Genomic DNA, 72,089 nt, shown 5'->3' on the forward strand with positions numbered 1-72,089 from the left:
GAAAGATGGAGGGAAACTCTGACTTCACTTATCTTGAAATGACAGCAATTGCAGCCCTGGCCAGGCAGCTCAGTTGGTTGGCGTATAGTCCCAACTACCAGAAGACTGTGGGTTAAACTTCTTCATGATCTCTGGGATCAAGGGTAGAAACCCCCTGGAAGGACTATTTTGTTTAAGAAAGTATCTTCATGGATTTCTTGGTGGAAACCTGAGTTCCGAAGGAGGTCTGAACTGCACTGCACTATTTATTCAAATATTGGGAATGTTGTTTTCTCAGGACTGCCTAAAAGACAAGAGGTCTGGGAGTCCTGGGACTTGAAGAAGATAAGAGAAAAAGGTCCCAGAGTACTGGGATGTAGCAGCATACGGCTCTATATTCAGCAGGAATGTCCCAGGATAAGAATGGCTGAAGAGTCTGGCAGTAACTAAAATGCAGGTGCTTCACAGCGGGCCTGCGTGAGTGCTGCTCAGTGCCTGACTGGGAGGCGTGGGCAGCACTGAGAAGACGGCAGCTGCGGACAGGAGCAGGAGAGGGAGCCTGGAGGGTTGGGCTAATCTGACAACACTGTATTCACACGGATCCTTTTATGTATTTCTGCTTCTGTTTTAGAACAAATGGCCCACATTTTTAAATGGTCGCCACTAAACTTGTATCTAGAACATAGCTATAATCATGTCTCTAAAATGAAAATATACAAGAGGGGAGGTAATTGAGGGCACGAATGTTGAATGGAAACAGATTTGGATTCAAATTCCGGCTCTTGACCTCAGTTTCCTCCCTCACAATATGGGCGCCCTTGTAAAAGTGGATGGGAGACGCTAGCCCAGTGTTGAGCACGTCTGGGGGATGGTGGGGGCTGCCCGTGGAGTCATTGCTACTACCTTAAGTTAGGGAGGAGTACTCTTTTGATTTAATTCTGAGACATCAGAAGAGTTATTTTGTCAGATGTTCATACCATCACAAAAAGAATCACTTTTTCTTAAAAATACTGTTTTATCTTAAAGATAAATGACCATCGTTAAACACTTTATTATTCAGGATTCTTCAGATTGCAAGTGACATGAACCTCAACTTGAACAAGCTTACATTTTTAAAAAAAGGAATTTATTGGTCCTAATAAGTGAAAAGACCAGGGCCTTCAATTTGGTTGGATCTGGATCCACGACCTCAAAAATGTCAAGAATCTCTCTCTCATCCTCCTTGAGCTGTACTATTCTTTATTGAATCTGGCATCAGGCTGACTCCCTCCATGAAGTTCACTGTCACTGCCAGGCTTAGGCTGCCTAAACTCGACGCTGAGGAGACAGGACCTTCTCTCAGTGGTCCTCACCAGAATCTCAGATCTGAGTTTTGTTGGCTCTGAATGAGTCATGCATCCATCACTGAACCTTCCCAAACTCGGGAATGGTGGGATGCTCTGATTGGCACTGCCTGGGCCACATGCCCACGCCTGGAGCTTACGTGAGGTGACTTGTCTATACCACACGAGTATGGGAGTGACTCCCTAAAAAAACTAGAATGTTACCACACATGCACACACACACACACAGGGAAATCAATACTGTAATGGCCACAACACAGATGTCCACAAAAACCCTGAATGACACTGCTGTTAGAAGGACGACAATAATGCAAAAGGCTTCATGTACCACAAATACACAAAGAAGAGGATCTGACCCACGATATAGTAGCAAACACTTTATACTGGCATTACCCAGCTATCAATTTTGTGATAATTAATCTTCTCTTAAAAAGAAAGGTGCATCAATATATTATTAATACATAGCCAAATATATCTACCATATAATGAATATTTGTTCTATGCTTCTTAGTGTTTACTCTTTGGTGCCTTACCTTCGCATTTATTTTTACTTAGGCTATTCTAGTAGGAAGATTTTTTTTAATGTGTCTCTCCAAATGAAGCATAAATACATATTTTTAGAGTTAGCGAAAAGAATTTTCTCCACTTGAAGCATAGATTTCATTGTTTTTTAAACTCCTTCTTATCTTCATTCCTCATACCCCCATCTATTCTCCCAAGACATATGCAATGTGTAGAAAGAAAGCGATATCAAGAGGAAAAATAACCTGGACCCAGTCATCACGGAGGAAGGTTCCATGGCATGATAGGCTCTCAAGCACCTTTGAGCTCAGAGAAACCACAGGATGTGGATAGAATTCAAGACAGGAGAATACTGGTGTGTTTGGAAAGTCTATTATTTTCTTCTTCCATAGCTCTCTATGCATTTGCCAAGAATCATTTGCATGGTTGTAATATTGAAAATAGTACATGCTATAAGAATGTAATTCCAGTACTGTAGAAAGAATTCCTCTCTCTTCAAAATTCTTCAGAAATCAGAATTAAAGAAAACAGAGAGAGGCATATAAGGAAATACAAGTAACCTGAACTGATATCTTTCCTTGAGCTCGGGACTGGCCAGCACCCCTGGTTTGATGAAGTGCCAGATGAAGACCATACAGATGAACTTGGGAACAAGCCTCAGTGGTGAATGAAGTTTGAAATCCAGTCCATGAGGCTGATCCTGGTAGTCCGGACAGCCAGGGGAAGCACTTCCCTTGCAGATGAGGTTAGGATTCACTAATAATTCCTAAACCATCAAAATCACCTGGGAAGCATTTATTTTAAAAGCAGATTCTTGGGTCCACCCCACCCACACTGAATCAGAATGGGGATGGATGGACAGAGGATGGGGTGTTTAGTCTGTGTGAAGCCCTGTTCTAGTCACTTTTATTATTTTAGACACTAAATTATAATAGGCACTACTATATTATTTAGATTCATTCAGCCATCTCATTACTCGGGTACTGACCTTTCTCTAGGTGAGGAAGCTGAGGCTCGAAAAGGTTGAGTAACTGGCGGCAGGTCACAGAGCTGCAATCCCAACTGAGGTCTTCTAGCACCTCTGAAACCCCTGCACTTGGCCGGACCTGGAATTGAGGAGATGCAGATCTACTCCAACTAGGAACTTTGATTATTTTTCTTCAGCCCCCCAGAAAAATATTTAGAAACAATATTCTTTCTTATGATGTCATTCATTTTATATGTAATTTTTTAAAATGTAAACTTTATTTCTTAGAACACTTTTAGATTTTCAGAAAATTGCAAAGATGGAAAGAGAGCTCCCATATACCCTGCATCCAGCTTCCCCATTATTAACACCTAACATAAGCATGGTAAATTATTTACAATCAATGAACCAAAATTGACACAGTACAAACTAAAGTCCATATGCAACTTTTTTTCAAGTATGTTATTTAGAGTCTGCAGAACTGTGTACAAGATTCAGGGTTTCCTCTTTTTTAAAAAATTAAATTATTGTTCAAGTACAGTTTCTGTCTTTTACTTCCATCCTATCCCACCCCCCCCCAGTCTCCCCACCTCCCTCCCATTTCCACCCCCCTTAGTTTTTGTCCATGTGTCCTTTATACTTGTTGCTGTAAATCCTTCCCCTTTCCCCCTGAAATTCCCTCCCCTCTCCCCTCTGGTCCCTGTCAGTCTGTTCTGTATTTCAGTGTCTTTGCCTATGTTTTGCTTGCTTGTTTGTTTTGTTGTTTAGGTTCCTGTTAAAGGTGAGATGATATGGTATTTGTCTTTCACCACCTGGCTTATTTCACTCAGCATAATGCTTTCCAGTTCCATCCATGCTGTTGCAAAGGGTAGGAGCTCCTCCTTTCTTTCTGTTGCATAGAATTCCATTGTGTAAATGTACCATAGTTTCTGGATCCATTCATGTACTGATGGGCACCTAGGTTGCTTCCAGCTCTTGGCTATTGTAAATTGTGCTGCTATGAACATTGGGGTGCATAGATTCTTTTGGATTGGTGTTTCAGGGTTCTTAGGATATAATCCTAGCAGCGGAATTGCTGGATCAAAAGGCAGACTCATTTTTAGTTTTCTTAGAAAATTCCATACTGTTTTCCATAGTGGTTGTACCAGTCTGCAATCCCACAACAGTGCACTAGGGTCCCCTTTTCCCCACAGCCTCTCCAACATTTGTTGTTTGTTACTTTGTTTATGATGGCCATTCTGACTGGCGTAAAGTGGTATTTCATAGTGGTTTTAATTTGCATCTCTCTGATAGTTAGCAATGTTGAGCACCTCTTATGGCTCAAGTAGTCTTGGGAAAGGGATGTAAGCTGTTGACTCTTAATTTACTCATCTCTAAAACAGAAATAATAAAAATAATGATTTCACAGGAGTATGTTGGTATATTTAAAGAGGGTCCCCCACCTAACACTCTTTTCCCTTGCCTGGGTTTGGTACAGACCAAACTATCTCGGCCAGGACTGCTAACACCTATAAAGAGACAGGCGACTTACACTCCGTCAACCAGGAAACTGTCTTCAAGGGGAAAAGAAACAAGGAAGGGGTGGGGCTTTGTATGCCCAGTTTCCTCACCAAAAATCTTGTCAATCAGTTGAAGTCAACTCCCCTTCCCTGGGAAGGTGAGCTGGGTGGGGACAGGCCAGGAGCAGATTAAAGGTGATTGTGCAGCATTAGATGTACCGTTAAGGATTAACCTACGTGTGGGAGCTCAAATGATTGTACCAGGTACCAGTAGATACAAGAAAGCATTTGCTCCCACTAATTCCCGAAACAGATATTTTTATTTTTTTGCCAACACAGTGGCGTTTTTGCTTCAGAAATAGTCCAGTTGCTAACAGTAAGTAAGCTCTCCCGTAGCGTTGTAAAAAATCTTATTTTGAGATGAATCTCCTCACTATGACTATAGAAAGGTCAGTTGAATGATTGCATCCATTAATTGCATTTTCCCATAGTAATTTCCAAGACTGGCCCATCCACAGAGTGACCTCTTTGAAAATACAGAATTTTAGACTCCTCTGGATCAGAATATCTGTGACTGAGGTCAGAGTCTTTATCTTTTGAAAAGACTGTAGGAACTCTGACCATCAGAGAGTTGGGGACCCACTGGCACACGCTAGAGGGACATTTAACACAAAACTGATACCAGGAGAAAAGCACATTTTTTCCTTATAAAACCATAGTTCTGAATTGCCAACATGTATAAAAAAATACCGGTTCATTTAATAAGCTTTTCCTGCTTTAGAAGCCTTTCAAATGAGTAACATATTTTAATCTCAGCAAAACTATTACATCACATAGTTAGCCTGGTTACTATAAAGTACCAGCAGACAGGCTGTTGGAAAAGTTATATCTTTAGGAAGGTTGTGATTTGGAATGCAAAAGATGTACCAGTATTCAGATGGTCACCATTTCCTCAGAAGGTGCACTCTTTGAACAGACTAAAATGTAGATCCAGCCAGCATTAAAAATAGAAACATGTTTGAAATTTACACACTCATACTGCTCCAGGTACTCCCCACACCCACAGCTTTCTCCAGTTTTTAATCCCTGGCTGGAAAACCAGCACAACCCCTTCCCTAAAGAAGAACTGCTCCAGTAGCTTATTAATACAGGCACCACTGGTGGTGTTTCTGTGTCGGCAGTTAATATTTTGCCCTTCCCACATCATTCAAGGAGCTCTGGATTCTTTCTGAACGAGAGTTGGTGAGTCCTTTCCACACTTGAGTGAGGCCCTGCATGAACTCATCAGATCCACAGAGCAGTTCAAAGTGGAAGGTGAGTCAATAGTTGGGAATACAAATTTATTTCTGCTGCTTTTTTATTTAAAAAAATATGTTTAACTTAGGGAGAAAAATCGGGCTATTTGTTTATCTTTGCCAGTTTCTATTCTATTTAGCAATTTTTACTGTATTCTAAATATACATAATTATCTTTGCAGTCTCATATTCTTATTAGACATCTGAGTTAGCAATTATTTGTTGAATACTATATCAGTTAGCTATTGCTGCATAATAAGTCACTCCAGAATTTATCTGTTAAAGTAAGAAGCACTTATTTAACTCATAATTCTATAGGCTGGATAGGTGGTTCTTCTCTAGACGGGCTTTGCTGTTCTTTACTAGGCTTTCTATTCTCTGCCATGAGCTGGCAGTTTGACTGGAGGCTGGTTGGTCTAGGATGGCCTTGCTCACCTGTCAGGCTGTTGGTAATTTGTTGATGGGGGTCTGGCTGTCTAGGGTACCTCAGATCCCTTTCTTGTGTCCTCTAACCCTTTAGTAGGCCAGCGTAAGCTCCTTCACCTGGGAATATCAGGGTTCTAATCATAGTAAAAGATAATAAGACCTAAGGTGCAAGTGTCTGCTTACTTGTATTTACTAGTTTCATTGTGTAAATCAAGCCCCATGTCCACGCCCAGATTCAGGGCGTAGTAACACAGACTCCACCTTTTAAATAGGAGGAAGTTCAAATTCACATTGAAGGGGTGTGCCTACAGAGCTGGGGGTAAAATGTGGTCATCTGCAATCTACCACAAGTGCTTAGTTTTTGAGCTTAACATTGAAAAGAATATAGATAAGGCACTTGCTGTGGTTTAACAGCTGGAATTTGTATTTTATTTTAGTCTTATATGCTGAATAAGTTGCAAGTCAGGTAACTCCTGAAAAAAAAAATCTCGTTCAGCAACACAAGTCCTTGCTTTGGTTTCACCACTTATGTTTTCAGATTATCCACAGAACGTGTTGCTGCGTAGCCTTGCAGTAGGACGGAAGGTGGCGGATGCAGGTGGGGTGGGCTGCCCGCGCTGCCCAAGCAGGCTTCTCGAGGTGGCCTGGTGTGCTTGTAACTTTCCATGACACCGCCACGGGCTAAAGGGCGACAGAAACAGAAGGGAAAATAGCAATAATGCTTTAGTTTACAATGAGAGAAAATCAACGGGCCTCACTGGGAAAAATATGTGTGCATGATTTAGTACATGGGCATATGCGGTGACTGAAAAGAGGACATTTAGTTGAGACCCAATCCCAGGATGAGAAAGAGAAAATGAGACAAAAACCCTGGGGAACAGTCACAAGGCAAGCTCATGCTTCGTGTGACAATGTCTGAGAGCATTCAGTCTGAGGAAGGTGGCAGTGCTAACGACCCTGGACATCAGTGCCACATGGCCCTATTTTTTAGCTTCCTTGTTTATGCTGAGGGAGAATCAGGTTGTACTAATGATCTTTGTTCCCTATCCCATCCCCTTCTCCTTACCCATGTGGAGGTTCTGTGGACTGTGGTTTTAGATGGTATCCCCCACTTCCCCAAATGGCCGGCTCATGAAGACCTCTCTCCCCTTAAGCCAATAGACATCAGGTGTCAGCTGTCAAACACTCAAGGTAAAGTCCCCCAGTGGGCACTGGAGAAATTGTTCCCTTCCTGAAATGCAACAAGATTCAGCTTTGCTTCCCGTCTTATGTAAAAAACAAGGTTAAGTGCTGGGTAAACAACACTTCAGTATTGCCTGAACTTTGCATGTACCTCAGTTTTCTTCTAGTTTTGGAAAAGCCTAAGAGAGAGGAAGTAAATGTTAAAACATAAGGCTGGAAGTGGATTTCCAGGTCAATGTCATATGCTTAGAAAGAGCCCTTGTGAGGTGTGGATCCCCACGGGAGGAGCACAGCAAGGGCCGGAGGCGCGGTACTGCTCAGCCTCTCCTGCACCAGAGCACTCTGCTCTTGTCCGTTTTGTGCATTGGGATTCTGCAAAATATCTTTTTTTGATGCAAGGTGCCTGATACTAAGACTTCATTTTGTGAGTGAGGAACTAGAGGCCCAGGGGTGTGGGGTGGCTTGTTGAAAGTCAGAGAAGTTAGCAGGTGCAGAGCCAAGGGCGGATATCTAGTCTCAGTTTCTCATCCAGTGTTCTTTGTTCTACCACACGCCGTCTCCCGCTTCTCCATCCCTACGCTGGACAAACTCTTTTCAATAGACTCTCACTGACAAGATGCTATAACTGTCACCAAAATGTTCAACACAGACCAAAATATCAGAAAGTAAAAATAGTTATTTTAATTGGAACAATTGCTAAAATGTGACCTGTGTACTGGCTTTGCGTTCTAACTCTGCTTTTCAAAAGGCGGTGATGGAATCTTTCTCTGTCGCAGTGTTTTCACTGTGAAGTACAGACAATGATGACCAGCAACTGAGCTACTGCTCAGCTTTCTGTAAGCAAGCAGAGAACATATAGAACCTTGCTGTGATTATGGTTCATGTCTTTGTACAAAAAACACTTACTGTTCATGAATTGTAATGGCTTCTACTACAATTAGTTGTCTCTTAACATTTTTGGAAAAACTGAAGGTAATAATCAAAACAGTCACCATTCATATGATGCATAACTTGAGTTCATTAAACCATGGTCAAAGAACCCATGTTCTGCCTGCAAACCTTGCTGCCAGAAGTGCAATTAGAGCTAAAGACTGAGCCTCAGGAAATCACTGAACCACGCTGAATTTCACAAAGCCAGGAGTTCCCTCGGTCCTGAAATTCTCAGCTTCCCATTTAGGAGCTGCGTCTAAATGTTGCAGCTCTCCCACTGCCTAATTAAAGTGTCTTTGCAGAACAGCTTCAAATCTGACAAAGAAGAATAATTGCCAAATGGGCCCCTTTCTTTGCTGGGCCTGTAGATAATGTGTGTCCAGCTAACGAGAATTGGCACTAAGAGGCCTCAGACACTGGGTGAGGACTGTCCTGTGATGCTCACATGCGGAATGGCACTGTGGTGTGAGCTCAGATTATTTGACTCCTAGCAGCAAGTTGACAAACTGTGTGTTAGAGAAAGTCATGATACATGGTAGGCAAATGGAATTCAGATGAACAGTACTCCAGTGTGTACAATGGTTCCTAGTTGTTTTCATGGTTATGTCTCCATTTGCAGATCAAGAATTAAGCATAACCACGAGGTAACGGACCGGTGTTAGGAAGTTTGTGTTCAGGTTCTGGCCCAGTTACTGAGTTTCGTTGCTTTGATGAAACACTGGGCTTCTGTCTCCTCAAGTGTGAAATGGATGGCGGGGCAGAGTTAGATTAGAATTTCTAAAGCACTTTTCCAGGTCTAACAGTTCCTTATTTTAATAAGGCCCAACAATTTTCTTTCCTTGGATTATTTAAGTTGCCCCATATATCAAAACCCAATGGATTTTGAAATTCTATTGAGTCTGTGTTCTATTACCCTTCAATGAAGCTTGTTAAGGAAGCTTACTGCTTTGATTACTGCCTGGATTCAGTAACAACTAACTTGTGCTGAAAGAAATGGAGATCTCACTACCGCCGTGTAAAAGCACAAAGCTTTCTTCTTTGACAAGAAAGAACTCTGGAGGTAGGAAATCCACAGCAGGTATTGAAGCTTTATAAAGAAGTTCCATTGTGTGTGGCTGCTAACCTCAAGGTTACCTCTTAATTCAATATGACTGCTAGAATGCCAACCATCACATCTACATTCCAGGAGCAAGGAAAAATAGACAAAGAGGACTCATCCCTTGACTAGGAAATGTTGTTCTTTATCTGGGCACGTTTCCACCCCAAATAACACTGGGTCCTATTACTAAGAAGGGAGGGGACCAACCAGCGGGCTCTGACCCAGCCAGTTATCTCAGTGGGATTCCTTGGCTAAAAATCACTTCCTCAGTCGACCACAGCTCTCTCCCAAATACAAGGCCTGCAGGGTGAGGGCAGGAAGATCTGAACAAACCCCCTCTAACAGGTGTTTCCAACACCCTGAAGCCAGGAGAGGAGACTAGACGCATGTCTCCTTGACTGAGGGTCCGGAAGACCACTTCCACAGGGGAAAGGCAGCAGATTTATTCTATTGTGGATATCACTTGAGGAAATAGATATTTTTGAGTTATTACAAGTGTTTTCCAATTTTATCTAGAAAATAAGCTAATTTTATCTTCTGAAAAAATCCCAATAACTGTTTTAAATGGCTGTTATTGCTATGAATAAGTTTCACAGCTTAGCAACAGAAAACAGAGAGGCAACATATACAAACTTTTATTTAAAATTAAAAAAAAAAAAACAGCTCACCCTTGATCTTGGATTTGGTAAAACTGTCACGCGGGAAAAAGGACCTCACTTTCTGGAGCTCTTTTCTGTTAAGAGCCCACAGGCTAGATTTTTCATTATAGCTTTGTTTTGTTTTAATAATCTTAGCTCATCTGACTAATCAAAAATATGTAAGAGATATGTGGCTTTTAAGAAATTAGTAACAAAACCTAGTCCAAACCTAAGCATTTTGATTAAGGACAGTGCTTCAGCTCAAACATTCTGGTTCTGGGCTCATAGTTGCCACAGATCCCTGCTCCCCATGTGTGATGGTTAATTTCATGTGTCAATATGACTAGGCCATGGTACCCAAACTTTTGGTAAAACACCAATCTGGATGTCAAAATGAAGGCAGTTTTAAAAGGTAAGATTAATATTTAATATTCAACTCAGTGAACTTTGAGGAAAGTAGATTACCCTCTGTAATGTGGGTGGGCCTCACCCACTCAGTTGAAGGTCTTAAGAGAAAAAAAGACTGAGGTCACCTAAGGAAGAAGGAATTCTGCCTCCAGACTGCCCTGGATTTGTGACCGCAACGGCAACTCTGCCTGGTCTCCCGCCTGCCCGCCTGCAGTCTTCCTCGAAGACTTCAGACTTGCCAGCCTCCAGGATTGCATGAGTCGATTTCTTTCTTTCTCTCTCTCTCTTTCTTTCTAATCCTTACCTAAAGACATGCTTATTGATTTTAGAGAGAGGGGAAGGGAGAGAGAAAGAGATGGAGAGAAACATCAATGCCAGAGACAAACATTGATTGGTTGCCTCTTGTACACACCCCAGCTGGGGACCAAACCTGCAACCTAGGCATGTGCCCTGACTGGGAATCAAACCCATGACATTTCAGTTTAGGGGATGATGCTCCAACCAACTGAACTATACTGGCTGGGACACATGGGTCAGTTTCTTGAAATCTTTCTATCTATATCTATAATACATATACGCCCTATTGTTTTTTTTTCCTCTGGAGAACCATGACTAATATACCACACCAACCTTTGGTTCATGGATATTTGCAAACAAGCCCTTCTTGCCACTTTTTTTAAATATAAAAAAATTTTTATTGTTGACACTCTTATAGATGTGGTCCATTTCTCCCTTTCACTCCCACCCCTGCCTGCACCACATTGTTGTCTGTGGCCATGGGCTTTGCATATATGCGTATATGTTCTTTGGCTAAGCTCTTCCAGTCTCCCCCAGTGGCTGTCAGTCTGTTCATCAGTTTATTTTGTTCATTAGATTTTACAATGAGTGAGATCATCTGGTATTTATCTTCCTTTGACTGCCTTATTTCATTTCTGTAGCTGTTTTTTTCAAAGCCAACCAATCAAGGCAGTGTGGTCTAGAGAGGTAAGGAGGGCAAATTCTGGCACGACACTGAGCTAGAATCACAGCACCAAGCTTATGTCCCCCGGGGTAAGCCTCTCATCTTTCTGATCTGAGACTTAGTGTCCACACCTGTAATATGGGTGATGATGCTGGTGTCAGGAGTAAATGGTAATGACAGTAATGACAGCAACTAAAAATGCCTTTTTCAGAGCACTCAGCATTTGCCATGTGAACAAGGATTCTCTTTTCCTTACCACATAAACTTAGGAGGTAGATTTTAAGGAGCTTGTCCAACTTCACACAGCCAGAAAATGGTAACCTCAGAATCATAACCATCACCATGCTGCCCCCATAACACATGCAGAGACTTCTTGTCTGTGCCTGGCATGGAGATGTTCAATATTAATCCCCTTCTATTTTTCTCCAACTGCCTTTGGTCTGATTACTCAGCTCTTTCTGCTAACGTCAGAGCCAGTGAAAGCAACAAAGTGTTGTACCATTCAATTTATAGCTCTTGTACAGTCAGGAATCTGCCCCAAGGTGATTCATGCTGCAGCTTCCTTGCCAGGAACTGAACCTTAAAGCAGAGATTGCCTATTCTACTACAGCATCTTGGGTTGCCTCGGTATTCACATTGGCCACTGGTCAGTCAGGGGAGTGTGGTAACCAGCTCTACACAGCCACTATCTGTTCTGCTGAATTCATCCCCAGAGTCAATCACAAGCCAGTAGATTTGAGTGTACTCCTCACTGCCTCCACTTCCCTGAGGTACTTAAAATAAGAAAGAGTAGACTGTGGTTTGGATCTTTCCTGCAGGCTTATGCCTGCCCAGAGAGCAAGCTGCCTTCACTCCTCTGGTTACGTTGGTGTGGACGCTGTGGAAAGTGGCAGAAGAACCACCCTCTCTCTGTTCCTTCTCTCCTGACTTTGGAACTTACTAAAGAGTCTGTTCCATTAGCTCAAAGAGTGCACTGATGCATTTTTAAGTGGTTCTTTGGCAAACCCAGAGAGCTGTTGAATGACAGGCTACAGACATTTGTCTGCATCTATTCATCATAATAATAGGCGTCCTTACAAGGCTGATATCCCTGAATGTAACATCATCTCCTTGAAAATTTATTTCATATGAGGAGCTAATGTTGGCATGAAGGTATTCTACAATTCTAGGGAAAGAGATTTTGAGAGTCCTCTGTAGTTTGCTTAATACCAGTTATATCCATGCTTGAATTTTGATCAATTTAAATAATTTAAGGTTTGAGAATATTCTACAAAGACTGGTTTTATTCCATCTGATTACTTCATGGCTTCCAATGTAAATGCTAATATGGGAAACTTTGTGTTTGTTATTAAGCTATTGCTGTAAAACACATCTTTAAAAACAATTTGAAAATTGAAGACTCATGACCTGCATTTGCATGATCTGATACAATGAACAATGTTTGGCACTTGTTACTACTATATCTATAGACACAATGTATGACATGGGTACCGACTCACCATGCCTTCCCAGTGCTCTGGCCTTCCAATCTTCCATGATGATGTTAACTCCTTCCTGGCCCATGACCATCATTATTTTTGTGCTTTGCATGAGTTATCCCCTTGGTCTACAATGACCCTTCTGTCCATCATCCCTCTCCTCCCAGAATGCTTCACAAATTCCTGCGAACCCCTTGACACTCAGATCAAATGCCATCTTCCTCAGAAAGCCTTCCTTGATTTTTCCACATTACTTCCTTGGATCTTAATATTTATTTATTTCCTATGATTCTCCAAAAGGATATAATTTCAAACATAGTTAACTCTAAACTATCAACCTAAGAATCCTGGAAGGCATGTAGATTCCTAAAATGAAATTCATACATCTTGCAACAAGAAAGTTAGAGATGACTATAGATAGTTTGATCCAGTGCTTTGAGGATAAAATAACATCTTCCAGTATTCTGCTTTGTCTTCAGGGGCCCAATGGCAAGACTGATACAGATTCCTTGAAGAGTATTCGGACAGAGCTGAAACAGGGAAAAAATTACCTTAGATCCAATTATTTAGTGATGCCCTCTGTTGATGTTAGTGAGGATCTTTTCTGCTGTTGTTCTTTTGTTTTCAATTTTGGTTTTCTCCACATTGGAGGCCATAGGACAACCTCTCAACTCAACCAAGCTCATTTGCATCTTTCCGCCATTAGGTCTTGCCTTTTTTAAGTAAAGTTTTTATTGCTGTGTAATATGTACACAGAAAAGTTCACACACAAATCAAGTGTACAGTTTGATGAGTTTTTACAAAGTGAATATACCCGCGTCCTAGGAGCCTGTCATGGACCCTCCTCTAGTTATTACTCTTCTAGTTATTACTAGTGTCAATACTCATACCTCTAACACCACATCATATTTTTCTTGTTTTGGAACTTTACATAAATGTAATCACCCAGTATGTGCTTTTGTGTGTGTGTGCTTGCTGGGCTTCTCTCACTAAATAGTAAGTTTGAGATTTACCCATGTTGCTTCAGGTAGTTGTAAAAAGTTCACCCTCGGGTAGTATTTAAATTTTATGTTCATTCATTCCACTATTGATGGGTATTTGGTTTCTTTGCAACTTATGGCTAGTATATGTTGTGCTACAGTGAATATTCTTGAATATTTTTTTAAAGTTTCTGTTGGGGTTATAACAAAGAGTAGAATTGTTGAGTCATAGAGTACGCGTGTGTTCAGCTTTTAGTAGATTCAGCCAAATAGTTTTCCACAGAGGATGTATCAATTTGCATTCCCATTGGAATTCCAGTTGCTCCACAGCCTCTCCAACACTTCATGTTGCTCATGCTTTTAACATGAACAATTCAGGTGAGATGTATTTCATTATAGTGCAACATGCACTCTTCTGGTGTCTTCTTTTATGCCTATTGAACATTGGATTATTTTGTGAAGTGATTGTCTAAACCTTTTGTTCATTTTTCTATTGGATTATCTGCCTTTTGGTAGTTATTTACTAGTCATTTGCAGGATATAAATATAGCAAATATCTTCTCCCACCATGTGACCTGCCTTTTTATTTTCTTAATGGTGTCTTTAAATGAACCAAAGTTTATTATTTTAATAAAACTAAATTTATCCATTTTTCTCTTATGTTTTTGTGTTATTTTTATAAAACCTTAGCTCTAACCAAGGATATGATGATATTCTATATTTTCTTCTAAAATCTCTAGTGATTTGTCTTTCAGTTTTAGATCTACAATTTAACTCAAGTGATTTTTATATATGATGTGAGGTGAGAGTCATTATTTCTGTAGTAATATTTTTTTGAGCAGACCATTTACTGAGAAGCTTATTCGTTCTCCACTGAACTCAGAAACTTGTCATAAATCAATGATCTTACTTGTACGTGGATTAAGACCTTGTCTTTCAGAGTCTACATAAAGTGGATTTTAGGCCCCTTTAAATGAAAGTGCATCTGCCTGCATTTTCCCAAACAGGTGGTCAGAGCAAGGAATTAGTTCCCTAAATCTGATTCCTTCACTGTGCTCATATAGTATTTGGTAATACAGAATCATTTCCCATAGCCTTCTGAACTCAAGATACTAAGACTGTCAGTTTAGTGAACTAGAATACAACTGAACTGGCACTTAGTAGGGTCTCGATAAATTAACTACTATTGCCACTATAACAACTAATTTGTTTCTCCACAATTCTAAAGGCATCTTGTTCTTGAGACATGAGGCCTTTGTCCCAGACCTACTTCACTCAAAATGACTGAAACTTGTTTTGGACTTATAACAAGATGCATGGTGGTGGGCTTCCCTGATTTCCATTCCCTAAAAGTTTGCATCAAATCCATACCCATAAAACACTAAATTTCTACATTCTGTATTAAAATAACACTCTGTCAAATTAAAGCTGTAGATTTTTGGAGTGACAATCTAATTTTAGGTTGAGAAAGAAGCTGGGGATATCTACTGCAGGGAATCAGATGGCAGGTTATTTGGCATACATAAACATGCCCGGGTTCAGGGAATAACTCACTTCTCTCCTGGAAAGTGCTCGGGACTTGGGACTCTCTCACAGCCAGGAGATACCACCATACCAGCCTTGGCTCAAGCAATGGAAATTTAGGACAATTCCCACTTTCTAAAACTAGGATTAAAATGTAATTATTTAAAAAAAATAAAAATAAAATACAAGACTAACCCAACAAATTTTTTAAGTATGAGAAAGGCTTGGCCCCCGGAAAAGATTCTAAATTAGGTGTGTTGGATTTTTTCCTGTGCCAGAAAGTACAGACCTATGAATCTAAAAACTCAGATCTACTTCTAAAAGGAAAGATTATAATTCTAATAAAAATAGCTAGATTTTATTAACTACCTCTCATGTATGTCAGGCACTGGTGTGTGTGTGTGTGTGTGTGTGTGTGTGTGTGTGTGTGTGTGTGTATAAATAGGTCTTATTATCCTCATTTTGTAGTTGAGAGACAAAGGTGAATCTTTAGTTCCATATCACCAGTGCCGGAATAGGGCTAGTCAGCAAGTTGGTCAAAGGAAGATTTTCCAAGGAACATTCTTAAGAATTGCAAGACAGTAAGAACCTGCAGGTCTACTTTATAAGAGTGATTCTTTGCCTGAAACTGGGTGAGAAGGGATTTCGTCTATCCAACAACATGGAACGAAACAGATCTCCTTGAGGAAAAGCATCCGTGTTGGTAGAAGTCCACAGAGGAACCCAGTGTTAGATCTGAGGAGGGAAGGTGGAGAGTGATTATGATCAGGGCATTGCTCAGGGATTCTGATCCCCCAGACTGGCATCCAACTCTTCTCTGGGGCAAAAGCAAAATATCCTACTAACTCAGCCTAAATTTCTGGCATAAAGACTTTCTTAGAATGCTAGAGAGACTCTTGTCCTATGAGCAGATAGCAAGGGAGCTCTCTATTACCTTCTAGAAATCCCCTCCTCTCAGCCAGTCTCAAAGATCAGGTATAAGATGTAAAATTGAAACTAACCTTGCAGCAAGGAGATGAGTGTTCCTCTTTTTAAAACTGTGAGACTGCCCTCGGCCCACACCCTTCAGCTTCCACCAGCCCTCAGGAAGAGGACGAGGGTGGAGGCTAGTCACCGGCCAGAGACTCCTCCTCTCAACGTGCCAAGAAGGGGAGGGAAATGAAACATCCGTGGAAGAATGATGAACGCAAGCTAGTTTAAAGTGATGCCAGGCACTGGCTGCGTAGTCTCTGTTTGGGAACATCCTATAAGGATTCACTGAGAAGTTTGTCAGCACTTCACCAGTATTAGGCTTGAAGAATGTCATCCTAGAGAACCCCTACCTAGAGAAAATAAAATGATTTATCTTTTATCCTGGGCATGGGGTTGGCATAGGTTCCCTCAAATTCTCATCTAAGGAATAGATGGCAAGGGATATTAACAAGCAACACCATTCTAACAAATATAATATTCCAACTATAGAATGGGGCTTGTTCTTCTGAAGAGAATTAGCTGGGTCGGCCAAATCTTCCACAGTGACGTTGTCTGGGAAACTATTTCTAACAAGTCTGAAGAATAATCCAATGAAGTAAACTAAGAGGCCAATGCAGGGAAAACTAGTGGGGAAAAGATAGCTTTTATCCTTCCATGTTCATGAAGCAAACTCTCTCCACTGTTGACATCTCTCTGATTTCCAACTTCCTGGTCACTGCAAATACAAGTGAGGAAGTGGGAGTGAGAGAAGCACTGGGGAGGGAGAGAGAGGAAGAGAGAGGTGAAAACAGGTGGGGTGAAACTCCACATAAAAGATAGGCCACATAGTCAAATAATGCTTAAATCTATCATTAAATTAAAAATAAGCACATTAACAAATTAAAAATAAATTATGAAAAATAATATCTACTTTAAAAATAGGTTTGAAGGGGGATTTAGAAAGAACTGAAAGCAGTAAGACAAAAGAAAAGTTAAAACTAGAGCTAAATATTCTAAAGTAAGATTAGGAGTTGATAAAAATAGAATAAAATAAGTATTTCTAATTTTTTTGAAAGACTAAGGGTTGGTGAAATAAGAGATTAAAGTTTTGAAATGGACACCTTTGAAATTAAAAGGGAGATAAAGCCCAAATGATAAAAAGAAGAAAAAAAATAAAGGTAAATGTTTTAACAGGTAAAAGAAAGCAAAAAATATTTGTAGGGAACTTATTAAAGCAAAAACTCCCAATAACAACAACCCGACCAGCCAGGCCAGTCAAAGGAAAGTTCGAATAAGGAAGTTCCTTGGACAGCCAGGCTTTCCTCCCGAAAGATTTATCTTTAGGTCCATCCCTGGTGGCAGGTTTTTTAGTTTGGTTACATATTCATCTATGCTTATCTCTATTCACGCATTTCACAAAAACTTTTATCCCAAAACCTGGAAATTCAAAGATGTGGGTCAAACAGAGAACTTTGCCCCCATGAAGCTTACAGTCTAGTGGTGGGAGATTGTGGTGGGAGAGAACAGAGGTATTAAACAAATGATTCCACAGAAAAATTAATAGTTATATAGGAATGAAGAAAAAGCCCAGGATGCTATGTGGCTATGTGGACTGGCAATTGATTGTATGTATGTAGAGGATGGGGCATGTGAAGTCTGTGAAGTCTAGATATACAGACATCAAGGGAATCTCTTCTACCAGGTATTTGTCCTGAGGTCTGCAGGATAGAAAGGAGTGGGGGTGGCCGATGTATGTCAAGATGCCGAAACAGGAATGTTTGGTGCATTTGAGGAACTGAAGAAGGTTGTGGCTGGAGCAGACAGACCTAGCAAGAGAGAAGTGTTAGATGTGGTCAGAGAGGATGGTGGGGATCATATCAAGAAGTCCAGTTTTTATCCTAGGAGCTATGGGAAGCCATTTGTGTGTTTCCTTCCTGGTACTTAAAACAACAAAAGTGTTTACCCATTTGTTAACTTTTTATTTTGGTGGCTGGCAAATCTCCTTCCTTTAGGTCAGGGACCATCCATGTCTGTCTTGTATATGATTGTATTCCCAGGGCCTACCTGGTGGCGAATCAGTACATATTTTGAAAGAATTAACAGTGAATTATTTAGGTAAGGCCACAGCAAAAGCCCATGTCTTCTCCCAAATCGGTACTTCTTCCAGGATGCCATATTACCAGTAGTTTGCTTTGAGTTCCATCTGCTCATGAGTACAATAGATGTTAGGTGTCTCCCTCAGTGCTTTTGCTACCCTTAGATGAACAACTCAGCTTCGGAAGCACTGGTTGTTTCTGACAGTTTTGAGAATGGCTGATGAGGTACGCCACCTTCCCTAATGGTAGATGGATGTCATTGCTGGCTACTGTTGACACATTGTGCGGGTGGATCATGGGGTTGGTCATTGTAGACCCTGTGCCCTGGCATCCTTTTCCAGCAGAACTAACGCATGCAGCGTCAGATTGCCTTCCCACTGGCCGTTTTCACAAGTCTCAGAGAAATCTTTGTAACACCTGGCTTCTTAGTAGGTTCTCCCTGCATATGATGGCATACCGAGGTTATCTGACACCTGGTCAGTTTGTAGTACCCTCCCGGTGTGTTAGACAAAGTTATCTTTAGTAATAGTTATGAAATAATCAGAAATATTAATTTTTTCATGATTTTGTAGGTTTAAAACAAACCATGATTTAAAAAGATGAATACATTTCAGTTTTAAAAATACTACAATAAATCCAGTAGACTATTTGTATGCATGAGCTAAAATTTGCAGTTAACAAAAATATCGCATATTGCATTTTGTGCTCTTTATCCCTCTTTAAAATTTTAATACAATTAAGAGTGGGCACAGAGAGTGCTAGAATTGAAGCAAGGCAAATTCAGTTTCTTTGTTTTTAAAGTTACCGTAGTTTATTTCAAAGGTACTCGTTTAAATGAGGAAACATGTAGTACCAAAGGAGCTGGAAACAGAAATTGCACCTGAAGTGAGTTCAAATGTTTCTGAACATCAGAGATGTGTTCTCACAAGACTCCTTGTGGCTGAATCTGTGTGTGTGTGTGTGTGTCGGGGAGCAGGGAGGTGCGGGTCAGTGCTCACAGGCTCATGTAGTGGGAGAAAGAAAGGATGGAGAGAGGCAGCCACTGCATAACTATTAGTTCTCCAAATGAACCTCCATATAACATACAATGTTTGTTAAGGGATAAGAACAAAATATACTAATGTGAAGCTTAAATATGTTTATTCAAACTCCAAACTAACCACAGCAATTATTTAAATGAACAAAAAAATTTTTCAGAGAACATTTTCGCATTGGTATTGCTTAAAATTGCCAGCATGTGATAACAAAAAGCTGACCAATCTTTTGAATTTATTATTTAAATTACTCTTCTTATTAAATGCTCTCCAGAAAGTGCACCCTTTATCACCTGCACCTAGGGAGGGCTGCCTCTGCCCATACCCTTGGCCCTGCCCTTGGCAAGCCAGGACTCCCAAGGACTGTAAACAGACAGCAAAGCCCCATCACAACTGTTTCATGTTATTTAAGAAATGTTCCTCAACTTCCCCTCCAGCCTTTAAAGACAATTTTTAAAAATTTATTTTATAAATAACACACTTTGGGAAAATCTCCAGTGATCCTCTATTTTGGAAAATCAGGTTGTTGCCTTTTCCCCCATAGTTTAAAAAACACTTGGGCAAACGTTTTTTGTTTTTGCTTTTCCTGTCCATAATACTTTATTGGTCACCTCCAGGCCTGTGCCTGGTTGGGCGGTTCCAGCGATGGGCCACTATTCACCACTCAGCTGGGAATGTGGAAAGGCCTAGGACTAGCCCTTCAGAATCACAGGCTGTGGAATACGAAGGGACAGATCTGGCTTTTCCTGGGCCAGCACGGGGCCCCCAGGTAGGGGCCAAGGGCCCAAGCTTGGAGCCTATTTGTCAGCCTAGTTGTGTTTGGAGAAGTATTCCTTGCTGTCATCCACGTTGGGCTTGATCGTGTCACTGCGTGGCTTCCAGCCAGTGGGACAGACATCCCCCATGCTCATCTGTTTACTGAAAGGCCTGGACCAGCCGGAGAGCCTCATCCACCAAGCACCCCACAGGCAAATCATTGACGGTGATCCGGCGAAGGACACCCTTGCTATTGATGATAAAGAGGCCCCTGTAGGCAATCCCCTCATCTTTCTTCAGCACACTATAATCATGGGACAAGCTTCTAGCTGTGTCAGCCAGCAGAGGGATATTCAGAGGGCCCAAGCCTCCTCCTTCCGGGGGAGGGGGGTTGTTAATCCAAGCCAGGTGGGTGAACTGCGAGTCTACAGAGACCCCCAGCACCTCTCAGCCCAGCTTGCCAAAGTCCTCGGCATGCTCGCTGAAAGCGAGGATGGTCTCCGTGGGGCACACAAAAGTGAAATCCAAAGGGTAGAAGAGGATCTCTACTTCCCTCTGTAGTCTGAAAGCTCCACCTCCTGGAAAGCGTCATCTGCCACCGCAGTGGCCTGGAAGTCGGGCTTTCCTATAGGGGCGTTTCCAGAGGCCTAAAAGCTGCGTGGGGAAGGGTGGGACGCACAGAGCAGCACACTAGCTGACTCGTGTTCTCAGACACAAGTGCTCGCAGGACAGCGGAGCCTTTTTGGACAAGTGTTCTTACGTACTCAATCACTTACTGTTTAAAGACAAACTTGGGTGGAAGTTTGAAATAATTGCTGAAATAATAATTATAAGTGAAATAATTGCTGGGTGGAAGTCGACCAATGTTTAAAGCTTTCCATGTTTTTACTGCATATCAGATGAACTGACATAAATATGAGAACAATCACGACTTCCTACCTCCAAAGCTTCCACTGATACTACCATAGAGACTGTAGCTAAATAAAGGGTGGCACCTTTAGGGTATCTTGCATTCAGAAGCTGTGGTTAGAGGAGAGGCTGAGGGAGGGGCCGAAGAAGCGGCTCTGGGATGGACAGCTGCCTAGCTCAGAGTACCGTGCCCCTCCCTTGCAACTGCTGGGACCATTCTCTTTCTCTCCACAAATTCCTGAGTAGAGATTACTATATTTCTCCAAATAGCTACCAGAAATTTTCTACAGTGAGCAAAGTAGCCTTTGTTTGATGTCGAGGTTTGAATCCTATGGCACGGGGAAGGAGTTTGATAAATCCTGTGAAGTTACTTACTGCCCTGGAGGGCCTGAGCCGGCCAAATGAAGACAACAGGTGGGGGTGGGGATTAGAGAACAGGGGACACAGAGAAAGACAGCCAGACTGTCACCTAGTTCAGAATTGCCCAGAGTAAAAGTCATCGCTGTCCTCTTATTCTTGCTTTATCAAATGACTCTGCTCACAGGACCTCCACTCAAACTAGCACATTGGTGTCACGATGATATGGGTTAAGAGTGCTTTACTGGTACTTTAGTCTTTTATATGTATTTGTATGATACAAGGTGAGGCAAAAGTAGCTTTATGGTTGTGAGTACACAAAATAGTTTATTTTTGTACTATTATGTATTAATTACTGTATTATTTCCCATATGAACAGCTGTAAACCTACTTTTGCCCCACCCTGTATACATTTTTATATATCTATATCTATATCTATATCTATCTATATTACATGGAAAACTACTATTAATTCCATACAACCAATTTATTAGCAAACAAATAACTGAATATCCAAATAAATGCCAGGATCCACATAAAGGGCTTACAACAGTACTTAGTACATAGTAAGCACTGACTAAATACTAGACATTTTTATGCCTTGCTGCCCTCATGGTTATAATTACGAGTCTCGCCGGGAAGGGCATGTGCACAGGGAAGTCATTAACTGAGACCACTGTGCAACGCATCAACTACTCTGGTAGACTGAAATTCTTTGGCATTGGACACTGGGGCAGCCACGCAGGAAGTGGCCTTGTCAGGGCTTGCACCACTGGAGAGGACGTCACACTCTTTGCCTCTAGGGACTGGCCAGGCTGCTTTAAATCAGGCTCCGCTTCTCACCTGTGGTGTGGATGTGGGGAACTTACTTCATTTTTCTAAGCCTCAGTTTCCTCACACGCAAATAGAGATAATAATAGTGTTGTGAGAATCAACCGAAGCATAAAGCAGCTAGCATGACACCTGGCCCTTAGCAAAGACTCAGAAAATATTGGTAATTATTATGCATTCTGCCTAGCTGAACTTTTTGTTATTTTGTGCCCAATTCAAATGATTTATCTTTTCTGCAATTTAACAACAACAACAAAAATAACAAGAACAACAACAAAAACAAGTCCTAGAAACTAGAGCCAGCTCCTAATGAGGCAAAATTTAAAGACAGTCACCTTTAAAGATATTTCAGTGAAACTCTGTAGCTGTAGGTACACAGACAAGTCCCCCACCATCTGTCTTCGTAGCTGTCACTTATTTTACCCCCTTTTACAACTGTTTCATCAAACCCAATGCCCACGAAAAGTAACAGCTGACAAGACCATTATTGTCCCCATGGTACTCGACAGCACTTTTCTACCTGCTGCAAGCTGAAGAGCTCTCAGAATTCTCCCTTTGTTTTGTTCCATTTTTGGTATTTATAAATATGAAAAGAGACACAGTGATGATTTGGGGCAGAGTCAAATTTCTAATGATGTGAAGATTTGAGTGTGTAGGTGAATGAGATACAGTGAGTGGGATGCCTGGCACAGAGGGCTGGCTGGGAATGTATCCCTGGCTTGGTTGCCTGACCCTGAGACACTCCTCTCTCCACACTAAGCTCTCAGCAAACTGACTGCTTGAGCCCCATCCCAAGCTCTAGGAGCTCAGCAAGTAGGGACTTACAGAGCCCATGCGGCTCTGCAACAAGTCAGCCACCTCCCAGGTCTGCTCTGACGTCAGGCCCCAGCTCGTGCAACGTAACTGAGTCCTAGGACTATTCTTCTAACCTTAGATCTCTCCTGACACTACAGGTCTTCTTTCAAGAATCAAGATTTAGTTCTACCTTAGGATCTTACTCCTGACTGCCAGCTCTGTGTCTGAGGCCTTGTTAATTCTTGTCAAAATTTTACAAGCAAACTGAGGTGTGCAACAAAACTGTGTCATGATACTCTTCCTAATTTACAGAACTTCCACATCTCGTTGACCTGGTGGTCTCCAGTTCTCCAAAAGAAGGGGTGTGTGTATGTGTGTGTGTGTGTGTGTGTGTGTGTGTGTGTGTGTGTGTGTGTGTGTGAAAATCTGGTTTCCAATCCTTACAACTTATTCATATTCTAACTAAGACTGCAGGCCAGGTTGGGCCTGTGAATTGCTAGCCTGCAAGGGCTTCATAATAACCTCTCTGTGCCTCAGTTTCTCATCTGTGAAAGGAAGAAACTTTTTTAGAGAAAACCTAGCACCCTTTCCAGCTCCAACATTCTTGTGATTCATTGAAGAGAGAACCCTGGACAGGAATGGGTCATGAACGATTTCCTATGTTTTTAGTAAGAATCAGGAAGTTGTATAACAGGGGAGAAAAAGAAGGAAGTGGGCTTGGGAAACCAGCTGATTCCATCATACTCCTCACCCTTGATTAGCTCCAGCCTCTCTGTGGCTATTCTAAAGTGAGTTTCTCTCACTTCCCTCCCCCTACTCAGGGTTTCTTTGGGATACTGGTTCTATACCACCACACTGGATCATGATCTCTCCTGTCTACTCTCCTTGCATCTCCTGAACATCTGAGTAAGATAGGCAAAAAGTTGTTCTAACTTTAGAGCAGTCATGGATACTCTAAAAGTCATTCTCTATGGCTTGTTAGTCAATTTACTTGCTTTTTTGTGAAAAATTCATGGGTTGTTCCAGTTGGCTATGTTTGATTTTGTAGACAGAGAACGCACCATTCTCTCACCAGCCTCAAGTGGGGTTTATGGAGAGAAAGGATATAAAGAATACAAATCCATTGTAACTACTAGGGAAGCAACTAGACATGGTTCTGAGTTCATTCATTTTTGGGGGGCTCTGTACTGTAGAATGAAGGTACTGAGCTTTGTGGTCTCTGTTGTTAAACAAACACCTGAACACTCCTTGGAGTAAAAGAATGATCGAATGAAAACTCTTTCTGCCTTTTCTTCAATTGTGGAAGCCAGGTGATAGATGTCAGGTATAAGTGAGACACACGCTTCCCTTCCAATTAGTCATTTAAAAGGAAATGTCTCCAAGAATCTGTTCCACATCCTTGCATCAAGAGATCGAGACAAGGTTGGGGAAAAAATATCTTTAGACAGAGGGTATAGGGTGGGTGTAGCAGATATGGCTAATGCCCTTTCACATCCCCTTGACCAACTGGCCCACCCCCTTCCCACCCATAACACCCAGTTGCCCCTTTCTTTGTAGAATTGCTTCCCCCAGATAGTACCTATGGGCTACACACGCCCACCCTGAGCACCCCAGAAACCTTTGTGCAGCTAGCAGGTTATAAACTGAACTCCTTGCTTCAAGATGGGACTATCTTTGTGATGCACTTTGAGCCACAGGGTTTTCCCCCTGGGATAAGATTGAAGCTAATCTCTAGCCAGAGTCTCGTTCTTGCTTAGCTTCACCCTCTCCCCCAGCTTTATGCTGTTTTCCTCACTCTTCTTCTAATGGGAATATATCCTCAATAAATTACTTGAACAAGAATCTCCATTTTAGGCTTTGCCTCTAGGGAGACTGACCTAAGACACTAGAGGTGTACCTCCTAGACAGTGGAGGTGGATCTTGAAATGGGGCTTCAAGGCAAACCCTTGGAGAGCATTGCAGTGCCCCCTGCAATCAATGGACAAAGAAGACAGGTTCCTCACTCAGGCCCGAGGATGCTTAAGTGGCTTATGAATGGTATCTGACTCTCACCTTGGAAACCTAAAGGCAACTGCCTCCATGTGAAGCCTGAAAGGTGCTGCTGCATAGAGATGGCCTGACCCCAGATTGAGGAATGCATGAGTACAGAATGGACCACTGTGGGCCCAGGAGAAGAGCAGTGTGGGGTCTTCACAGTCTATAGGAATACTGCAGTGTCCTGGGGTGGCACGCCAACCTCAGGCGAGCTCTTTTAATGGTGGATCTTGGAGTGAAGATCAGTTCTCCCAGGTCAAGGGAGTTGCAAGAGCAAGGAACTGAGCAAGAAACCTCTGATGAACCCACATTTTCCCCTAAGAGAAAAAAAATTACCTGCAACTACCTGCTGACCCCATCCAAGGATTCCAGCTTTAACCATTGCCCAGTTCAACCAAGTGACAAACATGGTTTTCCCTTCTTTTTTCTCTCTCTCCCTACTTCAGGCCCAGTGAGAGAGAGATCACAGGTCGCTCAGGGGAGCTGGGGGAAAGGGGAGAATGGAAGGACCCCAGACTCCCTCCCCACTGCAGGCTCATGAAGCAGCCCAGAGCTGGAGGAGGGCAGTGACTCCACCTCGACTTTGAGTTTGGATTTTTGATTACTATGTGAGAACAAATGTACTCAGTTTCCAAAAGGAGACTGTTTTTACAACTAAAAGTGACTAACACCCGAGAGTGATATCAGATTTTATCCACGCGTAAGAGAAATGTATCTCCACTAAGTTGAACTTAAAGTGATGGTGGGAGATAGAAGGAATGTGTGGCCCACATTCCCTGTGTCCTGTCATGTCACATATGGTCCCATAAGTGGGGGGCGGCAGTGCTGCCCACCACTTCCCGAAGAGAAGCCCTGCGCTGATTCAGTAGCGGCACCTTCAGTCCCGGCTCCAAGGACAAAAATGTCTGTTGGATAAGGATCTTGAAACATCAAGTTCTGAAACTTTTGACTGGCCAGGTGCCAGGGGACTCAGAGCTGTGTAATGTAACTAAATGAGTAACAGCATCCTTCCATGTGCCCTGAAGGAATCTGCCATCTTTACGTGTGGCAACTTTCTTCTGTGGCTTTGGTTGGAAATATGTGCATTAAGTCATTGAACTATTGCACCCTATCAGGTACTAAAGGTGGAAATATAATGACACACAGACCTAACTTGCAACAATACAATTTGCAATGTCTTCCTCTTTCGTTTCAGAGGAAGAGTGATCCTGACAGAGGCGATGATTAAAATGAGGCTCAATCGGGGATGGCTTAAATAGAGTGGATCACAATTTTAATGCCACATCGGTTCACCTGAGATGCTTTAGAAAATACTGTGTTCCACCTTGGAGAGATTCCAATTTACTGGGCTGGGCTGCTGCCTGGGCATTGGGATATTTTTGAAATTCCTCAGATACTTTGAATCTGCAGTCAAGATCTTGAACTATGTTAGATTATCCCAACAAAACTAAGTGCCAAGGACTCAAGATGATAAATGTATCAAATTTTATTTTCTCATTACTGGTTTTAGTGGAAATTCTACCAATATCAAACATTTTAATATATGCAACAGCCTTTTGCATTTTTCGTAATTCTAAGATATCCAATTAATAAAAACTAGTATATGTTATCTACTTGAGAACAATTTTTAAAAATTATCATTAGATTACCACTTTTCTACAAAACCTCTTTTTGCCAAGTTACCCTGATTAGTCTTAAAAATAAATTTCTTATAATAAAACATTGAGTATATTAATAAGACACACCTGCTAATAAGTAATAAGTAATCTCTTAATTTTTCTTAGGGACTACAATATTCCTGATTCAACAGCAAAGACTGTCTTTGAAAAATCAAACAATAAGGTTCATAACGCCAAAACGCATTCCTCATTCTGAGGAATTCAGATCAATTCCTCAGGCAGCTTGTTTCTGGGTTTCCATTATGGAAAGAAAAGATGAAAAAATTTCAACAGAATTTTATACAGTTTTACAGGATGTTTTTGTAAATTAAAACCACAATGAGATGTTACCTCACACCTGTTAGAATGAGATGTTACCTCACACCTGTTAGAATGGCCGTCATTAATAAACCAACAAACAAGCGCTGGCGAGGATGTGGGGAAAAGCTAACCCTAGTGCATTGTTGGTGGGATGCAGACTGGTGCAACCGCTGTGGAAAGCAGTATGGAGATGCCTCCAAAAAATAAAAATAGATCTGGCTTTTGACACAGGGATCCCACTTCTGATAATGCATCCAAAGGAACCCAAAACACTAATTCGAAAGAGCATAAGCACACCTGTGTTCACTGCAGCATTATTTGCAATCACCAAGATATGAAAGCAGCCCAAGTGCCCATCAGAAGATGAGTGGATAAAACAACTATGGGACATTTACTCAATGGAATACTACTCATCTCTAAAAAAAGAAGTAATTTTTAGCCTTTGCGACAGCAGGGATGGACCTGGAGAACATTGTGCTAAGTGAAATAAACCAGTCAGAGAAAGACAAATACCATGTGATTTCACTCATATGTGGAATCTAATAAACAAACTGAACTAACAAGCAAAATGAGGACAGACTCTTAGATGGAGAGCAGGATGAGAGCTATTGATGGAGGGGAGTTAGGGGGTGGAGGGATTGAGCAAAAAGGAAAAAGGACTCATGGTCATGGACAGCAGTGTGGGGATTACTGGAGAAAGGGGATATAAGGGGGTTAAGTAATCATGGAAAAAATATAATTAAAAAATTTGTGTAAGAGCTAAAGGTAAAAATTATTCAGTAGTAATTTCTGGGTCCATCATTAGTCATCTAACTTATTTTACACTCTGGAGGCAAATGTACAGTGTGAAAAAGTATTAGCTACTTAACTCAGGTAATTTAAATAAATTGTTTTATGCACACATGCACACACACACGGCAGCCATGTGTAGGAGGGATTTTTGCCTATATCAGAGAAATTTAGAAGTGCGGATGAATAGAAAACGAACATGGGTATTTTTTCTTTCTATATCAGTACATACATTGTTGACAACCTTTTAAAAAAGTTATCCACATCAAATTTTCTTCCCTTCTTTAAAAACGAGTAGTCCTTTCCCTTTATTTTTGTTCCTCAGCCTTTCCTTCTATTAATCAAACTGTAGTTTCAATTATAATAGGCCTGCCCACCCACTTAGTTCACTCATTTGTCCCTCAATCTACCATTTATGACATGACAATTAATTCTATTATAGTGAACTGTCACACACCAGGTAGTGGCTTTGAAAAGAAAGGGCATGCTGATTTCCTCATCGATAGATTGAGTAGCTTGCCTCAAAACCCAACTTTCTTTTATCAAAGTTTAATCATCAACAGAGTAACTTCTTAACGGGTAATAAAACCCCAAAATTGTGCCTCTGGGGAGTCCCTCTTTACACCCTCCCACCTCCTCCTCCCATCCCACCCCCAGCCTTTCAGCAGGTGTCTGGGGACCTTCTATGAACCAGAGTGACAGATTTAACTACATTCAGAGATTAGAGAATCTGAGTCAGAACTGTTTGTCTGCTTTCAACAGTACATAATTTTTTATTCCTCCCTCTCTTCTAATTTTGCCTTCTCTTTTTTACTCTCACTGTTTTGCTCTTCTATATATATTCTTCTTTTCTCCTTTCCTCTTCCATTCTTCTCCTGTACCTGCCTATGCCCGTGGCCAGGGACCCCTAGGCATTGTTGATTGTCACCAGTACCCCACAGAATGAATGGCTCTGAGAGCCAGTAAAATGGACAGTTCTCTCTTAGCCCAGAACAATGGAGGGTTGTGACAATTAAAGAGGTAAATCCTGAAAGTCACATGGGTGCCAGGTGAGAGGTATATTCTAGGGAAATTGATCATAAAGGGATACAGTGGATAGTCTCTGGAGTGGTTTGTAAGTCAGTTTCAGAAATGAATGTCCCAAAAGGTTTGGAACATTGGTGATGAAAGATGGAGCATCTCAAGGCGACATCTTTGAAATCGACAACTCTGATTCAGATGAGTGTCAGGACAAAAATAATATATGGAAGTTTCCTGTCATTCCCTTCTCCCCGTGTACCAAAGAGAATTCTGATTTGATCAGTAAGGCTTTCTGTCCCTCCTGCCAGATGGGACTGGACCTTTCTGACAAAGGACAGGGAGATAAGCAGGGAAAGGAAAAGAGGAACCGGAGTCCAGGAAGTTTTCCTGGGAGTTCACTAACCCAAAGACGATAATATCGGGAGACGGAACCTTTGGAAGCTGCCTAAATCATGAAGGAACCCTCATGAATGGGAGTTGTGTCCAATACAGAGACCACGGAGCTCCCTCGCCCCTTCCACCATGTGAAGACTTAGTGAGAAGGTGCCAGCTGTGAACTAGGAGGAGGGACTTCACCAGAAGTGCTGGAGCTTTAACCTTGGACTTCCCAGCTTCCAGAGCTGTGAGAAATAAATTTCCAATGTTTATAAACCACCCAGTCTGTGGGTCCTCAAAACCACCTTGCCTCAGCCCTTCAACACTGTTTCATTCACTCACTAGGACACGCAGGACTGTCTATTCAAGGCTAAGATCTGTTGTGATAAAGAGATAACGAAGCAAAATCAGCGAAGAGAAAAGGAGCCCGGGCAAAATCTGGAGGAAGTCAGGTACAAACTTCCAAGAGTCCTAAATCACGTAGGAGGCACTTAACTCCTCCAAAAACTTGTGATACGTGAGAAATGGTGTATACCAGGAAAGCGCAGTAGAGACTCAGTGCCCAGGGTTTTTACAGGGGGCTGGTCTTGTTGGCACTCCCTTCCAAACATATACCAAAATTCCAAACTCTCAAAAGGAAAACAGGTGTTCAGCATAAACCACATTGTTTTATAGACCGTTTAGGACTAGTGAGCCTCACTTATCTTTAGGGAATGGTGGGAAACCTCCAAAAACTTGTTCCCAGACACCAGCCAAGGGCCACCTTACAATCAGACCTTTCTTATGATGGCTATGTCAAGCTTGCTAAAACTCCTTTCTGCACAGTAGGTCTGTTTTTATCCCTGCCATATACATATGCTGGGAAAGGAGGCTCAGGGAAGTCAACAAGTAGCTAGCTACTTAGCAAGCAGTGGAATTGGGATATAAACCCAGGCCTCTGACTCCCCAAGCCTCTGCATTAGCCTGTGAATTACAATGTACTGAAATTTTACTTAAAAAGTTTGAAGGAGACTTTTGTTCTAGCAGAATAGATGGCTACTGAAGGAGTTCAGGACATGCCATTCCAATATGTGCTGCTTGGCGTATCAATTATCTTGAGTTAAAGTTACTTGCAAAATAGCAGGTACCAGAAGGGCACTCTGACCTCGCTTTTTTCCCTAAAAGCCAGAGAGAAAATTTCCATGGGAAAGTCGACCTCCTTGCATGAAGAAAAGGAAACATTGTATCACCTAAGCCAGGGTACTGAGGCTGAGAGAAATCTGCACAAATGGTCCTTGTTAAAATAATTCTTAGGTGGGGAGAAGGGTTTTCAGGAACTACTATAAAGGACACATGGACAAAACCAAGGGGGAGGGTGGAAACAAGGGAGGGAGGTGGGTTTGGAGGGGGTGGGGGAAAATGCAGACAACTGTAATTGAACAACAATAAAACGATTAAAAAATAACTCTTAGCTTCCTTTAGCCTCTCCTCTCATATTTAGTTAGTTAATTATTTATTTGCAAATTAATGCAACATGATGAAGACCCTTCTAGCTTTAGGAAGTATGACATGCTGATGGTCTTTATTAGTGAGATAGGCCACAAGTAGATTTGATCAACACACTCTCTTATCTTTTAGTTATCTTTATGTGAAAGAGAACAGGATTGGCTGGAGGCCACTGAGGTTGATACATTAAAAGCACATATTTCTGATTTTATGATTTATTGGGAAATTTTTTCTTTTAACAATTTTGAAAATGGAGTTATTTTGCATAAAAATAACTCTACTTATGTATGTTAACATGGGTTTATCACTGCTAAAGTGATTTAAAACAGAAATCTTTTAAAGTTCTCAGTTTTAATTTCTAATACGGTTACTTTTCCCTGTATGTACAATGCATATAATATACACCCAGTATATAAACACTTACACCTAATTACTTATTTGGGTCTTCCTTCTTCTTGTGAGGGCTCCTATGTACGTGTAAATAAAATGTGGATGTTTTCTCCTATCGAATCTGCCTTATATCATTCCTGGCCAGAAACCATAAGAGGGCAGAGAAAAATTTTTACCTCCCCCGCAGTACGTTCGGAGAAGGGCTACATATAAGTATATTTTAAGAATCATTGTTATAACTTCTTTTTAACTTCGGCTTGGGCAGCTTAGGAAATGCAAGTCACATTTAAGGAACACAGGAAGCTTTGTTAGCTATAAAGGAAAAAATAAAGAAACCAGCATGCCATCAGTGAGAATCCTTAGAAAACATTTAAAATTTACACGAGATCATGGACCCTTGATCTGTCCCAGATCCTGGAGGAAATAGACAAGGTTCTCACAGAAAAACAGAGCCGATTCTAGGTATTTCGAGCAGGAAGACATTGACTCAGGGAATTCCTAGTTGGCACCTGAGGCTGCTCTCTCATCCCCCAGGCCCACTGGCCCCTTTGGCAGCACGCCCTTGAGTAGGGTCATCTCCTATTCCTGGGAGAACAGTCCCGAGTTCCCTGATTCTATCCCTACTGCTTGGTTTTACTGCCAATCAAGGGCGATCCCTAGGAGAAAACTGTCACTTCTCCTCAGACACTCCTCCAAAGACTGTCAACTTGACTGTGTGTTTCCCTCCCTCCCTTCCTACCCCCAACTGTAAATTCTGGTCAGAATGATACATATTTTGAGGGAGGAACAAAGGAAGAATCCCAACAAAACTACGAGCAGTGTTCCTTTCCCCCCATGTTTCATCTGCTAAACGTTAGTCTGGAATCTGGGAAAGAGATTTATAAAGCAAAGGACCAGCTGAGACACACCGAGTGCAGCAACACCTCCTAGTTTTCAAGTCGCAGGTTAAAAAAAACAACCCTCTCTGACAAAAGAGATTCTTGTGGACTTGAGAGGATCCACTGAATTCATTTCCTGCTGATGACAGCTCCCTAGGATGCCGATGCTGCTGCCCTTGGTAGTCAAGAGTCAACAGTGCAGGAACCAGTTTTTCTGGCCCTGAGCTTCTCCTCCTCTTCGTGCTGTCTGTCTTCTGTTCACTTTGCTGCTGTTAGTGTTACCGAACAAGAGGAGGTCCGAGGGAGGGGCAATACAATATTTGGCCCACCTAGGGATGCCCAAAACTGCTATACAACAGGGGCCCCTCCCAAAAACAAAATACTAAAATCTACTGGGCCCTTCTGTCCGCCGCTAATTGGAAACACATCTCTTAATGCCAGAGATTTGTGAAAAGGAAACAAAATGTTTATTTAATGCTATTCAGGCCTAATGCCACCACTAAAATATCAAAGTCCTTTAGGGTATACACCTACACCCACACAGCACTTCCTTCTCCCACTGTCCCAACTCCGGGTACCGTAAATCAGGAAAAGAGCACACGTCTGTGTTGCAGGCCGCTGGCACCGTCAGCTGTGTCACTGTGCAGGATCTCGAGTTAATCCAAAGTACTGTGGTACCCTCTCATGGTCCACTGGCAAGAGTCCTTTGTACCCAGTTCCAGTCAAAGTCTCTCCTGCTTTTCAGGCCCCGTGGCCAAAGGGGGCACCCCAAAGCCGCGTGGGCCTCTTCTACCAAAGCTGCAGGAGTCCGCACTCCACCAAAAGCATGTGGCTTTCTTCTTCACCTGGCTGCAGGGATCTCCATTCTGGCAAAGCTGCGTGGTTTTTCCCTTTCAACTGGGAAAGAGGGGGTCTGCACCCTGCCAAAACCACGTGGCTCCCTCTTTCACCTCACCAAGAGGGGGTCCTCACTCTGCTGAAACCGCGTGGCTCTCTCTCCATCTGGCCAAGCGGGGACCCTTCATGTCTCGGAGCCAGTCTTTTCCAAGCTTTCACCTAGGCGCTCTCACTCAGGAGCGCAGCCCCTAGTTACATTCTGAGTCTCTGCTAGTTCCTTCTGAGTCCCCCTAGTTCCAGCTTGAGTCCCTGCTACTCCCTTCTCCTTCAGGAGTCCAGACTTTAGTTACATCCTCCTGAGTCCCAGTCCACTCACTCAGGAGGGCAGCCTCTCAGTTCCCGTCTTGAGTCCCTGCCACAACCTTCTCCCTTCTTGAGTCCCCGCCACAACCTTCTCTCCGGCCCTGCTATTTAACATATCTATGAACCCAGTTAAAGGTTATAGATATGTTAAATAACCATTCCTCCAGAGGTTAGCTCCAAAACTGTTGCTATGCAAAATAGCTCTCAATGGCCCAGGCTCTATTCATCCCTTCCCCCGGGGGGGGGGGGGGGGGCGGTGAGGACATCTTAATATGTCTCTCCAATATTTCTATACACTTTGAATTCTGGGCACCATTCCAAATCTTTTTTTTTTTGGGGGGGGCCCCTGGCTGCACCCTGTATCATTAGGACCACTGTAGCTTCAATCCCCCACATTTCCTACACGTCGGCCATAAAGTTAAGTGGCACAAAATTGAATAAGGAAAGAAAAATTTTTAAAAATTATAGGATTAAAGTTCAGGGTTGTTTGTGAATTGAATATATTTCTTAAAATGCAGAAATTATATGTGAAAATTAATTAAATATTTACATAATCACTATCTACTCAGGCCACATGCAAGAATGGGTAAGATGGTGATGGTAGGGAGGAAGGGGATGAGTGGAGGTGGAAAAGGTGTAAGGGGGATAAATGGTAATGGGTACAAATACAATAAAAAATAAACGATTTTAAAAAAGAGTGGGCGAGTGATGTTTATAGCAATCTCCAAGCCCATGAGACTGCTGCCTTTTCTCTCCAGAGTGGCTAATATTTGTTTTGTTGGTGCAGTGATTCAGCTTGTGTCCCCTTGAATGGAATGCTCACTCTTAACCCCCAGTACCTATGAATGTGACTTTATCCAGAAAAAGGCTCTTTGCAGATGTAATTGTTAGGAACCTCCAGAGGAGACCTTGGATTTAGGGGCCACCCTAAAAGCCAGAGAGAGGAGTTAGGGCGGCCCCTAAATCCAATGACTTCTCCGCAGGAGAGTCAGAAATGGAGGAGACATGGGGAGAACACAGTGTGAAGATGGAGGCAGAGACTGAAATCATAGCCACAAGCCAAGGGATGCGGAGCATCGCTGGCAGCCTCCAGAAGCTGGGAGAGGGGTATGGAATCAATTCTCATGCAGAACACCCTGATTTTAGACTTCTGGCCTCCAAACCCATGAGAGAACAAACTTCTGTTGTACAAGCCACCCGGTTTGCAATCATTTGTTAGAGTAGCCCTAACAAACTAATATCCTTGGTAATTCTTGGTATTCCTCATTGTTAGAGCTTACTCTTTGAACCCATTGCTGCTCCTACAGTTTCATTATAACAGGCATGGGCTTTTTTTTTTTTTTTTTGTAAAGGGCAAAATGCTAAGTATTTTAGGCTTTATGTGCCATACAGTCTCTGTCACAGCTACAAAGCCCTGCCATTGCAGTGCAAAAGTAGCTGTAAACGATATGTAAATGAGCGGACATGGCGGTGTTCCAATAATACTTCCTTAACAAAAGCAGGTGGTGGGCCACCTTGCTGACTCCCCGCAGTCCGATGCTCTCCCCTGAGTTCCTGGCGCCCCATCTCTTGTCAGTCCTCACAGAGTCCTCTCTGTATGATTTCTCCCTGAAGCATTAGGTCTTCCGTGAAAAAGGATTTCATGTGGCTTGTTTTGATCCTCCAAATTCTCTGATACAGATTTGTTCTGAGTTCCCACTGTCACCCCTGGTTATGTTAAAATAATCATCTGACCCAATTTATTTCCCACTTCTCAGTTAAAAAAAATTGTTATGAAATTTTGTTTTCCTTTTCTTCTTGCACGATGGAGCCATGTCCATAGTGAATTTCCAGAACTAATGATGGAGGCATCTGAGATTGTCATTTGTGTTGACTCGTCAGCTGCTGGCGACTGCTTCCGAGTGTGTGGGTGGCCTCAACCACTGGGGACAAGCGGCCTTTCAGCCTTACAGCTTGCTGAGTGAAGGAAATAAGAGCAGAAAGAAGAGGCTGCTTATTGTACATAACTTTTATTTTAAGATCAAGCACAATGGGGGGGAGGAAGAAAGGAAGAGAAAGTGACAGATTCTTCTGAAACAATAAATGATTACTTGGAGGCAGGAAACATAAGCTTGAGGAGAAGGAGGCAAGTAAACAAAATATAATTTGTGCTAGTAAATCAGAATCAGTTACTCAGCTGGCATAGGACAGAGAACTTTATAGCACAAACATTAAAGTGAGAAGAGAAGCTTTATATGGATTCAGAAATATTTGCGATTAATAATAGAAAGGAACCTGAAACCGTCATCAAAGATCTAAGATAAATAGGCTTTGATTTGACCGTTCATATTTTCTTCTATTGTTTAGCTTTGCCCCTAGTTAGTTTCCAATGGCTGCTGTAACAAATTACCACAAACTTGGTGATTTAAAACAACAGGAATTTCTTCTCCCGCAGTTCTGGAGGCCAGACGTCTGAAACAGATGGCCCTGGGCTGAAATCAAGGTGTCAGCAGGGCTGTGCACCCTTAGGAGGCTCTAGGAGAGAATCCGGTCCTCGCCACGTTCAGCTCTGGTGGCAGCTGGTGTTCCTTGACTTGTGGCCACACCTTTGCAACCTCTGTCCCCTCTTCTGTCAAATCCCCCTCTGCTTCCTTCTTAGAAGGATCTCCTGACGGCTTTTGAGGCCCTTCCTGATAATTCAGGACTACTGGCCTCCCATGTCAAAATCCTTAACTTCATTCCATTTGCAAAGATCCTTTTTTGGTCATACTAAGGTACCAGTTTCCAGGGATTAGGATGTGGATATCTTTAGGGACAGCTTTTCAGCATAGTATAGCCCCCAAACTTCATACTCAACCACAAAGAAAACCAGTGCAGCTCACGGACTCAGCTTTCTCAGAAGGCAATTTAGCCCCTTGAGCAGGGTGAGGAGGTGGGGTGCAGGGTGGCTTAGTGTCTCAAAGATTTCTTTCAATTTCTCAAATATTTCTTTTGATCACATGCAGCATTTCAGCATCTCCTCATTCACTGGCTCCCCAGAATTCACACGGCTGGCCTTTTCTTTAATCAGGGGATTATGAACAAGAACTAATGGGGAGAGATTATGAACAAGAACTAAAAAATATGAAGGGTGGGTCATATTGTAAATAGTCAGAAACCCAAGAAAATTTTCTACAATGAACATTTTTCTGAGAAAAAAAACATCTAAATATGGACATAGGAGAGCCCGGACTCTAGGGATGCGACCCATTGTACTGATGCATACCCACCCACTTCCTCTCAATCTAAACATACTTACAAAATCATACAAAACCAGGAAGCATTTTAAATGGCGCCTGGGACATTTCCACATGAATATCCTGCCACATGGACCTCAAATGCATTACCACCAAGATAGGACACAATGTCTCCCGGCACCAGCGTGTTCCTCCGTATTCATTGTTGCAGCTTGAGAGCAGCCATGCTAACCTGGGACGAGTTAGCTTAGGGACTCAAACCCCAGGGACTGCATGCAGACTGCTAGGTGGATGTGCACTGGTGCTTTTATCGGGAGAGAATTCCATAACCCTCATTAGATTCTCCATGGAATCTTTGACCTCAAAAGGGAAATGAAAGTCCGGCTCGGCATGGCACTCAGGCAGGTCTGTATAAATATTTGCTGCACACCTGTGCACTGTCAGTAGAGAATACCCACTGCTTTGTTCTACGTGCATCTGTGTGTTGTGATAAATTGGCTGGATAGCTAGTGGGGGATTCTCATTTAGTGAGTCACTATAAAACAAATTCTGCTGATGCTCCCTTTTCCAAAATAGGACTACTTGTCCAGGATCAAACATAAAAGTAAGGTTTTGATCTCTCTGAAGAAAAGAATTTCACTCTTAAGAGCAAAGAAGCAAGGGACCATACCGAGTACTCCTTCCACATCCAAGGATTATCTTGATATACAAACTTACAGCTAAGTGACCTTCATATTCATGGAATGCTTGCCTCTGCCTTCTCCAACTTTGCTGAGACTTTTGTTCTTTAGGTCTCAGCTTAAATATATTCCTTTTCCCAAAGGAAGATTTCCTCAGTCAACATCCTTGGGAAAAGAACAAAGACTCAAATTGTGAAATGTGGGGTTTGCTGCTTACTGAATATTTAGTCAAGAAAGGGAACTGAACATCAGCTGGAGATTGGAGGCTGTTATTTTGGTCTTAACTCTTAGAATAACCCAAGGTTTACCTGCAACCCCATCCCTTCCTGAAATCTCTCCAGTAGCCACAAGGAAGGCAGGGCTTGTGCTAGGCAGCAAACACACTTCACTAGGCTATGACATTGGGAAAGATTTAATGGACATCTGGAAAACAAGAAGAGTTACAGTGCTCCTTCAGAAAACCAAGGAAGACCAAGGAGATTATGTCATGGAAAACAATCATGATGAATGTTCAAGGGAATAAAACATCAAGGATTTTTCATTGAATTTGTAATTTTTGGAAAATATAACAAAATTCTATTGATTTTAGAAGAGCTTATTTTCCCTAGAGAAAATATTCTTATATCAACACATAGTTTCTGTTTGTGGCATTATCACAATTACAATGAAATAATACATTTGTACAATTTTATGATTAATGACATTTTTTTGGTAATTTTCCCTAAACCCTGCAAGGACAGAGGAAGTCTGTCTTGTTTGTGCTTAGCAGTGCCATGCAAATAGTAGATAACAAAACATATCTGATAGGCAAATGGATTGATCGATTAATTAATTAATATAGAATTATGGTTGTTTCTCTCTTCCATGAAGAACCATCCTCCGACCATAGCAATTAATCGTCAGATTGGATATGAGTCTTGAAACGAGTTTGTTCCCATGCCTCTCCCTGACGCAGCGTTTCTCAACCACGGTCGGTACAGCTGGCATTTGGGGCGGGGCCATTCTTTGTGGTGGGGGGTGCCCTGCGCACGGTGAGATGTTGAGCAGCACCCCCCCCCCCCCCCCGCCTCCACCTACTGGATGCCAGCAGCACCACACTCCCCACGTTGTGACAACCAGCGTTTCCAGATGCTGCCAAATATTCCCCGTTCAGCAAAATTTTCCCATCCTCCTGTTGTGAACCACTGCGTGAAGGAAGAAGAGAATCACAAGACACATTTCTGAACCTGGGACAGGAGTCCCTGGCAAAATGAAGAGAAAGAAAAGGGAGCCATGGCTGAATGCCCAAAAAACAAAGCATTTTTAAATCTACTATAATAAATCTGTAGTCTGAAAAAAGTTCTTTTTTTAATAATTTGGAGTTTTTATTATCTTAGTTTTTTTTACTAAAACGCTTTTTGAAAAATTCCAACTTTATCTCTGTTAAACTAAGATGAATTTTATTTATTTACTATTTTGTAACTCAGCAGGACAGTTACCTGAGGCTGAGACAGATGGAAGTGTAAAACGGTCACAGAACTGGGTCAGCTGAGATGTGGCTTCCCACACAGCCGCCCGCTCTCCCTGCAGTGTAGGCCAGAGCTTCTGACAGGTCCCGTCCAACAAGGCTGAAAGGCTGGAGCTGCTGAAAGTCAAGAGCCTCAGAGGGTAGGGTACCAGAAGTTGCTTAGTAATCTATCTGATCTGTGGTTTCCCAGCCCTAGATTTTTCTAAATAAAGCATAAGAGAAAGAGAGAGTTTTAAAGGAATAATGGTTGCTAATAACATGGGAAAATATTTTTTCTATAAAGACTGTGGCTGTTTCTGCATCCTGAAGGAACCGCAGAATTCATCCCTGTAGGAAGCCTGTTGTATGCGTTGAAGAACGCATGAGGAATAAACTTGCACACTCGAGGCAAACTCAATCTCAAATGTTCCATGTAACTTCATTTTCCAAAACGGACCCAACGGTCATAAGCTTGCCTCCCACCCCGTAGCAGTGGGGCTTACATCCAGTTTGAGGGGTGGGGAGAGCACAATAACTTTTCTAATTAATGGTGCGTTTGACTGAAAATATTCTGTCAAGAAAATATTCTCAGTGCCATGTTGAAGACAGAGAGGGAAAGAAGAAATCAGGCTCTCATGGGGACATAAATGTTTTATTTTAGTTTAGTTTTTTCTTTTTGAAAAATAAAGTTTACTTTTTAGAGCAGTTTAGATTTGCAGCAAAACTGAATGAAAGGTACAAAGATTTCCCTCATAGTCCCAACTCACATTATGGGCACAGCCTCCCCCACCACTACTAGCATCCTACACCAGAGTGGTGCATTTATTACAGTCAGCAAACCTGCACTGACACATCATTATCACCCAAAGTCCATAGTTTACATTACAGTCCATTTTTGGCACTGTGTATTCCAAAGGGTTTAATAAGTGTATAGCGACATGCATCCACTGTTATAGTGTCGTACAGAATCGCTTCAGGATTTTTTAAAATTCTTTTTTATTTTTGACACATTTTAGTCTAGAAATCTACCTGCTAACTATAGCTGCTCCCCATCCCACCCTGAATTCACAGCAACAGGGTGTCTCTTCCTTGCCCCACCAACTGACATCTTGCGGCAAGTTCCACAGCTTGAACCCCAGCAGCTTTCATCGGTCCCCTGAGGGCCTTTGAGAGCTAGATTCTTTACATCTACAAGACCCTAAGGAATCTGGAGGTCTACGTCAGGAGTCTGCACATCTTCCTGTCCTGTGAAACCCTTGTCTATCTCACTGCAAAGCCTTGTTCTGGGGAACAAGATATCCCATCCCCCACCTGGCATGAGGAAAGGACAGAAGCCCCTTTGCTATTTTATCTCCTCCTACTTATCTGATGATGTCCCTCCTCCAGGACTTCAGCCTGCAGACAGCCACCTTTCTCTACCTGTTCTACAACATCTGTCACCCTTCTTCCCATAATCCCTCTGGGCCAGGAGGTGGCTTTCTACACCATCACCTCACAATTCCCATACCCCTTGTAGCAGGGACCTTTTTTTACCTTAAGTTCTCTCTCCCTGGACTAATACTTTTATTTTGCCCTCTGGACTCTGCTCTTGATATGTTAATAATGGCTCAAAGAATTTAGAAATTATTTCCTCTCTTGACAAAGACCAGCTTTTAAGACTATTATTTAGTTTCAGACAGCTCTGGAAGTCCAAAGCTGGATATTGATTTCCTTTCTTCGCATTCCTCATGCTGCAATCCTAATCCTCCCAAAGGCAAGCAGAGAGCTCTGGCAGAGCTTTTATTTTTACAAAAGCAACTTTAATATTTCTCCTGCTCACTTTAATTCTGTGTTGAGATGCGGATATCTCTTAACAATGAATGGCTTTTGGAAATAGCAAGAGTGCCCACATGCAACTTTTTGCAGCGTTAAGCTCTCTGCAAATCAGACTGGCCTGACACTGAGCAGGAATATGCACCAGCAGACAAACACAACAGGCCATTTATTATGACAGACTCAAAAGCCAGGGAGTCAGGATAGATAACCAAGAATGATAGGGGATGAAAGAGTTGGAAAATTTTAGTAGGTAATGCACATGTTAAAGCTGTTGTTTTAGGAACTGCAGGTACAGCCCACCACTCCCGGGAGAGATGTGGACCTCCCAGGACACAGTTGGAGACACCCCAGCCATTGTGTTCCAGGGAGAGACAGACACTACCCCTCCCCCTACCACCCTGCAGGAGGACAGCTAACCGCCTGGGGCAAAAATGCTGCAGCTTTCAAATCTGATTTTCCTTGAATTCCAAAACTCCTCACCCACCTTGCTTTCTTTTATGAAAATGCTGGCTTGGAAGGAAATGTAAGATGGTCCCTTAGAGTCAGGGTGTGAACCTGCCATCTTCTCAGATCGCTGGCCATCTGAATAAAGTGCCCATAAAAATTCGATCCCTGTCTCTGCTTTTTGGGTTCTATATGTGACAGGCAGCACAAATGCCGGTCTTTTCTAATTTCAAGAACAATTTTTATCACACCTCAGAATGGGCATATACTTTCATTAGACAGAAGGCAAATCAAAATTTTCTATTAATGGAAGGTTTTAACTATTTCCCTTCTACACATTTTTTTCTGGTTATAAGTGTCAAACATATTCAGATTATTTCATTCATCACTATATACATCACTTAGCACTTGGCCCTCACAGAGTGGGTGTATATCATGTATACACAATACATCATGTATAGAAATTCATGATAGATAAAAGTACAAGTTATTAATTAATACAAACAAGCACAAAATCAATTTCTGTATTTCCGTTGCACCCGTTAATAGGCTTTTTTGTATGTGAAAGACGAGGTCCAGAGCCAGCATTGTGGAGTGGGGAGGTTGAGATAAGATTCCGCACGGTAAAGGCAAAGTGCTTCTCTGTGAGGCAAGGGGATTTTTCTAATGTAAAATGACTTCCTGTCTCAGCTGGTTATATCTAAATAGTGGGGCTTGTGTAAGACAGGAAGCAAGAAAACAGAAACCTGGGATATAGGACAAGCCTCAGCAATTTGTCAGGAGAGCTGGTCTGAGGGAGAAGGATGGCTACCCGCAAGGCACTCCTTTTAGAAGTGGAAGCTGGACACTGTAGGAACACAGATGTCAGAGACCTGATTTTCCTTTGTTCGCTCCCGATTGTCCCCATTTTGATAGCACTACCTTGAAGAATGAAGCTGCAGCTCTGGGTGGGCTGGGGGAAGAAGTGAGACAGAAAGAAATGGCGCTTTGTTAATAAAATGACCAAAAGCAGCCGGGAAAAATCTGGAAGTATGAGTTTGGAGTGAGAGCTGATAAGTTACGATGCAGATAGGTATCTTCTCTACTACCACCCAAGTCTGGGTTTTTCCAAGTCCATTTGAAGGGAATTGCATTTTTCTTTTTAAGACAGGGGAAGGGAAGGAGAAAGGGAGAGAAACATCAATGTGTGGTTGCCTCTACTTGGGACCTGGCCCACATGACTGGAAGTCGAACTGATGACCCTTTGGTTCTCAGGCCGGCATTCAATCTACTGAGCCGCACCAGCCAGGGCAGATTGCATTTCTGATATTAAACATGAGTGTGGTAGGGTTTTAATGGCCACCGATTCTTTGTCACTCCCCACATCAACAAGTGGTGTTTGTTTCCCACAATCTTGAATTTGGCCTGACCCTGGGATTCTTTAAGGAAGAGAACCTGGTGGCAGAGACACTGGGCCAACCCTGGACTTAAGTCTTGAGAAGACTGGCAGCTTATGTTTCTCAGAACCCTGTGTTGCCGTGTAGCTATTATAAGGGAGGAAAAAAATTTTTCCCTTCTATCCTCCTAGATTCTTCTTACCCTAGTGGGCAGCACTTTGACTGACAAAGACCAATTAACAAGAAAAAAACCAAACAAGTTTATTAACATGTATTTCCTATATAAACATGGGAGCACTTAGTGATGAGTAAATCAAAGAGGTGTTTAGAACTTAGGTTTATATAGCATCTTAGCAAGGGATCACTATATATTTAGAAAGTGGTAGGACAAAGGAAAAGGACTTCTAGTTCCTATGACAAGGTAAAAATATGAGAAATTAATAGTAAATAGGGCCGGTTTTGGCAAGTTTTGTTATGTGCATTCCTCTGGTGCAGTCTATGGGCTAAGTGTCTAAAGTTGTCCTCGGTGATGAACCTCTGTGCTTCTTTGTGTGAGGCTCGGGGGCTACCTTTCATGTCCTGCTTTTAGGTGAACTGGAACAGGCGAGAGAACTTTCTTTTACCCGCTTCATTTTAATTGCATTCAGCTCAAAACAATCTTTATGTCAGAGTGGCATATTTGGGGGTGGCTTCTGCCACCCTTCACTATGCTCTAGAAAGATCACATAGAGAAGCCACGGGGAGAGTGGAGATGGAATGTGAGAGGCCCTGAGATAACACGGAGAAGGAGACGCAGCCAAGCCCTGCCTTCCAGCCATCCTTGCCAAAGTGCCAGACATGTGAGTCATCGGATATTGGAGCCCTGGCCACTATCTGATTGTACCTGCATAAGAGACTTCAACAGAGACCAAGAAAATAGCTTCTTCTCTGAGCCTAGTCAGCTCACAGAAGCATGCAATGATGATGTGTGGGACAGTGCTGGACATGGCTCCTCCAACCCCCGAATGGAAGGCTGGTGGGAGGGCCCTGGACAGAAGGAATATCTATTGCTTTGGAAATGGATTGTAATTCCCTTCTTACCTGCTTTTGGGAGTGGCTTCTTGTACTGTGACTACTTCTTGACCTTTTCTCTCTGCACTTACACACTGCGGGAATGCAGTTTAGAGTCACCTGCAAGACTCGCATCCCCTTTGTCTGGGACTCGGAGAGGTGTGGTCCTGCTTCACCAATCTGCGACCACGGGTGCTCGCTGTAATAAGAGTAATAAAGACTGTGTCTGCTCTATCCAGTCTTCCTGTGGTTTTTCTGACTTACCTGGACCAGGCAGTGAAGATCCTTAGGCTCAATCTCTTGCACTACAATTGGCATAGTTGTGAGCAGTTTTCAGATACCCCCAAAACTCCCCAAGTTGAGTTAACTGTGGACAACGTTATGCCAAGTGCAGGGATGCCAGGAGGAATCCCAAGCTGGCCAGCAACTTCTATGTCCTGTGAGGTGGCAAAAGTTGGCGATAAACGGGGACCACAGCGGCTTTGGGGGGTTGGCCCTGAAACTCCCCATGGCCTCCTACAAGTCGTGCATGTGGGAGAGCGGGGTGCCCTACGGAAAAAGAGGCATCGCCATGTTGCTCCTGCTGTGGGCTGGCGGGCTGGCTGATGCTGGCAGCGCCCCAGGGGCAACTGAGAGACGATAGAGGCAGAGGTGCGTGCTGTGTGCTTAGAAGAACTGAAACTAGAAACGGACAAGCGTCTCCTAATAGCGGACAGTAAGGACGCCCTAGGGAGACAATTAGAACATACCAGTGAGCAATTGCTCCAGTGGTTCCCAACCTTTTTGGTACCAGGGACCGGTTTCGCGGAAGACACAGGCGCAGATCGGGGAGGGTGGTGGCTGTGGCAGAGGCAGGGGGAGGGGAGGGGTTGGATGGGGCGGCAGCCCTGGGAGAAGGGGAGGGGAACAGCGACAGGAGGTGGAGCTCAGGTGCGGCTCATTCGGTCCGCTGCCTGGGGGTTGGGGACCCCTGAATTACCTGACCTAGCACACCGCTTTGCCAGGGCGACTTGCACCCAGCCGTTTGAGGGCAATCGTGGCCAGTCTGGGCAATCCTTGCCAGGTGGATCCTATGGCTGAAAGCGGAAATGACTCAGAGGAAGAGATCGTAATAGAGGAGAGAGAGGAAGCCATAGAAGTAGAAGAAAGAAAATTTTGGGCTCATCCCATTATGAGTCAAGATTAAGAGCCAGTAGACACGGGCGCCGCAGGACGCTCCAGTGCCACCTCCCCAGCAGACTCGCATGCTACAGCGCGTGCCCACACCTGAGCCAAGCTAGTAGATCCGGCTACTAGGTTCAGACAGAAAGGATCCAAATCCATCGTGGGGTGGCTGTTGCGGTTTTGGGACATGGGGGCTGATGGCATTTTGCTTAGGAGGAATGAATTAAAACATGTCTTCTGTCACCACCCATCTCTCTCTGAGACAAAGAATTCATGGGACCAGACCCCAAGCCAGTCCCACAACTACTGCTTATAGGACATTTCCTGTTCTGTCTCAAGGTTACCTGCAGAGTCATCCTTGTACGGCTAATGGCTGGCCTTAGGGTGGCATGGCCTAATGAGGGGGGTCTTCCCTACTCTAACCCATGCTGGACCAGTTCACTAGAACTCCAGCAGTTCACCCCGGAGCTAGGCATGCGACAGACCATCTATAGCCTGCAGTCCGATGGGCCAGGTATGGAAAGATTTACGGTGGTTTGAGGGACCGGTTGTGCAAACAGCACCCCAGGCTTACTTCGGCACCCTGATACCTATTATGTCTGCCAAGTTGAGCGATTTTGTACAAAAAGTGGCACAGACAGTTGCCACCTAAGGGAAGTAGAGCCACTGTGATGAAAGAAAGGAAGATGACAGGTAGGAAAGATGGACAAGGAAGGAAACAAGGAAGAGAATCTAACTGCCATACTTAGGCAGAAAGATCCAGTGAAAGTAACCTGCAAACTATGGAATGATCTAGATCTAGTAAGGGCTGGGGTAGATAAAGATAAGATAGACAAAAAGCCTAACCACATTCTTGTAAGTCTGTGGCAGCAAGTGAAACCTGAGCAACAGTTCCAGCTCATAACGACATCTACTGTCTGAACGTTGGAATGGACACCCTCAACTGGAACGGTCCCACTGGCACCTCCCAGAATTGATGCACTGCTTGGCTGACTTTATGGCTGCCCCTCTTGTGAAATTGCCTCTGACCCATCCAGAGGATGATTCATGGGGAGGGGTCTTTGCATAAGGGGATGACCAAGGGACCTGCTTATGGGGACCTGAGGCCACATGTACAACTTACTAATTATTGGTCCCCAAATAATGTACAAAGAGGGTTGGCTTTAGTTGATACTGGTGCAGGATGTTCTCTTATTTATGGGAACCCAGAGAGATTTAGGGACCCCATAACCGTCAGTGGTGGGTACAGAGGACAGACCATTCGGGCATGAGCTATAACAATGACTCTTAGAATAGAGCATTTACCACCATATCCCTATAAGGTGTGTTTTTTCATCCCTGAGCGTGTCCTAGGAATTGACATTCTAGCTGGCATGCACCTACAGACTACCATGGGGGAGTTTCACCTCCAAATGTGGGTTGTAAAAACCATTTTGAGGGGGCCTGCCAGACACCCCCTTGTGTCACTCCCTACTCACCGTATAATAGTGGCCACCAAACAATCCTGCCTTTTGGGTGGCCATAAAGAGGCTGGGGAGACCATAGAAGAACTGGTTAAAGTGAACATCATCAGAATGGCCCACAGCCCTGCAACTTCCCTATGTGTCCTGTCTGAAAGCAGGATGGAACTTGGTACATGACTGTAGACTACAGAAAACCAAATAAGGTAATTCCCCCTCTCTTTACAGCCATGCCTAACACAGGCCAGCTCAGCCATGAGCTGGGCACATACCATTAGGTATTAGATTTAGCTAATGCCCTTTTCTCTATTGATATTGATCCTGAAAGCCAGAACCACTTTGCCTTCACCTGGGAAGGCCTCCTGTAGATATTTACGGTTTCGCCTCAAGGTCACCCACACAGCCCTACTGTTTGCCATGGCCTTGTAGCTGAAGACTCAGCTGCATGGACTGTACCAGGCTGTGTGAGACTGTACCATTACTTTGATGATATTATGCTGACCTCTGATTCTCTTACAGAGTTAGAGCACCCCGCTCCTTAGCTGTTGGCTCACCTCCAAGGTCGAGGATGGGCAGTCAATTCCAATGAAATCCAGGGGCCTGGATTGTCTGTCAAATCCTTGGGTGTTATTTGGTTGGGTAAGACAAAGGGGATGAATATTGCAGTGATAGATAAGATTCAGCTTTTCTCCACCCTGCAGAAGCTGAATCAATTACAAGAATTTTTAGGGTTGTTGGGATACTGATGGGTTTTTGTACCACACGTAGCTCAGCTAGTGAGCCCTCTTTACTGACTCACCCACAAAGGAGCCACCTAGGACTGGGGGGAAGGGCATGACCAGGGCTATAAGGCTGCTCAGCAATCGGTGAAGACTGTACAAGCACTGGGGGTCACAGATCAATCTCAGACATGTGATTCAGATGTCCACATCATCTCTGACAGCCATGGTTGGGGCCTCTGGCAATGGCAAGTGTGCACCAAGGTGCGAATTGGCTTCTGGCCCCAGCTTTGGAAGGGGGCAGAGGCTTGATGCAGCCCAATAGAACAAGTGAATGCTGTTTACCAAGCTCTCCTGGCTACTGAAGCCATTACCAGACCTGCTGAAGTTTGAGTACCTACTACTTATTCTGTTGCTGGGTGGGTACAGGACATAGTAAACTGACCCAAGAGCTCAGGAGCACAGATGGCCACTTGACGTGGAGTGCATAACTCCAACAGAGAAGCAAGCCCTCTGAGCCAAGAACTGCAGAAGCTCCTGGGCCCTGTTGCCTACCGAGACGTGGGTACAGAGGTCCCTTCTTCTCTTCCCACACTTGAGCCTACTATTAAAGAGGGATGAGCCCCCATGTTTGAGGATGCCACTGATGGCTCCTGCCAGGACCAGCGACCCACCCGGACAGCGGTATCCTACCAGCCCAGTATGGACAGCACATGGATGGAAGATGGCTTCAGTACTAAGCCAGTCATGAGCTAAGTTGAGAGCTGTCTGGATAGTCATAACCTGAGAACCTGGGCTGGTGACCATCTGCACAGACAGCTGAGCACTATACCGAGGGCTGACCCTGCAGCTGCCCCGTTGGCAGCAAGATAATTGGCAAGTGGCTTGAAAACCCCTGCTGGGGCAGGACTTAAAGAAGGACATTTATGAACATAGTCTGGATCGTGTAATAACTCTTTACCATGTCAATACACATCAACCTCTCCACAGCCCTGGCAATGCCAAGGCCGACGATGTGGCATGCATCTGTTGGTTGGAAGAGGCTCCAGCAGAAGACACAGCTGAGTAGCTCCACCACTTGGTGAAAGATGCACCATGTGGGACAGAAGACTTTACGGGAAATGATAAAACTTGGGTCTGATTGCTCCACTGCTCTGATGTCGGCATGGCCTCTCAGCAATACATTGTCCGTGCAGAGAAGCACCCTGGATGGCTGCAAAGGTATGGTGGCCTGTGACACAGTGGCACCCTGCTGACCCACTGGCATGTCAACTACATTGGCCCCTACTAATATCCAAAGGCTCACACTATACCTTGACATGTGTGGACATGACTGCTGGCTTGCTGCAAGTGTCCCCATGCCAGTGGGCCACACGGGAAGCCACCATCAGATGCCTAAGGCAGCTCTGTGTTGCCAATGGGACCCTGGATGTCATCGAAAGTGACCAAGGCACCCATTTCACAGACATCAAATACAAGAATGGGCAGATGCCTTAATATAGATTGGAGGTTTCATCTTCCATATAACCCCAGTTTGGGACCGTATGGGATGGCTGTCAGCATTACAGGGAGAGGAGTGACAAACATACCCATATGCACCGAATGCAGAAATAGTACAATGGCGGCCTTAAACGTTTACACGGGGAGTCTACTAGTGGGACACAGGCCAGAAATAGTACTGTAATTGAGACTGTTCAGTTCATGGGGTGCATGCCAACAGCCTTATCCAATCCAAGCTGTAATGTTAACAACTGCTACAGACCACTGGGGGCAGTCTACTAGTGGGACACAGGCCTATCTCCTCCCATGGAGAGCCCTATGGGCCTGCGGCCAATATGGTTGCCTTACCTCCAATCTAATTGGACTGGGGTTTGCTCCATTCCAATTATGGAGACAGCCATACATCCCAGGGTGAATGTTAAATACTCTTCCAAGTGTCCATTGAAATTGGGACTCATCGAAGGCACACGATTGAGTCAAGTGCTCTGAGTGGTAGTTCTTCCCCCAAGTCATTTTTGTCCTCCCTTCAGGTACTTTTGTAACCCATGAAGCCGTTAGGCCATAGCAAATCACACTGCAATAGCCTTAACCACACCAGACACACTATAGCCCTGGTTTCTGAGGAGGTAACTCAAATGAGGACAGTCTGCTCCAGAGCAGAACGGCATCAGACTTACTCACCGCTGCCCAGGCGAGTACCTGTGCCATCCTGCTTACCGAGCATTGCGTATAGATCCCTCATAATTCTCACAATGTATCCCAAGGCTTAACTGCCTTGGAAGCTGAGATTAATCATATGTTGCCCATAACCTTGGACCCCTTTACAATTTGGTGGAATTATCTAGGTTTGTGGTGGTGTTCCTTTCTCCTAGGTCTCTTTGGGTTTTGTCTTGCATTGTTGTCCTTGGGGTGTAGCCTTCACTGTACTTGTGGTATATGCGTACAATGTGCCAACATGCTCACCGAATATGCCCTGTCTCAGGAGAAAGTAACATGAAGAACGTGAGGTGGAAGAGCATTGTTGGGACGGAGTGTGGGGTGTGCCAGACGTGGCTCTTCCATCCTCCGTGATGGAAAGCTGGTCGGAGGCCCCCTGGACAGAGAGAATGTGCATTGCTTTGAAAATGGATTGCACTTCCCTCCTTATCTCGTTTTGGGAGTGGCTTCTTATCCTGTGACTGCTTCTTGACCTTTTCCCTGCACATACACACTGAGGTAATGCAGTTTGGAGTTACATGCAAGACGTACACACTCTTTGTCTGGGGCCCCTTAAGAAAAGTCTCAGACTCAGGGAGGTGTGGTCCTGCTTCACTGATCTGCTACCGTCAATGCTCCCTGTGATGTCAGTAATAAAGACTATGTCTGCTCCATCCAGGGCTCCTTGTGGTCTTTTCGGCTTATCCAACAAGCTGTCGAGATCCCTGGGCTAGACCTCCTGCATTACATGATACTTCAAGCCACTAATTTTAGGGTTATTTGTTAGGCAGCAGTTGGTCAGCGGAACGGTGAAATAGGGCTAAGGTTATTTTTCTTTTATCTTAGAGACAGGAAGAGAGAGCATGGAGTGTTGTGCACCAGATCTTACATACCTCCAATCAGAAATGACAGGTAAAAATTCCACCCATATTCTATTAGCCAAAGTAAGTCCCATAGTCATGCCTAATTTCAAGAAATTTGTGTCCAGGAAGCAGGGCAGGTTTGTAATGATTTGTTGCACCCAAACATGAGTCATTACCTCAGGCAGGGCACAGTGCCGTTCTGAATGCAATCAGAATTCTGTTGTCAGGGGTGAAGACAGGAATAGATATTAGGTTTGCCTCAAGTTGGGGGCAGAGCGTTAACCTGTACCCTCAAAACCCTGGCCCTCAACACTGACCTGGTCTCACCCACTGATCTCAAGCTCTCTCTGCCCTCTCTCTTTCAATCTATATATTTGCAACTTAAGTTTGGATGAGTCTGGGTGGAAAGAAGCGGGGAGAAAGACGATAGTAAAGAAAGAGAATAAGAGTAGTGGGGGGAAAAGGAGGCAGCTGTGTGCGTGGGCGTAAAGTAAAACAGAGAACTTCAATGCTCCTGACTCCAACGTCTGTACTTTTAGAACCACTTAGGGGGGAAAATGACGTTTAAGGAATGTTTCAAAGAGGTGTGAAATGAATGGCAGTCTGGGTGGTCTGATTGAAAAAGGAAAAACAATGTTCTTATCAGATTGTGCTTTGGGAAATCTTGGAGGAATACCGAGGAGCATTCTGATCTAAGACTCACGCTCCTCTCTCTCTCTCCCGGACTCTAATGCAGGTAATTACTTTTTGTTTTTTTTTTTTCCTTCCCTTGCTTCTGAAGTTTTTAATTTAGCTCACAGATTCTTTTTGTTAGTCAAAATTAAATCCAAAATAACAACTCCCTTTGCTACTTTCTATATTAAGTGGAAGACAGAAATTCTAGGATAATGTTTAACCATTTTCAAATTTGTCTTTTCCTCACAAGAACTTTATTTATCATCCCACATTTAATTGCTAGAAAATCAAGTCTGATAGAGTTTACTTTATCTAAAAGGTCACACAGCACGTCTAAAGCTAGATCTGTTCACCTTCATGGTCCTATAAGTTAACCACCACAATTCTCTGACTTTCAAGTACATATTTATTTGATGCACTCTTCTTAACTGAACCAAGGATCATTTTCTGTAGCTTGGCCAGCATTTGCTGTCTGATGCAAAAATACTACTTGTATTTCCTACTTCTGGTGGAACTGTCTTTAGTACCCTCCCACAACTTATCATCTTTGCTTTCTCTCCACTGTTATCCTCATCCAAATGTTCTCCACTGTACCCTCCCACCCAACAGTGTCAGGTTCCCACATATGTGCTTCTCTTCTAGACGGGCAGCATTCATCTCCCTCCCTTCCATCCTAGCCTGTTTCTTTGGACCAGTTATGCCCATTTGTGGCCAAGCCTGCCTGTGATGATGCTACCTTCTTAACTTTATGATATTTACTAATCATAGTTCTCTCTTCATATTGAAGCCTCAACTTCCCCTAGTTTTTGCCCCTGATCTTCTCCCACTATAGCCACTTCACATAAGTTAGACTACCCAGCAAGCCTGCCCTAGGTTTGAGTCAAGTCTTGATGAAATTCACCCTCACTTGTCCCTGATTCTCAGACCCATTGCTCTTATATTTCATGGAGTCTTTGGGCCCTGAAACTAGTGCCTGTTTTCCACCTAATCCTTTGGGTTGGTGACTTAGAGTTGCTCTCCCAGCTTTGTCTATGTCTGTACTCACGAATGCTTTATTGAAGCATCTGATGGTGATGAGAACTGCCATTACTGATGGGTTTACCAGCTGTCTGCCTCTGGACTAAGTACTTTGTGCATATTACTACATTTATTCTCGTAGGGGAGAGAAAATAATGTTTCCTTTACCCCGCTAAATTCTCTGCTGGCAACTCTGTACAAAAAAGATAAATTCACAAGAGAAAAACAAACAGAAATTTATTAACATATATACCTCATGTATAGTTGGTAGATACCCCCTAAAAATGAGTAACTCTCAGAGACAGTTTAGAACTCAGGCTTGAATATTAAATACTATCTGCAGCTAAAGGCAAAAAAGAAATGCTGTGGAAGAGGCCAGAAATGGGGTGGTGACCAGAAAAAGCATGCTAAACAAAAATAAGACTTGTTATACAGACTTAAGTTGTTCCCGTCTCAATTGCCGAGTTTCTTGTGATTTACTCATCCTTCAATCCCTGAAACAGAGAGACACACATTGTTGCAAATGGAGATTTCCTTATAAGTGTATAAATTGGGGCCCAGACTGCTGACTCTCAGAGATGCTGCACTACAATTTTGTTTTAAATTGCAAAGTTGGGGGGCACTTTGTCATACAGCAATACACTTTTTCACCCGAAATTTCTCCCCCTTCCTGTGGCACATGACTGGTGTCAATTTTACTAGTCTTGGAAACTACCCACTTTGTTTGGCAACATATATGTTGTAAGAAAAGACACAAGAGAAAGAAGGAGCTCCTACCCTTTGCAACAGCATGGATGGAACTGGAAAGCATTATGCTGAGTGAAATAAGCCAGGTGGTGAAAGACAAATACCACATGATCTCACCTTTAACAGGAAGCTGAACAACAAAACAAACAAGCAAGCAAAATAAAAACAAAGACACTGAAATAGAGAACAGGGGGACAGTGACCAGAGGGGAGAGGGAAGGGAATTTAAGGGGAAAAGGGGGAGGGGTTTAGAGGAACAAGTATAAAGGACACAGGGACAATAATTAAGGGGGGTGGAGGTGGGAGGGAGGTGGGAGTACAGGGCGGGGTGGGCTGGGATGGGAGAAATAGACAGAAAACTGTACTTGAAAAATAATTAAAAAAAAAAAGACACAAGTTAGGACCGGCATTTTCTTAGCCATCTGATTTTAAAACTAAGGTTCACTCAACCCACAAATTTTTTTTTTGAAGCATTGATTGGCTGCATCTCAACCCACCACCCAGGCATGCGCCCGGATCAGGAATTGAACCAGAGACCTTTTTGCTTTGTGGGATGATGTCTAACCAACTGAGCCACACAGGCCAGGTCCACAATTTCTTTTTTTAAAGAACCAACATTATTACATCTGGTAGTGGTTTCCTTGTGATTTCTATTTCTCCTTTTTCAAGATTACACCTTGCCTTTGCCAAAAATTCCCCTCTTTTCTGGCTGCCCAATTGCTGCATTATTTATCCACCGTCCTGATCTCTTCTTTGGTCTCCTATGAATCAGTTGATTGCCTTAACAGAAACACGGGCAGGGTGTTTGCTTCTTTTTCAATTCCTCTTCAATTCATCCATTTGCTCTTTATTTCATGATGGAATGAACTTGGAAGAACCTTGAAGACTGTTTGTATGTCTGTTGCAAACACTTCCCTCATGGTTTTATAAGAGAAGTAAAGGCAGTGTAAAAAGTTATGACGCATTAGAGCAAGAGAAAGCAGTTGCTGGGTATTGTCTGGATAAGATATATCAACTTTCACATCATACATAATTCTCTGAAAGTAATTACATTCCCTTTTTTACATTCCTTATGTAAATTACATTCCCTAGGGAATTACATTCCCTAGTGAAAAAGGAAATTAGAAATTTTGCATAAAATATACATGATTGTGCCTGAGCAGACCTTTGAGAGCAAAAGGCCCCTTACAACGTCATTATAATGAAACCAGCAACATCCCTTGTGTATATTAATTAGTTGTGGTCTTGAAGTTACATGGTCTCTTGCACCCCAAACACATGTAACTGATTTGACCTAGTACCAGTTATCTTTTTTGGCATAATGACCACTTAGAAACTTAGTGGCTGAAAACAACAACCATGTATTAAGCTGGTGTTGGCTGGGCTTGCTCATGAGTATTAGGTCAGCGTGTGGTCAGCTGTTAAGTGGCTGTGCCTCTGGGGGTGGATTTGTCTGGATGACCTCATCTCTTGTCTGAGACAATTGCATAGGCTCTAAATTGTCCTGTGACCTTGAGTGTAGTACCTAACCTCTCTGATCCTCTCTGCTGGATCATTCTTATCGCGGTACAAATATGCTGTTACTTCTCTCACACCCAAAAAGTTCACTTTTTTCTCTAGCTATCACCCTATCTCTGCTCATTTTAATAGCAAAACCCTTTGTAAAATGTGTCTATACTCGCTGTCTTCAATTCTGTTTTTGCATTCTTGCTAAAACCCACCTCAGAAGGTTTTAGCTCATAGCAGTCTGCCCAAACTGCTCTTGTCAAAGTAACCAATAATCTTTACAGTGTTCAATCCAACAATCCATTTCCAATCTTCATTTTATCTGACCTATCAGCAGCATTAGGCTTGTGCAATCAGTCCCGCCTCTTTGTAATATTCCCTTCACTTGGCTTTCAGGCAGCATACCCACCTGGCTTTCCCCTCACCTCACTAGCTTCTCCTTCCTGGTCTCCTTTGCTGGCTTCTTATCTTCCTGGCATCTTAATGTTAGAGTTTCCCCAAGCTAAGTGCCTGGATTTCTCAATTCCCCTCCTCTCCCCTATTCTTTGTACTGACTTCCCTAGTGATCTCATCAGTCTCCTGTTTTAAGTATCCCCATTCTGAACCTTTGCTCCCAAACCAGTCATAATATATGCAGCTGCCTGCCAGATGTCTCCACTTGGATGTTGTGTTTTCCTATTGCTACTGCAACACATGATCACAAATTAGTGTCTTAAACAACACTGACTTGTTGCTTCATAGACCCGCAGGTCAGAAGTCAAAATGGTTCTCACTGAGCTAAAGTCCAGGTGTCATTAGGGCTGTATTCCTTTCTAGAGGCTCTAGGAGAGAATCAATTTTCTCATTTTCCCAGCTTCTAGAGACTGCTGGCATTCTTTCACTTGTGGCCCCTCCCATCGCCAAAGCCAATGGTGGTCAGTCAAGTCTGGCGCACACAACCTCACTCAGACACAAAGTCCTTTGACTCCCTCTTCCAGATTTTAAAATTTGAGATTATTTTGCTCACACCTGGATAATACAGGACACCCTCCTTATTTTAAGGTCAGTTAGTTCACACTTTTCATTTTATTTGCTGCCTTAATTTTTCTTTGCCACGTAACCAAACCTATTCACAGGTTACATGGATTCGGACCTGGATGGCCCCTTTGGGGGACCGTTGTCCTGCCTGCCACAAATGTCTTCACATGCCACATCTCCCATATCAAAACCGAACTCCTGATCTTAGCAATCTTGCTCCTCTCTGTCTTCCGCAGCTTTAGTCAGTGACAACCTCACCCTTCCAGTAGGTCAGACCAAAAAGTTTAGAGTCATCCTTATTTTCTCTTTCTATTTCATGTCCAGTCTGTTTGCAAGTCCTAGGAACTCCACATGGAAAACAGAGAATTTGATGACTCTCACCACCTGCAGTGCAAACACATTTCTTCCAGCCCCTCTCCCCCACTATTGTTAATGGTCTCCAGGTCTCCCAGGTTGGTGTCATACCCTCCTAACCCATCTCTCCAGTTTCTGTCCCAGCCCACCAGCACCCCATTCCCTGCCAGCCCCCCCCCCCACAGTCTCTTCTCCTGTAACATCCAGATGACACTTCTACAACACAAATCAGATCATCTGACTTCTCTGCTCAGCCCCCACCCCAGACTTCTCAGCTCCCTCAAAGTTGCTGTCAGCCCTGCCACAGGATCTGGGCATTTCTCCGACTTCTCTGACCTCTTCTGTTCCACCTTCACATACTTGCTTCATTGCACCCACAGGGCCTCCCTGCTTTGTTGCAACACTCCAGGCACCTCCACTGGGCTTTGCACTTGGCAGTGTACTCTTTGTGGCATTTTCTTCTCCCAAAGGTTTTTAAGGGCCTCTCTTCCTCTCCTACAACCTTTGCTCAAAAGTCCACTTGTTAGTGAGTTTTTTCCACATTCATCATCTTTTACCTTAAATTGCACATTCACGCATGCACACAAACACAGAGCGTTTTCCTTCTTTATTTATATTTTTTAATTAAAAAAAAAAACCCAGAAACTTATTCTGCCACAGTTCTAGAGGCTGGAAGTTTGAAATGAAGGTGTCAGCAGAGCCACACTTCCTCTGAAGGCTCTCGATCCCAGGGGAGGCCCACCCACAGCCTGCGTGCAGCTCAGGATGGCTATGAGTGCGGCCCAACACAAAACCGTACATTTATTTAAAACAATGTGAGATTTTTTTTATGATTACATGTCACAATGTATTTAATGTGTGGCTCAAGACAACTCTTCTTCCAGTGGGGCCCAGACACACCCCTGCTGGAGAACCCTCCCTGCTGCTCCAGCACCTGGTGGCTGCAGAGGCCTCCTGGCTATGGAGCTGCCATCTTCACCTCCGTCTTCTGGGTCTGCCTCCTCTTCTCCACGTGCCTCTCCTCTGGTGTCTCCTATAAAGGGACACGTTTCACTGGGGTTAGGACCCACTGGGATAACCAGGATGACCTCATCTCAAGATCTTTCACTTAATTACATTCGGAAGAAAGAGACTTTTTTCCAAATAAGGTTACATTCACAGATTCTGGAAAGTGCACACACTTTCTTGGGAGCAGCCACTCACTCACTACAAATGCAGGAAGCTGAATATGTCTATGCCGCCCAATTCATCTTGATCCCCAATGGGATAGTATTTGTCTTTTTTTTGCTGTTCTCTCTTCATGGTTATCTCATTTATTTGTCAGCTCATTCATGCAACACATAGCTGTTGAATACGAACTTTCTGCCACACTTTCCCATGTAATGGCATTGCTGTGATACATAGGACAGGTAGACTCCCTGACTTCATGGAACTGATACTTCAGTCATTAAATTTATCAAAAGTGTCTTTTTTCCTAGAAAATAGCCTTATTATTATTATTACAAAACATGAAAAAAAGTGAGTTGGGCCATGCTAAGCATTCCGAGAGCAACAGTTTTTGTTGTGAATGATGTCTGCCACCAGAGACCAAGAATGGGATGATCTCTGCTAATAGGTGTGGGATTTACCTCCGAGTTCCCTGGCAGCTAAGCAAAAAGGGAAATCTGTTGAAACACCTCCCATTCACTATCTGATGCCAAGTCATTTTAGAAAGCCTAGCCTTTCCTTATGCACTTGGAAGAATTTACTAAATGTGTCTGTATGTAAAATATATTGAGTAACATCATAAAATTATATGCCCTAACTTGCCCAAATGACCAGGGGCCTCACAAAAGCACTTTACAATGTGCAGGGAATGCATTGTGTTATAGAAATGACAATGTGTATAAACGCTTGCTTTTTATATAATTTGACAAAATCCCCAGGACGTTAGTATCTTACATTAATTAGTACTTAATTCTGCATGTATATGTTGAGAAAAGAATGTTCATTGTTCTTATTTTTCTTTTTGATGCACCCGTTGATGTGGACAAAGGAGTTAAACGTGAGGCTCTTACCTGTTCAGAACTAACCACACAGGGCAGAGAGATGAACTGACTCCTCCTGTCTGCCTGGTTCCACATTCCTTTGTCATTAGTCGGATTTAGATGATGACCTTCAGGTCTTGAATCAGCACCATTCTCTCTAAGTTTGAGTGTTGGTACAACCCACAGGCCGTATTAATCTTATTTCTAAATGTCAAAATTTTGATATTCGGAACATTTGAAACTGTGTAAATGTCCTTACAGAATACATTTTAAAAACCAAAGTGTTATTATTTGTTTTATCTTGCCGTGTATACCAGAGCGAATCCCAGAGATTCCAGCAAACATATTTTTTCATTTGCATATTAGCGAGTTTATTACCTGGAAGCTAAAACTCAGTGACAGCCAAACCTCAAACTCACACATCCATGAAAATTAAAGTCTCATGAGTGTCAGATATCACTCATGTGTGGCTCTTGGGTGGTCAGTCTTTTTCACTCTCTAATAAATATGAAGCACCCCCAAATCAGTATTACAATAAGTAGATAATAGCTGTTTGTTTTTGACTAAATATTACCTGTTATTTCACTTTGCAGGCCCCCTCTCAGTCCACTGAGCCACACCAGCCAGGGCATTCTCTCATTTATTTCAGTTACTTCAGACAGAATTTTATGACATTTGATGCTGAATAAAATACTTTAACACCACTTTGAAGCCTGCTCTGTGTGGTATGGATCATTCATTGCGCATGGACATCTAGCCACGGGGGGCAAGTGCTGCTGAAATATTTGGGGGCTTATTTATTTACTTATAATTCCAAAGCTTGGTTCTGAATATTAAGGATAAAGCCTGGAAGACTCAGAGAGTGCATGCCACAAACCACAGAATGGAAAGAATACATAATAACAGCACAGAAGAGGAGAATGGAAGTGAGCCATGTGTCATTGTTGCAGAGCTGATGGGGCAGGGGCACTGGTGAATGATATACTATTACCGAACGGACCCGCCCTTCTTCCAGGGCCCTCTGTACTAGGTTCGCCTTGCCCTCCACCTGGGAATGACCTCTCTCCATGCCAGAGATTAGTGAAGAGGAAAGGAATTATTTATTCAAAGGTTGTACAGACTTAGAGTTATGCCTTAATGTCTTCATTAAGATCCCAAAATCCCTTAAAACACCCACAAACACACAGTCCTTCTTTCCCTCCTTTGCCCAGGCCAGGGTTCCATATCTCAGGAAAAGAAATAGAAGTCCGCCCTGGCTGGTGTAGCTCAGTGGATTGAGCACGGGCCTGCAAACCAGACAATCGCGGTTGGATTCCCAGTCAGGGCACATACAGGGGTTGGAGGCCGGTTCCCTGCAGGCCAGTTCCCAGCAGGGGATGCATGAAAGGCAACCATACATTGATGTTCTCTCCCTCTCTCCTTCCCTTCCCCTGTAAAGATAAATAAAATCTTAAAAAAAAAAAAAAGAAAGAGAAAGAGAAGTCCTTGGCGCTGGTAGCCTCTGGTTCTTCCCAGTAATCCATGGTTGGCTGGCAGGCCTTCCTTGGTTCCCAGCACCATTAGCTGTGTTGCCGAGATCTCCAGTTAATTCAAACCCACATGGCACCTTCTCCTGGCCTACCAGCAAGAGTCCTTTTACCCCTTTCCTTCCCCTGATTTCTCTCCTGCATTCTTCCAAACCGCTAAGAGAGAGCTCTGCATTGTTGCTACATCTTGCTTTCCAGCTTCCTAAGCTGCGTCACAAAGGGAGCCCCAAAGCGCTATGGTTCTACCTCTCTGCCAAAAGCCGAAGTCCCTCTCCTTTCTCCAAGCTCTCACACAGGCGCTGTAACCAGGGGCAGCTGCCTCCCAGTTACGTCTTGGGTGGAAGTCGCTCCCATCCCCCTGGTTCAAAGCAGGGCCACAGCTATTTAACATATCTATGAAGCCAGTTAAAGGTTAGAGATATGTTAAATGACCATGCCAGAGGTTAGCTCTAAAACTGTTGCTATGCAAAACAGCTCTCAATGCTCCTGCATCCTGTGTCCCATCCCTCAGTTCAGACTTGTGGGGGTGAGGATATCCTGTATTTTAGTATTTCCTGGACACCCTGACTTCCCGGCTCCATTACAAATCCCTATTTGGGCCCCCCTTGGTTGTGCCCTGTTACATTACTAAGGTCTCAATAATTCATAATGTTACCAAACAAGAGATCTGAGGACGGGGGGCAATATCTGGCCCACCAAGGGATGCCAAAAACTGCTACAGAACAGGGGTCCCTTCCAAGGACAGAATGTTAATATCTACTGGGCTCTTCTGTCTGCCACCAATTGGAAAGACATCTCTCAATGCCAGAGATTTGTGAAAAGGAAACAAAATGTTTATTTAATGCTATTCAGGCCTAACACCTCCACTAAAATATCAAAATCCTTTAGGGTATACACTTACACCCACACAGCGCTCCCTTCTCCCACTGTCCCAACTCCAGGTACCGTAAATCAGGAAAAGAGCACACGTCTGTGTTGCAGGCCGCTGGCACCGTCAGCTGTGTCAGGCAGGATCTCCAGTTAATCCAAAGTACTGTGGTACTGATACAGGGTGCAGCCAGGGGGGGAGCCCCCAAAAAAGATTTGGAATGGTGTCCAGAATTCAAAGTGTATAGGAATATTGGAGAGACATATAAGAAGTCCTCGCACCTCCCCCCAGGGGGAAGAAACGAATGGAGCAGGGCCATTAAGAGCTGTTTTGCATAGCAATAGTTTTGCAGCCAACCTCTGGAATGATTATTTAACATATCTATAACCTTTAACTGGTTTCATAGATATGTTAAATAGCAGTGGCCAAGTTTTGAGCCGGGGGAGAAGGGAGTGGCTGGGACTCAGGAGGATGTATCTAGGGGCTGCGGTCCTGAGTGAGAAGGGCTTGGACTCAGGATGTAATGAAGGGCTGCACTCCTGAGGGAGTAGCTGGGACTCAGAAGGTAACTAGGGGCTGCACTCCTGAGTGAGAAGGGTTTGGACTCAGAAGGTAACAAGGGACTCCTGAGTGAGAAGGCCTGAGAGAGAGAGAGCCACGCGGTTTCAGCAGAGTGAGGACCCCCTCTTGCCCAGGTGAAAGGGAAGAACCACGCAGCTTTGCCAGAGTGGAGATCCCTGCAGCCAGGTGAAGAAGAAAGCCACATGCTTTTGGTGGAGTGCGGACTCCTGCAGCTTTGGTAGAAGAGGTCCACGCGGCTTTAGGGTGCCCCCTTTGGCCGCGAGGCCTGAAAAGCAACAGAGACTTTGACTGGAACTGGGTACAAAGGACTCTTGCCAGTGGACCATGAGAGGGGACCACAGTACTTTGGATTAACTCGAGACCCTGCACAGTGACACAGCTGACGGTGCCAGCGGCCTGCAACACAGACGTGTGCTCTTTTCCTGATTTACGGTACCCGGAGTTGGGACAGTGGGAGAAGGGAGCGCTGTGTGGGTGTGGGTGGTGTACAACCTAAAGGATTTTGCTATTTTAGTGGTGGCGTTAGGCCTGAATAGCATTAAATAAACATTTTGTTTCCTTTTCACAAATCTCTGGCTTTAAGAGATGTCTTTCCAATTGGCGGCGGACAGAAGAGCCCAGTAGATTTTAGTATTTTGTTTTTGGGAGGGGCCCCTGTTGTATAGCAGTTTTGGGCATCCCTAGGTGGGCAGAATATTGTATTGCCCCTCCCTCGGACCTCTTGTTCGGTAACAGTACCCTCTCATGGTCCACTGGCAAGAGTTCTTTGTACCCAGTTCCAGTCAAAGTCTCTCCTGCTTTCCAGGCCCCGCGGCCAAAGGGGGCACCCAAAGCTGAGTGGGCCTCTTCTACCAAAGCTGCAGGGGTTCGCACTCCACCGAAAGCAAGTGGCTTTCTTCTTCACCTGGCTGCAGGGATCTCCATCCTGGCAAAGCTGCGTGGCTTTCCCTTTCACCTGGGAAAGAGGGGGTCCACACTCTGCCCCAAACCGCGTGGCTCCCTCCTCACCTGGGCAGTTATCCCTTCATGTCCTGGAGCCAGTCTTTTCCAAGCTCTCACACCTGTGCTGTAACTCGGGCACAGCCCCTAGTTACCTCTGGGTAGAAGCCACTCCCTTCTCCCTGGCTCAAAGCATAGCCACAGCTATTTAACATATCTATGAAGCCAGTTAAAAGTTATAGATATGTTAAATGATCATTCCAGAGGTTAGCTGCAAAACTGTTGCTATGCAAAACAGCTTTCAATAGCCCTGGCTCGATTTGTCTCTTCCTCCTCCCCCCGGGGGGGGGGGCGTGAGGACATCTTATATGTCTCTCCAATATTCCTATACACTTTGAATTCTGAACACCATTCCAAATCTTTTTTTGGGCCCCCCCCTTGGCTGCACCCTGTATCAATAAGACCTCTCCAGAAATTTAGATCAGATCTTGAAAACCCCGAATGTGGCAATTTATCTAAAGAAAATAAAATTTTCAAAGATGACTGGGTTATAGAGTCATTGAAATTAAGAACAATCTAACAATAGCCAGAGAGGGAGGGGGGAGGGAACAGTGGGGAGAAGGGTTTTCAGAAACTACTATAAAGGACACAGGACAAAACCAAGGGGGAGGGTGGAAGCAAGGGAGGGAGGTGGGTTTGGTTGGGCTGGGGGGGTGGGCAGTGGTGGGGAGAAAATGCAGACAACTGTAATAGAACAACAAAAAATAATTTTCAAAAATGACTGGGTTATAATGATTTGGTAAGATTATGTTTTCTACAATCTACTCAACATAAATTGGGGACATGAGATTCAAACTCAGGTATTAAGCATTTTATGAAAAAACTGAATGTGTGCACACCTGAGTTATAAGATCTGGGACTACAAAGTTTATACACAGCACACTAGCATTTACTGAGCTTCTACAGCACTGTAGGCACTACGCTAAGGGTCTTCTACACATGACCACCTTTAGTCTCTTTTACCAAAAGGGAGTCCTCATGTCTTGGAGCCAGTCTTTTCCAAGCTCCCACACAGCAGCACCCTTCCTCAGGGGCGCAGTCCCTCATTACCTCCTGAGTCCCAGTCCACTCACTCAGGAGAGCAGCCCTTAGTTACATTCTGAGTCTCCACTAGTTCCTTCTCACTCAGGAGTGCAGACCTTAGTTACATTCTGAGTCCAAGCCCTTCTCACTCCGGAGAGCAGCCCTTAGTTCCCATCTTGAGTCCCTTCTAGTTCCATCCTGAGTCCCTGCTAGTTCCTTCTCCCTTCTCCCTGCTAGTTCCTTCTCCCTTGCGCCAAGTCAATTAACCTAATCCGCACAGTTGGTGAATAGAATCCCACCTTCCAGGGGGGGAATAAGTAGTCCGAGAGGCTTGTTGAATATTTCCACTTTGCTTCTCCGCATCCTTGTCCCCACTGTTCTGGGCCAAGGAAGGCTGACCGACATGAACCGCAGCAGCTGGTCCACCTCATCCACCCGCTTATTGTCAAGTTCGGACAATGGGCAGGTCAGTGAAGAGTGAGACCAGGACATGTATTCCCCTGACTCCCTTTATGTCATATTGCCAGGGATGGTTATGGCTCCTTTCGGGCAGCACTCTGCATGTTGCTACTCTGTGAACTGATGTTTGTGACCCCCCAAATTCATACTTTGAAGCCCTAACCCTGAAGTGATGGTATTTGGAAATGGCGCCTTTGGAGGTAATTAGTTAGGTTTAGGGGAGGTCATGAGGCTGGGATTAATGCCTTGTAAGAAAAGGAAGAGAGGACAAAGCTTGCTCTCTATCTCCCTCTGCCAAGTGAAGATGAAGTGAGAAGGCAGCTGTCTGCGAGCCATGAAACAAGCTTCCACTAGGAACCAAATCTGCCAGTGCCTTGGTCTTGGATTTCCCAGTCTCCAGATCTCTGAGAAACAGTTGTGTTGTTTAAACCACCTAGTCTAGTCCTGGCCAGTGTGGCTCAGTTGGTTGGGCATCATCCAGCAAAGCATTCAATCCCCAGTCAGGGCACATGCCTAGGTTGTGGGTTTGGCCCCCAGACCAGTCTGGGCTTGTCTGAAAGGCAACTGATTGATATTTCTCTCTCCCACTGATATTTTTCTTCCTCTCTTCCTCCATCCCTTCCCTTCTCACTGAAAATAAATTTGAAAAATAATAAGAAGTAAGCCACCCAGTCTATGGTATTTCATTATGGCAGCCCCAGGTGACCAAGAGAGCTACCCTCTCATGGTTCCAAGAACTGCTGCTTTCTGTTGCTCCTTCAGAGAAGGTAGGGGCTCTGTGATAATGCTAGTCTCCAAGTACTGCTAAATTTCTTACTGGTTTCCCTAAAGCTTGCCCGTATGTTATAAATACTCACTTTTCAGTTACCCACTTGGAGTGCACCATTTCTTTCCTTCCAGGACACTCACTGATATCCATGTATTTCCTGAGCGGAGACTTTTCAGCAGGGATTTCCTCATGTTTTAGAGCTAAGTAATTTTTAATGTCTCTTGCAACTCTGAGTCTTTTTATGCTGCTTACAGTTATACCAATACAGACATTCATTGTGTATTTATTCAATTATACATGAAATAGCAATGCAGTTTTGTAAAAACTCTACATTCTGTTGAGCAAATTGTTTTGTCTACCCCCCCAAAAGCTTTTATTTTGTAAATGCAGCATTTGAGTGGAAAAAAATGGAGAAAAAGTGGCAGTCCGTTGTCAGTGCTGGAAGGCAGCCATTGTATCAGGGTCCCTCGGGACAGGGGCCCTGGAGAGTCTGTGGCCTTGGCCTGAGAGAGCCAGTTTTCTAACTAGAGATGGAGTTCAGGGCCAGGAACTCTGCACACGAGGTGAGGAGGGATTTCTGCCCGCAGCTCAGCTGGTCACAAGACTCAGAACATTTGTTTTGAGGTATATGTTATTGCTCCTGAAAGCAGCATTTCTCAGTGAAGTGTTTCTTTTGTGTTTAGTTCTCTGTACAGACTGAGTCTGCAAACTCAGTGGCTAAATACAATGAGAAAAATAATAGTAGAAAGGGCCCAGGGCCTCTTAAACAATTTCAAATGTCTCCCATCTCCTTTTGTCTTAAAAGCAGGAATAATAGCCAAACTGTTGTTCATGTTGTTGTAATTCTTGCTCACAACACCTACACTTATCTAAGGCTTTATAATTCATTTTCATCCTCACAAGACTCTGACACAACTGTGAAAATAGATAGGACGAGTATTCTCTTTCATTTTTGTTGTTGGTATTTGTTTTTTTAAGGCCTCTCAATGTCTATCTCTTTCCATTCCAACCCTTTAATGTTCTTTATGCGATCTCATAAATGTGACTTTTCTTGACCTTAGTGATATGCTAGCAATGCTATGTGTTCTGTGTTACTTGTTACATATTTATTTGTTGACTCTCTACTATAGACAAAGAGCTATAACCGGTGTTTTTGCAGATGCTAGAACGATGGTTTCCCATAGAACTTTTGCTATGATGAAAATATTCTATACCTATTGGTCAATATGATAACAAGTAGCCACACATGTGGCCACTGAGCGCTTGAAGTCTGGTTAATGCTAATGAGGTACTGAACTAAAAATTTAACTTAATTTCAATTTAATTAATTTTGTTTGATGTTATTTAAATTTTAAATATTTGAACTTAAATGGCTAATGGCTACTGGTTTGGACAATGCAGCTATAGGACAAAAGTACCTACTTCTATTTCGCAGGTCCCCAGAATGCAAAGGGATTGTATGACAAAAGTGGGTGGCCAGCAGCATCATGACTTCAGAATAACTGCAAACTACTGCATAAAAGTTAAAATCGTACCATTCTATATATGGCATTGACATCATTTAATGGAGTGATGTGAGTGCGATAAAGTGAATAGAAGAAAGGCTTTCGGAAACTGCCATGATGGAGAAAGGCAGAGCAGAGGGAAATGAAAGAAAGAGAAGTGCTTAGGGAAGTAAGAGAGATGGGTCATAGAGAGCAGTTAAGAAAGGGGTCCGTGTTTCACACATCCCGGTGAAAGGCTTTGAGGCAAAAGTGAAGTGAACGTGGATATTGATCCTGATTAATTAAAGGTGGCAGAATATGCCACCCCAAAATATTCCTCTTTGACATTTGGATTATTTTGAGAAACAGCAAGCACAAGAGAAGCTTTGAAACAGTAGAAGTTGCCCTGTTGTAAGGGAAATTTGTATTTATAAGGAAATCTCCATTTATAAGGGTGTCTGGCTTTCTGTACCAGGAAGAAAAGGATGACTAAATTATAAGAAACTCTCATCAGTGGAGAAGACATGAACTTCTCCACACCCTCTTTACTTTTCTTCTTTAGCTGAAGATGATATTTAAGCCTGAGTTCTAAGCCATCTCTGAGAGTTATATATTTTTTTCTGAGCATCTCCCATGTATACATGAGGTATGCATGTTAATAAACTTCTATTTTTCTCTTGTGAATTTATCTTTTTTGTACAGAGTTGCCAGCAGAGAATTTAGCGGGGTAAAGGAAACATTATTTTCTCTCCCCTATGAGAATAAATGTAGTAATATGCACAAAGTACTTAGTCCAGAGGCAGACAGCTGGTAAACCCATCAGTAATGGCAGTTCTCATCACCATCAGATGCTTCAATAAAGCATTCGTGAGTACAGACATAGACAAAGCTGGGAGAGCAACTCTAAGTCACCAACCCAAAGGATTAGGTGGAAAACAGGCACTAGTTTCAGGGCCCAAAGACTCCATGAAATATAAGAGCAATGGGTCTGAGAATCAGGGACAGGACAAGTGAGAGTGAACTTCATCAAGACTTGACTCAAACCTAGGGCAGGCTTGCTGGGTAGTCTAACTTATGTGAAGGGGATATAGTGGGAGAAGATCAGGGGCAAAAACTAGGGGAAGTTGAGGCTTCAATATGAAGAGAGAACTATGATTAGTAAATATCATAAAGTTAAGAAGGTAGCATCATCACAGGCAGGCTTGGCCACAAATGGGCATAACTGGTCCAAAGAAACAGGCTAGGATGGAAGGGAGGGAGATGAATGCTGCCCGTCTAGAAGAGAAGCACATATGTGGGAACCTGACACTGTTGGGTGGGAGGGTACAGTGGAGAACATTTGGATGAGGATAACAGTGGAGAGAAAGCAAAGATGATAAGTTGTGGGAGGATACTAAAGACAGTTCCACCAGAAGTAGGAAATACAAGTAGTATTTTTGCATCAGACAGCAAATGCTGGCCAAGCTACAGAAAATGATCCTTGGTTCAGTCAAATAACAGTGTATCAAATAAATACGTACTTGAAAGTCAGAGAACTGTGGGGGTTAACTTATGGGGCCACAGAGGTGAACAGATCTAGCTTGGTGGGACTTGTTTTGAAACCCCTTTTTGCATCACTTTGGAAAAGTAGACCCCTACTCTTTCATAAATAGTATCTATTTGATCTAATGACTATCTGCTTCACTTACCGTTCCTTTAACAGCCCTCCCACACACACATTCCCATCAAACTCAGATTTCAGGGCAGTACCAGTCAAAGTATCTGAGGTGAAGAATCAGTTTTTCTTTTCCGAATACATCATGAACTTACACTTTTATAAAATAGAGCAAAAAATAATAACTAGAAAATGGAATAAAAAGACATATTAAAAACAAGCAAAATTTCCCATTCTTAAATTTAAACACATACAGAACTGCTCTGACATATTGCTCTAAAGCTTTCTAAATGCTTACTCTTCATTCATTACTTATTTTCTTAAAGGCTGTTTTAAAAATATAATTTAGACGATAAGAACAAACGTTATTTAACAGTTCACAGAGCAGTCAGTCTCCTTTTAGAGAACTGCAAAACGGGGTGAAGGGCAGGAAGCTTTTATGGCATAAAGGATAGAGAACAAAGAAAAGAACAACAGAAAACATCTGATTTATTGGAGTCACACAGGTTGAGATGCAAAGAAGCAAGGAAATAAATAGACAGCTGAGGCTTGGCTTCTCATTTCTGGTCAAGTGGAGCATTTTCAGGGACAGAAAAGTTGTCTAAGATTCAGTTTGCTGACATGGCACCAGGGCAGGAGTGGTTCTATCTTGGACCTAGAAATTTATGTCAACAACTAGCAACAACTAATTAATCATCTGCCACCTGCCCACCAACTGCATTTTGAATAGCATTGACTTAGATGCATGAATATTCATTGAATAATACCTTTCCATATATACACAACACAGTTCAAAACAGCACAGTAGTTCCGCCTTTTCCTCAAGGATTTGTTCCAGGTGGATGCCTAAAACTATGAATAATACTGAATGCTATGTATACTATGTTCTTCCTTATATATGCATATGTACTTTTAGGCTTAAAGGGTACTCTTTACAGCTTTTTTTGATATACCCAAATTGCCAGTATCACTACTCTTGTGCTGTGGGGACATTATTAAGTAAAATAAGGGTTACTTGAATAAGCACTGTAATACTATGACATTTGATCCAATAAGAGAGTTGGCTATTAAGTGACTAGTAAGCAGGTAACATAGGAAGCATGGAAATGCTGGAAAAAGAAACAATTTACGCACCACATGGTGTGAGATTTCATCACCCTACTCAGAACAGTGTGCAATTTGAGCTTAGAAATTATTTATTTCTGGAAATTTCCATTCAATATATTTTTCAACCACAGTTGACCATGGGTAACTGAAACAGTGGAAAGCAAAATTTTGGCTAAGGAAGACTACCGTATTATCTCTCTGGACTTCATCTATTCACACCTTTATAATAAAGCAAATCATTTAAAGTTAATCTTTGGGAGTCTGGATTTTATTTGAAAAGGCCTTCTAATTTCTTTTCTAATTTTCTTACACTCATAAATATTTAAAAAATCAGTTTTCCAATGGATTCCTGGGTTCAAATAAAAATTGGAGACCCCAAATGAATATCCATGGCTATTGATCTCTAATACCCAATATTTATCTGTTTAATGTGTTTCTTGTTAAAAACATTGAATTCTTAAATAAAATTTAAGATATTTATATATTATAGCATGTCTACATGAAAAAGAACTATCAGGAAATGATCGACTTTTCACAAACATTAATATTTTATTGTTGGAAATAAGGACTTAGAAAAAGAAGTGTGGCCAAGAGAGAGGTAAGGTATAATACTACAAGGATTTGCAAATGTGCAGAAGTACAAATTTGTTCATTAAAAACATGTGAACGCAACTGGCTTGAAGTTTCATTTACTTAAAAATTTCCTCATCTGACATGTCCTTTAATCCCCTCAAATATTAGGATTCATGTATAATCATATTAGAGACCTACAAAAGGAAAAGAAGATGCATATTATTTAGGAAAAACAACCTTGGAAAAAGCTGTAAAATTAAAGCACAGGCTGTTGGCATTTATTTTTCCCATAATTCCTTAAAATTTGATGTCTTTGCATTCTATTTTTATGAAATGTGTTTAGTGTTTTAATATTTCCAACAACAGCAATGAACAATCTAATTTAACTTCTATTTAAGAGAAAGACTTCCTTGGTGTTTTATTCACTTTATTACTGTACAACATGAAAAAGAAATGGGTGGTCCTTGATTAGATCTTAGATCTGAAAAAAAACCCAAACAAAAAACTCTTGACAAGCCATTTTAAGACAATGGAAAAAAATTGAATGAAGACTTTGTATGACATGATTTTATTATATCAACATTAAACTTCTTTGTGTGATGGAACTGCGGTAATATAGGAGAATGTCCTTGTTCTTAGAAGACACATGGTGAAATATTTAGAGATAAAGTGTCATGATGTCTGCTACATACTTTCAAATGGTCCAGCATTTGTTTAACAAAATGCACATTGAGCCCTGACTGGTGTGGTTCAGTGGATTGAGGGCCAGCCTGGGAACTGGTTTGGTTCCCAGTCAGGGCACTTGCCTGGGTTGCAAGCTAGGTTCCCGGGTGTGGGGCACCAGGGCATGCAAGAGGCAATCACACGTTGATATTTCTTTCCCTCTCTTATTCCCTCCCTTTCCCTCTCTCTAGAAAAGATAAATAAATAAAATCTTTTAAAAATGCACATTGATATAAACAGATAGATAATAGACAGATAGGTAGATAGAGCAAGCCAGTGTGGCAAAATATTGATTATTGATATATTTAAGTAATCCTGTTCCTAACTCTGCATGGCCTGAAGCAGAAATACAAATGGAGGCTCACATATCACATGTCTACATATTTAAAGTTATAAGGCAAAATAACAAAAGAGTAATACATGCTCTATTATTTAATTTGACCAATACTATCTTTTTCTATGTGTATATTTTTTATTTTTAAGTATATTTTATTGTTATGCTATTACAGTTGTCCCTTTGTTTTCTCCCTTTTATTGCCCTCCACCCTGTACCCCCTCCCACCATCATTTCCCCAACTTAGTTCATGTCCATGGGTCGTACATATAAGTTCTTTGGCTTCTCCATTCCCTGTATTATTCTTAACCTCCTCCTTTCTATTTGTACCTACCCTTGTGCTTCTTAGTCCCTATACCTTTTCCCTTATTCTCCCCCCTCACACTCACAGCTGATAACCTTCCATGTGATCTCCATTTCTGTGATTCTGTTCCTGTTCTAGTTGTTTGTTTTTGTTTTTACATTCAGTGGTTGATAATTGTGAGTTTGTTGTCATTTTGCTGTTCTTATTTTTTATCTTCTTTTTCTTAGATAAGTCCCTTTAAAATTTCATATAATAATGGCTTGGTGATGATGAACTCCTTTAACTTTACCTTATTTGGGAAGCTCTTTATCTGCCCTTCCATTCTAAATGAGAGCTTTGCTGGGTAGAGTAATCTTGGATGTAGGTCCTTGCCTTTCATGAATTCAAATACTTCTTTCCAGCCCCTTCTTGCCTGCAGAGTTTCTTTGGAGAAATCAGCTGATAGTCTTATGGGAACTCCTTTGAAGTTTACTGTCTCCTTTTCTCTTGCTGCTTTTAAGATTCTCTCCTTATCTTTCATCCATGGTGTGCCTTGGTGAGTGCTTCCTTGGGTCCAACTTCTTTGGGACTCTGGGCTTCCTGGGCTTCTGGAAGTCTATTTCCTTTGCCAGGTTGGGGAAGTTCTCCTTCATTATGTTTTCAAATAAGCTTTTGATTTCTTGCTCTTCCTTTTCTCCTTCTGGCAAATCATTTATTTGGAACAGTTTCCTTCCCTTCACTGTTGGTTCCTTGTACATTTTCCTTTATTTCACTTCTCATAACCCTCACTTGTTCCTCTATTTTGTGTCTATACTCAACCATTTCTGTGAGCATCCTGATTACTGGTGTTTTGAACTCTGCATCTGATAGTTTGGGTATCTCCTCATTGCTTAGTTGTATTTTTTTTCTGGAGTTTTGGTCTGTTCTTTCATTTGAGCCATATTTCTTTGTCTCAGCACACCTGTTACATTGTAATAGGCAGAGCCTTAGGTATTCACCAGAGTGGGGCAATTCGCATTGCTGAATTGTGGTGCTCTGTGTGGGGGATGGGTCAGAGAGGGAACAATGCCACTTGCTCAGCACTCACCCTGCTTTCAGTCACTTCCTCCACTACCCACAAACAAATTGAGCCCTTCTGGTGATGATTCATGGGTGGGTGGGTTTGTGTATGTTCTAGGACCCTGTGTGTTTCTCGGACAAACTTGTGAGCCTGGGAGTGTCCCCTGCCACCACAGCCCCCACTGGTTTTTACTACTGGGTTTGGAGGCTTTCTTTTTCTGTGCTAGAACCCTGGGTTGTGTGGTCTTGCTCCCCAGTTGTTCCTCCTGGCTTATCCACACATGAATGTGGGACTATGTGGTCTTTCAGCCACTGCTTCACTTGACTGGTCCATAATCCATCACCTTGCTGTACATTATCTCTGCTCTCACTACCTATCTTCATCCCTCCTACCAGTCTAAATGAATGTTTCTTCTTTAACTCTGCTTGTTGGACTTCCAAACAGTTCAATTTTCTGGCAATTATGGTTGTTTTTTGTTTTTAAATTTATTGTTGTCCTTCTTTTGGTTGTCCAAGGAAGCAAAGTGTATCTACCTACATCTCCACTTTGGCCAGGAGTTATTTGTGACTGATATTATCTTTATAATAACCTAGAAGCTAAGTTCAAATTTAGAATTCACAAACTCTGGACTTCTGGTCAAGATGTAGGCACAGGTAAACACAGCTTACCTCCTTGCACAACCATAGCAAAAATTACAACTAAACTGCAAAAGAACTATTAACCGGCATCAGAAGAAAATTTAACTGTATGGAAGTCTGACAACCAAGGAATTAAAGAAGTCACTTTCATTCAGATGGGTAGGAAGGGCAGAAACATGGAATGGGTAGTCTCATACCCATGTGTAGGGTGTAAAAATAAGGAGGGATATTTGAAGAGCAAGGGACCCCAGCCATACACCAGGCCCCCTAGCCTAGGGTTCCAGTTTCAGGAAGATAAATCCTCATAATTTCTGGTAAAAACCAGTGGGGGTCAGGTGGTGGAAGAAACGGTGGGATTCTCAGGTGTCTCCTCTTTAAGGATGCTCAACAGACTTAGGACTTACACAGACTCACTCCCGCTGGGCTCAAGCACTGGGGAAGCAACTTGAAAGGCACTAGTGGCACACAGGGAGAAACTGAAGTGTCTGGCAGCAGGGCAAGCACCAAGAGACAGCTCCCTCTTAGACAAAACTCCAGTGGCCAGGCAGCAGCCATTGTCCTTTCTCTAAGCCCTCACCCACACAGAGCCATGGAATGGTGACACGATATCTGGTCACACGGGTCGTCCCACCCTGGCAATTACTTACGGCTCTGATTCATCAAACTTACAAATGTATTTTTGTACGTTACACCACGCTATTAAGACACGGAGTCAAAGCAGCTCTATCTAATACATAGAAACAAACGCAAGGAGGCTGCCAAAATGAAGAGACAAAAAAACATGGCCAAAATGAAAGTAAAGAACTCCAGATAACAGAACTAAATGAAATGCAGATAAGCAATTTGTCAGATGCAGAATTCAAAACACTGGTTATAAGAATGCTCAAAGAACTCATTGGGTACTTCAACAGCATACAAAAGACCTAGGCAGAAATAAAAGTTATACTAATTGAAATAAGGAAAAATTTACAGGGAATAAACAGTGGAGTGAACGAAGATGAGAATCAAATCAATGATTTGGAACACAGGGAAGAAAAAAATTCAATCAGAATTGCAAGTAGAAAGTGCTTCCCAGACAAGGTAAAGC

At 42.9% G+C, this 72,089-nt stretch overlaps 1 pseudogene; it reads right to left on the bottom strand.

Moving 5' to 3' along the window:
- Window positions 1-20,121: 20,121 nt before the first annotated feature.
- On the bottom strand, window positions 20,122-43,494 carry LOC119048903 (peroxiredoxin-2-like; annotated as a pseudogene).
- Between the last annotated feature and the right edge of the window lie 28,595 nt (window positions 43,495-72,089).

Source organism: Artibeus jamaicensis, unplaced genomic scaffold, assembly GCF_021234435.1.
Source record: "Artibeus jamaicensis isolate MK-2021 breed Jamaican fruit bat unplaced genomic scaffold, CSHL_Jam_final contig_233, whole genome shotgun sequence".
Taxonomy (NCBI): Eukaryota; Metazoa; Chordata; class Mammalia; order Chiroptera; family Phyllostomidae; genus Artibeus; species Artibeus jamaicensis.